Source organism: Mobula birostris, chromosome 13 (genome assembly GCF_030028105.1).
Source record: "Mobula birostris isolate sMobBir1 chromosome 13, sMobBir1.hap1, whole genome shotgun sequence".
Classification (NCBI taxonomy): Eukaryota; Metazoa; Chordata; class Chondrichthyes; order Myliobatiformes; family Myliobatidae; genus Mobula; species Mobula birostris.
In genome coordinates, this window is record NC_092382.1 from 40,626,566 (window position 1) to 40,698,654 (window position 72,089).

Sequence of the window (72,089 nt, forward strand, 5' to 3'; positions counted from 1 at the left end):
TCCAGATCTGTACTGGAACTGGGTTTAACCCTTCCTTCATTGACACAAATCCGGCCGAGATAAACCTCTGGCGCCCTTCCTGAACTTTATCAGACCTCTTCTCTCCTAGCGGTTTGCTTACCAGCTCAATACAGCCAGTCGGAACCGTTGTTTGCCCTTTTCTCATCTCCTTTGGGGCAAAGCACCTGGACGCAAAGTGTCCGACTTTCCCACAATTATAGCATACGACCCCTGGAGACTTCCTACCAAACTGCTCCCGGTCTACCTTATCCTTCTCACTAGTCCCTGGCTTACATTCTGACTTTTCTGGCGGACTCTCCCCGCCGTCCCGAATACCCTTCTGGTAGCCTTTACTCGGGGCAAACTTCATTTTATGTGTCAACGCGTACTCATCCGCTAACTTAGCAGTTGCGGCTAAAGTGTCTGCCTCTTTCTCATCTAGGTAGGGTCTCATACCCTCAGGGACACACCTTTAAACTGCTCAATCAGGATCAGTTGTAGCAGTCTGTCATAATCCCCCTCTACCCCCTTCGAGGCGCACCAACGCTCACAATATGTCTGCATCTCACGGGCAAACTCACTGCTTCCTCGCATTCCGGAACCTCTGCCGGTATGCCTCCGGGACCAACTCATAAATCCTGAGTATGGTCTCTTTCACCACCTCATACCTCTGGGCATCTTCTGCGGACAAAGCCGAGTAAGCTTGTTGGGCTTTTCCTTTAAGTACGCTCTGAAGCAAAACAGCCCACTTATCCCTCTGCCAGTCTTGACTTGTAGCAACTTTTTCAAAATGGAGAAAGTACCGATCAACATCGGTCTCGTCAAATGGGGGAACCAGCCTAACCTCCTGGGTCGCCCTGAACCCTCCACCTTGGTTCGGCATGGGCCCCTGCACTGCCGTCATCTTTAACCTCTCCAGCTCAAATTCCCTTTCCCTCTGTTTCTCCAACTGCCTCTCTTCTCGCTCCAACTGCCTCTCTCTCTCTTGCCATTCTAACTGTTTCTCTCTCTCTTGCCATTCTAATTGTTTCTCTTCGTGTTCTAGCTGCCTTACCTGGAACTCGTGCTCGAGTCTCAATTTTTCAATCTGCACCTGTACTGCATCTCCACCAGGTTTTCCAATGGATATCATCTGCAGCTCCCCTTGGGGAAACACACCTTTAGACACATAATACTCTATGATAGCTCTGTGCATCTCCTCTCTCCTCATTGTCGACTTCCCCTTAAAAAGATTCAACCATTTGGCCACAGCTGCCAATTCTGCTTTCCTGGCATCCTCTAATGCCTCCAAGGTTGGCGCCTTTAGAAATTCCTCAATCTCTATTTCTGCTGTTTGCCTTTTCTTTCTTTCGGGAATTTTAACCCAATCAATTTACCCCGTCCCAAATTTAGCGTTCAAAATCCCGGACGAGAACCCCACTTATGTTATGTACCCCGTAACTGGGTTGCCAAACCAGCTGAAATGGACCACTTAGTTGGAGTCTGGATTACTGGAACTAAGAAAGTTTTATTAAAGAAATAAGTAGCATAGTACTCTAATAGTAAGGATATAAATGCAACAGGTTAGCAATGATAAAACACACATGTACACAGAACTAGGATAATAGGATCAATCAAGCTCTATCGCAGTCTAGGGGTAAAATGATCAGTCTCATGTGACGCAGAGTTCAGTTCAGTTTAGTTCAGTTGGCAGTAATCGCTGTTGTGCCATTGGGGAGAGAGAGAGAGAGAGCGAATGATGATATTCAAATCAGTTTCAAACAGACCTTTGATATTCCTCGCAGTTAGCTTTCGGGCGAGCCCTTTGTAATGTCTTCTGAGGTCACCGACTGTGACCCCTCCGTTCCAGATACGATCGTTCTTCTGCGGTGAACCCGGCACTCAGGCAAGGACGGAGACACACACCAGGTTCCCGCCGACCGTACCTTTCCACCCTGTGTGTCTATGGTCGGTCCCGCAACCAGACCTCCAAAACTCCCACCAACATGTGAGTGGGCACACTGCACTTCCAGGGTCTCGTTATCACGTGGTTTTGTGGTGTGTGTCGTGCCTTAGGGAACCTGTTCCTTTTATCCCCCTGCTGGGGTATCACCTGTCCATCAAACTTCAAACAGTTCAGGTTCAAAGCAACCGGTCTGACAATACTCGGAACTGTGTCTCTTTTTGTTAATCTCTGTCCTCTCTCTTATTAACATTTGGAATGTTTCTCTCTTTGTCTCTCTTATCAGCATCAATCTTCTGATAACTTGGTCTTTTGTCACACAGTAATCTGGATGATAATGTGGTTGGCTGAATCAGCAAATTTGTGGATGAAACCAAGACTCGGGGTTTAGCAGACTGCGAGAAGACTGTCATGGCTTGCAGTGCGAACTGGACCAGCTGGAAAAATAGTTTGAGAAGTGGAAAATGGAATTTAATGTGGACAAGTGAAAGGTGTTGCATTTTGGTCTTACACAGTGACTGGTAGGGCACGGAGGAGTGCTGTTGAAGAAAGGGATCGGGGAACACAAGCCTATATTTCGCTGAAAGTGGTATCACAGTTAGATGGGGACAGAAAGAAAGATTTTGGCATATTGGCCTTCATGAACCAAGGAACTGAGTGCAGGAGATGGATGTTATGTTGACTTGCAGAAGACATTGGTGGTTGAAAGAGTTCAGAGAAAATTCACAAGTATGTTGTCAGGTCTGTAAGCCTTGGGTTATAAGCAGAAATTGAAGAGGTCAGGGCTTTATTCCTTGGAACGTAGAAGATTGATGGGAGATTTGATGGAGGTAAAACACAATTATGAGGGGTACAGACAAAGTAAATGCAAGCTGGCATTTACCACTGAGATGGGGTGGTAAAGGGTGAAAGGTGAGACGTTAAGGGAACATGAAGGGAAACTTCTTCACACAGACGGTCATCTGGGTGTGGAATGAGCAGGCAGCACAAGTGGTGAATGCGAGCTCAATTTCAACATGTTACAGGTTTGTATAGGTACCTGGAATATAGGGGTATGGGAGTAGAAAGTTTAATTAGCTCAGCACCAACTAGATGGGCCAAAGGGTCTGTTTCTGTGTTGTACTTTTAAATGACTGTGACAAGAACCTTAAATAATACTAATATTCACTCTAATTCCTTTTAACAGCTGTGCAGACCAACCAGACATCTGAGTTGGAGATATTTACATGGCGTTAAAACTGTGGCACTTTAAATTAACAGTATATAAAAGAAAATCCCAGTTGCATGTTAACAAAGGGTATTTGTGTGACAGTGTTTCTGCAGCTCAGTGGGAACAGGGAATAATACTAATGGAGAGAGTCAAACTGAGCCAGGTCACAGATTGGAGATGGCAGAAATGCCCCATTCTCATAGAGACAGGAAGAGCATCAGAGAGTTTGATGGTCATTCCAGATACCAGCACTGTGCCCAGTTAGAAGATGACCTCTCTCTCCAACTTGGGTTGACCCTCACTGTAGCAGTGTGATGGCAGATCACACCGTGGCAACTAAAGTGATCTCATCTGAAATGTTGTCCTTCCCCAATTGATGGATTTTGTAAATCTTTTTACAGGTTAAAAATGACAAGAAATTTGTCTACGGGAATCTTGACCATAACACACCAGTTTTGCTGTCTCTGTCTAGATACTTAAGAAGTGGAACAAGGGATTCAATCAACCATCCTTCCTGCACAGACTGTGGGGAGGGATTCACTCGATCATCTGGCTGGCATACCCATCTGGCACACCCATCATTTTACACAGGGGAGAGGCCAGTCACTTGCTCAGACAGTGGGAATGAATTCACTCAGTCATCTCAACAGAAGGTACATCAGCAAGTTCACACTGAGCAAGGCAATTCTTCTGTTCTGTGTGTGAGAAGAGATTCAGTCTGTCTTCCCACCTGTGGACACACCAGTCAGTTCACACTGGGCAGAGGCTGGTCACCTGCTGAATTTGTGGGGAAGGATTCACTCAGTCATCTGACCAAATGGCTCACCAGCGAGTTCACACCGGGGGGCAGCCGTTCACCTGCTCAGATTGTGGGAAGGGATTCACTCAGGCATCTCACCTACTAAAACACCAGTCTGTTCACACTGCAGAGAGGGATTTCACCAGCTCAGATTGTGGGAAGAAATTCCCTCACTCTTCCACCCTACAGAGACACCAGCGAGTTCACACTGGGGAGAAGCTGTTCACCTGCTCAGAATGTGGAAAGGAATTCACTCGATCATCCACCCTATTGGCACACCAGTCAGTTCACAGTAGGGAGAAGCCATTCACCTGTGAATGTGGGAAAGGATTCACCCAATCATCTCATCTACAGATACACCAGCGAGTTCACACTGGGGAGAGGCCATTTAAATGCTCAGACTGTGGGAAGGGCTTCGCTCAGTCATCTCATCTACAGACACACCAGCAGGTTCACACTGGGGAGAGGCCATTCAGCTGCTCAGACTGTGGGAAGGGATTCACTCGGTCATCTGATCTACTGAGACACCAGCAAGTTCACACTGGGGAGAGGCCGTTCACCTGCTCAGACTGTGGGAAAGGATTCACTCTGTCGTCCTCCCTATTGGCACACAAATCAGTTCACACTGGGGCGAGGATGTTCTCCTGCTCAGACTGTGGGAAGGGATTCACTCTGTCATCCTCCCTTATGCTACACCAGTCAGTTCACACTGGGGAGAGGCCGTTCACCTGCTCAGACTGTGGGAAGGGATTCACTCAGTCATCCAACCTACAGAGACACCAGCGAGTTCACACTGGGGAGAAGCCGTTCACCTGCTCAAACTGTGGGAAGGGATTCACTCAGTCATCCAACCTACAGAGACACCAGCGAGTTCACACTGGGGAGAAGCCGTTCACCTGCTCAGACTGTGGGAAGGGATTTACTCGATCATCTCATCTACTGAAACACCAGCGAGTTCACACTGGGTAGAGACTGATCACTTGCTCAGACATTTGGAAGAGATTCTCTCAGCCACCTGCACCAAATGTGCTTCATTGAGTTCACACTGGGGAGAGGTCGTTCACCTGTTTTGAATGTGGGAAGCCGACAGCGATAATGACCAGCACAGTCTGGCCCTTAACACCCAGAAGACCAAGGAGATTATTGTGGACTTCTGGCATGCTATGAGCCACACTCACATCCCCATCTACATCAACGGAGCTGTAGTGGAGCGTGTATCAAACTTCAAATTCCTTCGTGTCCACATTTCTGAGGATCCCACCTGGTCCCTGAACTCCTCCATCCTGATCAAAAAGGCACAAGCGCGCTTTTATTTCCTGTGGAGCATCAAAAAAGCTCACCTCTTCCTGCTATACCATTGAGAGCATACTCACCAACTGCATCTCAGTGTGGTATGGCAATTGTCCTGTATCGGATCGCAAAGCACTCCAGCATGTTGTGAAAACTACCCAGCGGATTATTGGCACCTGATCGCCCACCATTGGGAACATCTACCATAAAGGCTAACTGGGCAGAGCGAAAAGCATTATCAAGGATGCATCTCACCCTAACCATGGACTTTTTACTCTCCTCCCATCCAGTAGGCACTACAGGAGCCTCCGCTCCCGCACCAGCAGGCACAAGAAGAGCTTCTTCCCTGAGGCTGTGACACTGCTGAACCTCACATCACAGCGCTAAGCAGTATTGCATCCATATTGTACTGTCTCAGTACTTTTATATTTGTGTGCTGTAGCACTTACTTTTCATTCGCAGTTATTTTATAAATAACACTGTTCTTCGCATTTCTGGACAGATGCTAACTGCATTTCATTGGCTTTGTATCTGTATTCGGCACAATGACAATAAAGTTGAATCTAATCTACTCAGTAACCTAACCTTGTGACACACTACCGTTTTCACACTAGGAAGAAATTTCAATAAGCTGCTTGCTGGATATTTGTCCATCACCGTGCTGAATGCAATTCCGAGAGTGACTGTCGGTGCTGAACTCTGCAATTATTGCTGCTGCTCACCACACCCAGTTCTGCACCCTGGTCACTGGGCATGGGAGGAGTTTCTTCTGCTGCATGTTCGCCTTTAATGGGACTGGAGTTTAATATTCTGGATCTGTGACAAATAAATCAGTTCCGTTTTACACTCTGTCTCCAGTATTTAGTGAATTTATAACACACCTAGTGTGCAGTCAAGAGTCAAATCAGGCTGGCTGAACCCAGCCAGTGATTCAGTTGCACGACAGTCCTTTTAAATCCTCCCCTGTTGTTCCCCTCTCGGTCTCCCTGTGGTGATGGGTTCCAAACAGTCACATCTCTGTGGGTGAAGTGGTTTCCCTTGAATTTTCTGCAGACTGAAGAAGTTGAGCTGACTGCAGTTCTGACTGACATGTTCTTTGCCCCTCCAATCTCTGGGCTGAGGAAGAATGACATTGGTAGTTAACCTCCTTAATCATGATTCATTTCCACATTATGGGTCATTTTCCCTGCTTCTAAAGGGTTGTTAGAAAACACCACTGTCCTGTAAAGACTGAAAGCAGAATGAGAAACCATCAGTTGGGTGTTCAGTGAAGCAGGGTCAGAAACCAGAGGCAGGTCTGCACAGGGCAGAGTTTGGGGCTCTGGACGATGGTCAGGGTAAGAACATATGATGAGGAGAAGGGAATCAACAGCGGGGCATGGCAACGAATGACAGAGTAGCAACATTTGGAAGCTGATTGACAGAAAAAATCTTTCGGTTGTCTGACTGATGACACAAATAATACCTGTGGTGAGGTGCTCCACTGGTCGAGGAACATGTGTGTGTTGGGTTGGTTTTATCTATTGAGGGAGTTGTTCCTGCTTGTTTATCCTGTAATATTATTAATGGCTTCCTAGGTTCCTCCAGCATTTTGTGTATGTGTTGTTTGGATTTCCAGCATCCACAGATTTTCTCCTGTTTTTGATGAAAGCAAAAGTGGGGTCATATAATATAGCAAGAAACTGGTGGGATGTTCGAGGATTGGAAAGCTTTACATAACCAACAGGAGACAACTAAAGAAAAAAACACTCAGGAGAGACAAGATGAAAAATTAAAGTAATTGAGCCAATAATATCAACTATCAAAAGTTGGTCAGATATACAAAGAGTAAAAGAGAGACAAAAGTTGATATTGTACAGCTGGAAGATGATGCTGGTGAGTTAGTAAAGAAATAGCGGCCAAATGTAATAAATATTTTGTGTCAATTTTCACTGCGTAAGACACTAGCAGTATAAGACTATAAGACATAGGAGCAGAATTAGGCCATTCAGCCCCACTGAGTCTGCTCCGCCGTTCTATCACGGCTGATCCCGGTTCTCACTCAACCTCATGCATCTGCCTCCTCAGCATATCCTGTAATGCCGTGACTGATCAGCAAACTACTAGCTTCTGCTTTAAATGTACCCACAGATTTGGACCCCACTGCCATCTGTGTCAGAGAATTCCACAGATTCACTGCTCTCTGACTAAATAAAATCCTCCTTAACTACTATAAAAGGTCGCTCCTCAGTTTTGAGGCCATGCCCTCTGTCATGGCTACCCCCACCATACGAAAAGTTCTCTCCTCCTCCACACTATCTCGACCTTCCCACATTCGGTGGGTCTCAGTGAGATTTACCACCCATCATCTGCATTTATTAAACATAAGTCAGTGAAGGAACACAGGCCCAAGGCTGGCAAATGCTCCTCGTATCTTAACCCCTTCATTCCCGATATCATCTTCTTGAACATCCTCTGGTCTCTCTCCAACGACAGCACACCTTTTCTGAGATATGGGTCCCAAGTACTCTAACTGTGGCCTAAGTAGTGTTTTATAAAGTATCAGCATTATCTCCTTGCTTCTCAATTCCACTTCACTTTTAATAAATGCCAGCATTGCATTTGTCTTCTTTACCACAGGCTCAACCTGTAAACTAACCTACTGCGAGTCTTGCCCAAAGACCCATATTTCCTGCTATACTTCTGTTGTTTGAAACTTCTCCCTAATCAGATAATAGTTCACTGTTGTTACTTTTGCCCAAATGCATTATCGTACATTTCAAAATATTGTATTTCATCTGCCACTTTTTTGTCCATTCTTCAAAATTGTCTGTGTCCTGCTGCAATCGCATTGCTTCCTCAGTACTACCAATGTCTCCACCTATCTCTGTATCATCTGCAAACCTTGCCACAAAGCCATCAGTTCCATTATCCAAATTACTGACAAACAATGTGAAAAGTAGCGGACCGAATACTGACCCCTGAAGACCACTAGTCACTGCTAGCCTACCAGAAAAGGTTTCTTTCATTCCTACTCGCTGCCTCTTGGCTGTCAGCCATTCCTCTGTCCATGCCAGTGTTTCTTCTGATTTTTATCCTGTCAAGCAGTCTCATGTGTGACACCTTCTGAAAGTCCAACTAAATGATATCCACTGCCTCTCGTTAGTCCATCCTGCTTATGACTTCCTCGAAGAACTCTAACAGATTTGTCAGGCAAGATTTCCCTGTAGAGAAGCTTTGACTTATTTTATCTTTCGTCTCCTAGTAGCCCAAAACCTCATCTGTTATATTAGACTCAAACGCTTTCCCAGCCGCTGAGGTTGGGCTAACTGGACTATAATTTGCTTTTTTTTATACCTTCCTCCCTTCTCAAACGCTGGAGTGACATTTGCAATCTTCCTGTCCTACAGGACCATGCCAGAATCAAGTGATTCTGAACGGGCCACGACCATTGCATCTGTTATCTCTTCAGCAACCTCCCTCAGGACTCTGTGATGTAGTCCATCTGGTTCAGGTGACCTTTCAACTTTAAGAAACTGAGTGTGCCTAGCACGTTTTCCTTTGTAATAGCAATGGCACTCACTCCTGCTCCCTGACACTCACGGATCACTGGCACACTGCTAGTGTCTTCCACAGAGAAGACGATGCAAAGTCCCTATCAAGTTCATCTACCATCTCTTCCCCATTTCTACCTCATGAGCATCATTTTCCAGCGGGCCAATATCAACTCCTGCCTCCCTTTCGCATTTTTTATGATTGTTTATATTGTTGTCTAGTTGGCTCTCATATTTCACTTTTCCCTTTCATATAGTTTTTTTTAGTTGCCTGTTGTTCGATTTTAAAAGCTGCCCAATTATCTAATTTCCTGCTTACTTTTGCTACCTTATAAGCACTTTCCTTGACTTTTATACAGTCCTTAACTTCCTTTGCCAGCCACGGTAGCCTAGCCCCGCTGTTTGGGAACTACTTCTGCGGGACATATCTGTCCTGTACATTATGAACTATTCTCAGAAACGTCAGCCACCTGGGGAACCACCTATCTCCTGCCTCTGTAATTCCCTTTATTCCATTTCCATTGCAATACTGTGCATGTGACCTGTGCTTCCCCCTCACAAATTGAAGTAGAAATTCAATTCAATCATATTATGATCACTGCCTTCTAATGCTTTTTTTTTTTTTTTTTTTTTTTTTTTTTTACGTTACCTTCCCTAATAAGACCTGGGTTATTACAGAACACCAAATCTAAGATAGCAGTTCCCTGGGCAGCCTCAACCATCAGCTGCTCTAAGAAGCCATTTCGTATGCATTCAATACATTCCCTCTCTTGCAATCTCACAAAAAGCTGACTTTCCCAATTCTCCTGCAGATTGAAGTCACCCAGTACAATTGTGTCATTGAATTTATTACATAAATGCCAAACATTCAGGAGTATCTAGGTCAGAAGTGAGGTTACATGCTTTTACCAAGGAGGGAAGATGTTTTGGAAGTTGAAAATTTTGAAGGTAGATAAGGCTCCTGGACCAGAAGGTGAACACCCCACGATTCAGAAAGAGATAGCTGAAGAGATTGTGAAGGCATTAGAGTCATAGAACACTACAGCGCAGGAAAATGCCATTCGGCCAATCTAGTCCGTGCCAAAGCATTAATCTGCCGAGTTCCAACAACTTCCACCTGGACCATAGCCCTCCATATCCTTCTCATCCATGGACCTAAGCAAACTCCACTTAAAGATTGAAATCGTCCCTGCCACTTGCTCTGGCAGCTTGTTGCACACTCTCCCTGCCTGTGAGTGAAGAAAACCCCCCTTAGTTTTCTCTGAAAGTAATGAGTAATGACCTATCACGAATCACTGGATTTTGGAACAGTTCTGGCGGACTAGAAAGTTGCAAATGTCACTCCACTCTTTAACAAGAGAGGGAGGCAGAAGAAAGGAAATTATAGGACAGTTTGTCTGACCTCAGTGGTCAGGAAGATGTTAGAGTGTATTAAGAGTGAGTTTTTTTGGGTACTGTAATTGGCGACGCATGATGAAGTAGGCCATACTCAGCAGGACTCCTTTGGAGGAAATTATGTCTGACAAATCTCTTGGAATACGTTGAGGAAATAACAGGCGGGACAGATAAGCAGAGGCACTGGGTGTTGTCAGCTTGGATTTTAAGATGATCTTTAACAAGGTACCCCATGCAAGGCTTATTGAGAAAGTAAGGAGGCATGGGATTCAAGGGGACATTGCTTTGTGGATCCAGAACTGGCTTGCCCACAGAAGGCAAGGAGTGGTTGTAGATGGGTCATATTCCGCATGGAAGTCTGTGAGCAGTGGGGTGCCTCAGGGATCTGTTCTGGGACCCCTACGCTTCGTGATTTTATAAATGACCTGGATACGAAGTGGAAGGATAGGTTAGTAAATTTGCCGAAGGGCCTGTATTTTGTTGCAGGTTTTCTATGTTTCTCTGTTTCTGAGGCTGCTTAACAAGATCATAGCTCATGGAATTACAGGAAAGATACTTGCATGGATCGAAGATTGGCTGACTGACAAGGGAGAAAGAGTCAGAATAATGTGGGGAATTCTGTTTCGCTGACGGTAACTAATGGTATTCCATAGGGGTCAGTATTGTGTGACAATATCCTGAATTATCCCTTATGGCCTGTACCTTTAAAAAGAGAGAGAGGGTTCAGCTGATGTAGGGAGAGAGCAGCGAGCAGCTCGTGAGTCGTCATGGTGATGGAGGGCGGTGTTATGTGATGGACAGCTGGTGTTCAGCATGCTGAGATAAACACAAGGTCAGCTGGTTGTTAGACACACACATGGTTCTGGACACTGGATGAGCTTTGTTGTGCCCACAGAAAGGTGGGTCTTTGGAGCATCGATCAGTGTGGAAAAGGGGTGACCGGTGGGAAGTTAGCAATGTGTCCAACCCTGGCCTCGGTTGATAACTTAAGCACAGAAGACGGTCTCCTTTTCGTGGTCACATTCAGGGATTTCGGAAGGGAATGGAGGATCGACGGCATTGGTTTACTCGAACAACCACCACACCTCTGTCTCTCCATCACTACTCAAATCAGTAACACAAACTGAACTGATTTCATTTACCCATCATCGTTAGACTGTATCCATTTACTTCCTAAGCTTGAAGAAGCTTGGCTTTTATATATTTCCACACTTATATATGCATAAACTTTGCTAACCTGTTTTATTTATCTGATTTTATGTTACTGTTTTGCATAGTTACTCATAAAAATAGAAATAGTTAACAGAAAAACCAGACTCCAGGTATGTTCCATTACTGCTGGTTCTTTAAACCCTTTATGGGGTTCGTAACAAAATTGGAGGCACCGCTGGGATCTCCAGTTTAGCAACTGGTTCTTTAAATTTCGATGTGATTGGGGAAGATTTGTTTGTGTGGGAAAACAGGAAAACAAAACAGCAGAAATGGAGGCTAGTATTGAAAGATTTATGGCAGAACAAACCCCTGAAGACTTGGATGATGCTAAGAGGGCTCTGCTGTTGGGAATTGCTGACATGTTAAACCTTATTGTGACCACTAGAATGAGGAAGGTGTTAATACAGGCGTTAATAGCACAGCATTATATATCCAAGGGAACCTTTGAAGAGGATATGTGGGAAATGTTTGTTGAAAGTAAACCTACTGAGGCTGAGGATCAGCTTCGGTTAGAAATATTAAAGAGGGAGGATGAGAAAGAGGCTGAGACCCTTTCAGAGTCTGCTAAGTCAGCGGCGAGGTTGTTTTAACCCAAGAGGTTGAGTTTACTCCGGATGAGAGTTTCCCAGAGAGTAGCTGGGAGGATCAGGGTAACCTGCAATGTGAAACTGGGACCAGTGATGAAGGCCTAGAAGAGGCAGCCGTCCCGATTGCCTGCATTCAGGTTGTTGAAGTACCTGTGGATTCACAGGTACTGAACCTTGTGTTGAAACTCAGTTAAGGTCTGAGGTGTCTGACTTGGTTGAAAAGGAATGCAGTCCTTTAGTGTAAGATGGACTTGGTTCCGTGAATAAGGGGTTAACCTTGGTACCAGTGGAAATTGAGGATTCTCGGTCACTTGTATTAGACAGTGTTCTAAAAGTTGGAGATGAGATGAAAATTGGTGAGATAAATGTTATTGAAGATAAAGAAAAAAGTGTTGTTTCTGAACCTTTGAATAAGGTAAATTTAAAGTCTGGATTGGTTTCAGGACCGTTGACCTTGCTGAAGGGATGGTGGTTTGGTAACAAGGTGCCTGCTAGTCTGTTACCGTTTGTTTTGGACTTTAGAAATAAACAAACTGAAGTTTGTGGTGTGGAGAGACAAAACTTGAAGTGTTGTTTTGACCAGGAGGGACCATCTGTGTGTGTTACTATGGAAACCTGTGGAACTAAATATGTTGGAGATAAAAGTAATTACTTGTTTGGAATTAACAACTTGTTTGGAAGTTCACCAAATGGGCTTAGTTTGGGAAACACTGGTGATAAGGTGTTACCTGTTCAGCATGAAGTTCAGGCAGTTATGCGAGCTGATCACGTGATGGTTAATTGTTCTGGTGAAGTGGAAAAGGGACAATGGGTGATGAAACGCCAGTTTGAATATACCAGGATCTGGTTCTGCAGGAATTTGACTTTTTTTGTAACAAAGCATGTGAAAGAGAAAGACGATATCATGGTAGATTAACTATCTGAATGTTAATTTTAAAAGTGAAATAGAAACTAGTATTTGTATATGATTCTGTCATGTGCTACATGATAATCACATCCGCATTGCTTTATATTTTGTAATGCACAGTTAAAAATTTTGCTCTTTGATCACAATTTTTCCAAAAGGTAAGTAGGTGTGACGATATCCTGAATGATCCCTTATGGACTGTACCATTAAAAAGAGAGAGAGAGTTCAGCTGATTTAGAGAGAGAGAGCAACGAGCAGCTCGTGAGTCGTCATGGTGACCGAGGGCGGCGTTATGTGATGGACAGCTGGTGTTCAGCATGCTGAGATAAACACAAGGTCAGCTGGTTGTTAGACATACACACATGGTTTAGCACACTGGATGAGCTTTGTAGTCCCCACAGAAAGGTGGGTTTTTGGAGGATTGATCAGTGGCTCTCACAGTGTGGAAAAGGGCTGACCGGTGGGAAGATATCAGTGTATCCAATCCTTGCCTGGGTTAATAACTACAGAAGTTGGTCTCCTTTATGTGGTCACATTCGGTGACTTAAAGGTCATTTCAGAGGACAACGGAGGGTCGACGGCATCGGCTTACTCATATAACCACCACACCCCTCTCTCTCCATCACTGCTCAACTCAATCACACGAACTGAGCTGATTTCATTTACCCAGCATCGTAAGACTGTATCCATTGTTACATACCTCGTGGGTATTTTCTGACTGCCTTATGACCATGATGTAATTGAGTATCTTGTGAGCATGATGTAATGGTCTTGTGATGGTGGGATGATGTAAATTTCCCGCCAGTGTGACGTCACGTGATGACATGTTCCCTACAGGTATATAAAAGTGGAAACCCCTATTGTGTTGCAGTTGATTCGTTGTTTAATTCGTCAGTTACTCCGATATGCTGCGTATTCGTCTCATGACGCAGTTCCGTTTTAAGGTGGAGTTATACCTTCTATTGTAAGGTAATATCGTTGTGCCAGCAGTTTCGCCAATCACTGCACGTTTTATGTGTTGCACCTCTGATTTACCTTTGCAGTCTAGTATAGGAGGGTGAAGACCTTACTGAAGTACGGGAACACGAAGGATTGAGTAAAGTTGGTGTCGTTCGGCGGTTTTATAAAGGATCGACCTTATTGAATCTTCGTTCAGGAATAATGGCCTGCATCTGAGATAGCCGCTGCAAGATCAGGAAAGTTTGTGCAGTGTTGAAAAGGTCAGTCCCTTTAAGCCATTTTATTTTCTTCGTCTTGAAGGAGCTCGATAGGTTTGGAGAACACGCAACAAAGTATGAGATGAAATACAGTGTATGTAAGTGTACGGTCACGTACAATTGGTAGAAGGAATAAGGGCAAAGAAAAAAAAAGGGAGAAAATTCAAAAATCAGAGGTTCATAGGTACTTGGGAGTCCTTGAGCAGAGGTCCCAAAAGGTTTGCTTGCAGATTGAGTTGATAAAGGATAACAACTGTAATGTTAGCTTTTCAGAGCAAGGATGTGATACTGTAGCTTTATAACACATTTGTCAGATCGCTCTTGGTGTAACACACATCAAAGTTGCTGGTGAACGCAGCAGGCCAGGCAGCATCTCTAGGAAAAAGTACAGTCGACGTTTCAGGCCGAGACCCTTCATCAGGAGACCTGACAAAGGGTCTGGCCAAAAACGTCGACTGTACCTCTTCCTAGAGATGCTGCCTGGCCTGCTGCGTTCACCAGCAACTTTTACGTGTGTTGCTTGAATTTCCAGCATCTGCAGATTTCCTTCTGTTCGCTCTTCTTGTATTGTGAGCAGTTTCCGACCTCCTATCTGAGAAAAGATGTGATCGTATTGGAACGGGTCCGGAGAAGGTTCATGAGAATGATTCCAGGAATGAAAGGGTTAACGTATGAGGAGCGATAGACGGCTTTGACCTGTACTCGCTGGTCCATAAGAAAGAGAGGGGATCTCATTGAAACTTATTAAATATTGAAAGACCTCAATAGACTGCCTATAAGGAAGATGCACCTTATACTGTGTGAGTTTGGGACCAGAGGCCACGGCCTCAATAATATAGGGCATCGATTGAAAGCAGAGATGAGGAGGAATTTCTTTAGCAGGGATTGGTAAATCTTTGGAATTCATTGCCATGGACAGAGTAGACGCCAAGTCAGTGAGTGTATTTTAAATGGATGTTCAAAGATTATGGGGAGAAGGCAGGAGAATGGGGTTGAGAGACATAACCAATTGGACACGAAGGAATGGTGGAGCAGACTTGATTGGCTGAGCAGCCCCTGTCTCATACCTCATGGCTCATGGCCTGAAGAACAGGCTAGTGAGGTTGCAGTAGGGTTAGGGTATTGCTCGGGTATCTGTGCCTGGATTACTGTATTCAGTTTTGGTCGTTCTGCTATAGGAGAGATGACGTGAAGCTACAATGAGTGCAGAGAAGATTTATGAGAATGGTGCCGGTACTCGAGGGACTGAGGTCTGGAGAGAGGTTGGGCAGGTTGGGACTTCATGCCTTGAAGTGCAGGAGATTGAGGCTGACCTTGTGCAGGATTTCCAAACCATGAGTGTACAGAGCAGTCCCTTTCCCCGCTTTTGTGGAATCAACAACCAGAGGGCACCAGTTTGAGGTGAGAGAGGATTGATGTAATAGGGATCCCAGGGGAAAATTATTAATCCACTCATTTCCGGTTCATTGTTTAACTAACACGGTGAGTGCACTCTCAGGCTGGAGGAGCAACATCTTGTATTACATTCCGCAGTTTACTACTGATGATATGAACATCGATGTATTCAACTTGAACCTCCACCTTTTCTTTTCATCAGCCCACATGCCCGTCTCCTCCATTCTGTCTCCCCACTTCTCCACTGCAGATTGTCTCCCTCTGGTTCCTCTTTTCCTTCCTTCTTTTTCCCATTTTCCGCTCTCCTATCCAATCAGATTCCCTCTTTTCAGCCCTTTGCATTTTCCACCTCCCACCTCAGACCGTCTCACTTCATCTCCCACCTCCCCCACCCACTCACCTTCACTCTTATCTGGCTTCACCTTGGACCAGACCAGCTTGGACTCTTTCCACTCCCCGCACCATCTTGTTCTGGCTTCTCCACACTTCCAGTCCCGATGAAGGGTCTCGGCAGGAAATCTCTGTTTTGCTTTATCCCCCTCTATAGAAGCTACCTGGTCTCTTGACTTCCTCCAGCATTTTGCGTATGTTACTCTGCATCTGCAACATCTGCAGAATCTCATCGGGACAGCGTGCAGAATGCAGACACTGCATCGGGTCTCACTAATGTCAAGGAGGCCATACCGGGAAAACTGGAAATAGTAGATGACCCCAACAGTCACGATGTTGAAGAGTTGCCTCATACGGAAGGACTGTTTGGGACCTTGACTGGTGGTGAGGAGAGCGGTTTGGAGCAGGTCTGGCAATTCTTCCACTTGCAGTTGGCTTCCAGCCCCCTGCACCTCTTGTTATCGCTGCAAACCTCTCCCTTTTGTGGACAACACTGCCACTTGGTGGTGAATTGCCATAACAGGACCCCCTGATTTGTGGACACTATTGTCACCAGGTGGCGCTCTGCCACAATAATGTTGAGAGACAGAAACGTGACGCTGCAACCTGCTGAAATGTTTATTCAAGATTCAAGGTTGTTTAGTTCCATTTCCAGCAGACAAGTGTAAATGAGGTCGAAGTAATTCTTACTCCGGCTCCAATGCAGCACAAAAACACAATAGTGAAAACATACATCCACAGCTTATATATTGTGTACAGATTGATTGTATGTCCTTAAAGTGACGCTTGGCATAGGATGTCTGCACATAAGATGACAGACAAGTAGAGGGGTCTGATGGTGTGGAAGGGTGGGTTAGTGGGTAGAGATATTTATCAGCCTTCCTGCTTGGGAAAAGTAGCCGTCCCAGAGGCTGGTAGTCCTGGTGAGGATGCTGCGTAGTCTATACCCCGATGGGAGTGGGACAAACAGTCCGTGAGCCAGATGGGTGGAGGGAGATTATGAGAATCAGGTTTGTGCTTGATCTCAAGAGAGGGAATTTGGAAAATACCAATGAGATGCCTTTTAGAACAGCTTGTAATTGTCCCCACTGGGGAAAAGTTAATTCTGGATTGGGTGTTGTGTAATGAACCAAATTTGATTAGGGAGCTTATGGTAAAGGAAGCATGTTGATGCAGTGATCATAACATGTTAGAATTCACCCTGCACTTTGAGTGGGGAAAGGTACAACAAGATGCATCATTATTAGTGGAGTGAGGGGAAATACGGAGGCACGGGAGAAGAGCTCACCAAAGTTGATAGGAAGGGAACACTAGCAGGGATGATGGCAGAATAGTAATGGCTGGAGTTGCTCAACTTGACAGCCTCAGGGTTGAAGAGAAACACATCATACTCCACCTGTGTAGCTCAAACCTGAATGCATCAGTATCGATTTCTCCTTCCAGTTGAAAAAAAAATCACTGCCCATCGTCTTTCCTTTTACTCTTCATTCTGGGCATTTACCATTAAAGTTATGTAAATATGATGCTACCATTCATTACGAGAGGACTATTCATAAGGATACTATGTTGAAACATTATCAGGCAATGGTTAAACCACGCGGACTATTATGAATAGTGTAGGGACTCATCTCGGGAAAAATGTGCTGGAATTGGACAGAGTCCAGAGGAGGTTCATGAAAATGATTCCGAGGCTGACAGGTTTAACGCATGAGGAGCATTTGATGTCTCTGGGCCTGTATCCTACAGCATTTAGAAAAAAATGAGGGAGGCTGTCGAATGCCGAAAAGCAGAGAAAGAGTGCATGTGGAGAGGATTTTTCCTGCAGTCGGGGACCAGGGGAACACACCCTCAGAATAGTGGGACCTCCATTTAGAACAGAGAAGAGGAAAAATTCTCCCGCTGTGTCTTATGATCTCATGATTATTCAACACAACTGTGTATGATCTAAGCTCCTGTGTCCATTCCCCTTGCTCCCCTTAATTAATTATATATGTTCACCTCAAAAATACCCAGCCAACCGGCCTTCACACCCTCAGGGCAGTGAATCCCAAAGAGTGTACACTCAAATAGATTGATAGCTCATTGATCACAAAGCGAAATTAAATAGAAAATATAAATTTCCAGGAATTTTCACACATCTCCATTTGAAATCAGCATCTCTCATCGACCCCTCTCTGTGGCTCTCTGACTGACGAGGAGAGATACTTCAAGATGCTTCACAAATAACCTATTGTTTGTAAATATGTTCTAAATTCAGGGCCAAATTATCTCACCTCTGCTGGTAAATCATCCCATTTATTACACTGGTAAAACTGCTCTGGCTGACTCCATAGCTACTCTTAAGATTTCTTTCTGCTTGGGGGTTAAAGCCGTGCATAGAATTCCAGATGTGGCTTCACTGACACCCTGTACAATGGTAGCTACACTGGCCCATTACATTAACTCCACTCCCTGTGCGGTGAAGGCCAAAATACAATCTGCCTTTTGAACTACTTGATGCAGAAACAGAGTGTCGTCATTAGATTTCCTTCCTTTGCTTCTGTGTTCTCAGCATAGTTAGATAACCAATTTAACCAATTTCCCCCTGGGATCAATAAAGCATGACTATGACTATTTCCCATCTCGTTTCCTCCTCCAGGTGATTAAGCAGTGAACATGTTTACTGAGCATATAAACGTGTACCAGAGCATGTCTGCAGGGTTAGGACTTTGCTCTGGGAGTAATATGTGGGAACCCCGAAAATCTTCCAGTATCCCATATGGCCATATCTGTGCCAGGTGCACCAAGGTGCAGCTTCTGAGAAACCGCGTTCGGGATCTGGAGCTGCGGCTTGATGACCTGCAGCTTGTAATGGAACGTGAGCAGGAGTTAGATAGGAGCTACAAGGAGTTAGTCACTGAGGCTGCAGGAGTTAGATAAGTGGGTGACTGTCAGGGAAGTGATGGGAAGAGCTCAGATAGTAGAGAGCACCCCTGTGGCCATCCCCCTCAGTAATCGTTATCTCATTTTGGATGCTGTTGAGCGGGATGACCTGACAGAGGACGACCATGGTGATCCGGTCTCTGGCACTGAGTCTGGTTCCATGGAGCAGGAGAGAAAGAGGAAGATGATCTCTGTTTTAAGTCGTCATAACCTGAATCCCGAATTTGGCTGTCATGGGTATCAGAATCATGCCGCACAGAACCGTCTGCGTTGGCAGACATTTAGCCATACTTCGAGTTACTGCGCAGGAAGGATAAATGTTAAAATCCATCTGTGGGTCGTCAGTGGTTGGCTTAGTTGTCAACTGCACCGCAGGAACAACTTTACCATCTGCCCGGTCATTCCCTAACAGCAAAGTAACATCTTCCACCGGTAAACTTGAGCATAATCTGAATTTAACAGGTCCCGAAACCAACCCTGACTGTAAAGTTACCCTGTGCAATGGCACAGAAACCATGCCACCCCCAATGCCTTTAATAAGATTTACCTCACCAATGTCAGACTCATCACCAAACTTTAGAATGCTGTCTAATATAAGTGACTGAGAAGCCCCAGTATCTCGAATAATTTTCACTGGTATCAGGGTTGACCCTTCCTTTACTAATACAAACCCATCTGACATAAAATGATCAAATCCCTTCTTCACTCGGTCAGACCTCTCAGTCCTTAACTGAGCCTCAACAAAATGTGGGTTTGTAGGTGCTTCAACAGACTGATCACAGGCATCTGGGACTGCCTCCTTTTCCTTTTTCTTCTTCAGGATGGAACAATTAGCCATCATATGACCAGCTTTCTTACAATAGTAACAAGTAAGACCAGAATATTTCTCCTTCAACTTCTTCCCTTCATCCTTACTCTTGTTAATAGTCCCAGTATTAATTTCTGGTTTACCCTAGTTATTCCTGCTACTCTTTTGGTAGCTGTTATTCAGGGAAAATTTAACCTTATGAGTTAAAGCAAACTGATCTGCTAATCTAGCAGACTTCTGCAAAGTGGCAGCATCCTTTTCATCTAAATATGTCTTTAAGTCATTAGGGACGCATCTTTTGAATTCTTCAACTAAAACTAACTCTTTCAAGCTGTTAAAGTCATCATTTACATTTTATATGTGTGCCAGCGGTCAAAACACACAAACTTCTCATAAGCAAATTCCATACAAGTCTGGTTCAGAGATCTCCTCAAATTTCTAAACTTTTGCCTGTATGCTTCTGGGACCAACTCATAAGCTTTGAGCACAGCCTGTTTCACAATGTCATAATCAGCTGTTTCATCAACTGTCGAAGCAGAATAGGCTTGCTGAGCCTTCCCCTTAATTACACTTTGTAAGAGAATAGGCCAACTCTCTTTTGGCCACTTTAAACTCTGAGCAAAATGCTGAAAGTATTTATCAACCTCTGCCTCATCAAATGGAGGTACCAATTTAACTTCCCGACTGGCCTCAAACTTATCACCAGAGTCTGATGCTAGACCACTTTGCTGCAATCTCTCTATCTTTCCAGCTCAAACAGCCTCTGTCTTTCTGCTTCCTCCTTCTGTTTTTCTGCCTCTCTAGCTTCAAACTGCCTCTGCCTTTCTGCAGCCTCCATCATTATTTTTTTTAACTTGTACGGGAGCTCAAGCTCACTCAGTTTACTTTCAGGAAACACCTCCAACTCCTCCACTTTAAACATACCCTTGGATACACAATGTTCAGTTATTATCCTCTGCCTCTGTGACCTCCTCATTGTCAATTTCACCTTTCCAAGTTTTAACCTTTTAGCAGTACTCAACAACTCAGTCCTTCTGGCATCCTCTAATGCCTCAGAGGTTGGCGCTTGCAGAAATCTATCAACATCCATTGCTGCTGATTTTTCACCCACAAATAAATCAAAAGGGATTTCCCCAATGAAATTGATAATTAATCAATCAATACGCCCCCGAATTTGTTCATATCCTGGACGCAGGCCCCAATTTTGTTACAAACCATAACGCTTTAGAAATGAACTAGCAGCAGTAGACTACACCTGAAGTCTGGCTTTGATGCTAAAACAACTATCTTTATTAGTATCGACTCATAATATAGTAACTTAAGCAAGATAAACAAAAGTTAACAGAGTTATGTGTGTATATATGTGTGGGTAAATATAACTCCCAAACTATTGAGCTCGGGGGAAACAAGGCTTAGAGTCTTGAGATGGTAAAATATGAAAGTTCAGTTCATCCATGGAATAGGTGATGAGAGAGATATTTGTAATGCAGGGTGAATTTCCAGAGAAGGCAATTATGTCGAATTCCACAGGTCCCATGGTGGTAAAACGAGAGAACAGTCACTGTAGATTTTATCTGTCATCATTCCAAATACACATACGAATTATCACCGAAAGTGACTTGTCACAAGGGGTATCGTCTTCAAGTGAATTACCACACCACACCCAGGCAAGGGTTAACACATAAGTGGTCTTCACAGGATACCTCAAATCAGATCCACTCCTATGGATCAAACGAGGTGACAACCACACATTCGATGTACGCTGAATCGATAATTAACCCACCCTTGTGGGATAGGGAAGTTCTAAACAGTGACCCTTGGCCACTAGTTCCCTGGTTTCGATCCTTCCATTTTTCCTCCTTCGTCTCCGTCTGACTCTGAGTGTCCGTGTCCTCGGTTTAAACTAAACAAGCTGCGAGCGATGTAAAGAAGCGGCAAGTCAGACTGATTCGCCTTCTTAATCTCTCTCTCTCTCTCTCTCTCTTTAAATGACAGTCCACAGCAAACGAAACCTAGAGATTCATAACAACGGCCACTCCCCATTGTGAACTGACTGGTGTGCCAGTAGTTGGGATGACTGAGTGAATCCTTTCCCACATTCTGAGCAGGTAAACGGCTTCTCCCGAGTGTGAACTCGCTGATGACTCTGTAGGTTGGATGACCGAGTGAATCCTTTCCCACATTCTGAGCAGGTGAATGGTTTCTCCCCAGTGTGAACTTGCTGGTGTCTCTGTAGGCTGGATAAGTGAGTGAATCTATTCTCACAGACTGAACAGGTGAACGGCCTCTCCCCAGTGTGAACTCGCTGGTGACTCTGTAGGTTGGATGACTGAGTGAATCTCTTCCCACATTCTGAGCAGGTGAACAGCTTTTCCCCAGTGTGAACTCGCTGGTGTCTCTGTAGGGTGTAAGAGTAAGTGAATCTCTTCCCACATTCTGAGCAGATGAACGGCCTCTCCCCAGTGTGAACTCGCTGATGACTCTGCAGGTGGGATGACTGAGTGAATCTCTTCTCACAGACTGAGCAGGTGAATGGCTTCTCCCCGGTGTGAACTGACTGGTGTGCCAGTAGTTGTGATGACCGAGTGAATCCCTTCCCACATTCTGAGCAGGTGAATGGCCACTCCCCAGTGTGAACTGACTGGTGTGCCAATAGCTGGGTTGACTGAGTAAATCCTTTCCCACATTCTGAGCAGGTGAATGGCCACTCCCCACTGTGAACTGACTGGTGTGCCAATAATTCAGATGACTGAGTGTATCCCTTCCCACATTCTGAGCAGGTGAACAGCTTCTCTCCAGTGTGAACTCGCTGGTGTCTCTGTAGGTGGGATGACTGAGTGAATCCCTTCCCACATTCTGAGCAGGTGAACGGCCTCTCTCCAGTGTGAACTCGCTGATGACTCTGTAGGGTGGATGAGTGAGTGAATCTCTTCCAACAGACTGAGCAGGTGAATGGCTTCTCCCCAGTGTGAACTCGCTGGTGTCTCTGTAGGTTGGATGACTGAGTGAATCCCTTCCCACATTCTAAGCAGGTGAATGGCTTCTCCCCAGTGTGAACTCGCTGATGATTCTGTAGGGTGGATGACAGTGTGAATCTCTTCCCACATTCTGAGCAGGTGAACGGCCTCTCTCCAGTGTGAACTCGCTGATGACTCTGTAGGTGGGATGAATGACTGAATCCCTTTCTACAGACTGAACAGGTGAACGGCTTCTCCCCAGTGTGAACTTGCTGGTGACCCTGTAGGGTGGATGAATCAGTGAATCTTTTCCCACAGACTGAGCAGGTGAATAGCTTCTCCCCGGTGTGAAGTCGATGGTGTCTCTGTAGGGTGGAAGAGTGAGTGAATCTCTTCTCACAGACTGAGCAGGTGAATGGCCTCTCTCCAGTGTGAACTTGCTGATGTACCTTCAGTTTAGATGAGCAAGTGAATCCCTTCCCACAGTCTGAGCAGCTGAACGGCAGCTCCCCGGTGTGAACTCGCTTGTGAGCCATTAGGTCAGATGACTGAGTGAATCCTTCCCCACAAATTTAGCAGATGACCAGCCTTTGCCCAGTGTGAACTGACTGGTGTGTCCACAGGCGGGAAGACTGACTGAATCCTTTCTCACACCCAGAACAGATGAATGGCCTTGTCCCAGTGTGAACTTGCTGATATACCTTCAATTGAGATGACTGAGTGAATCCATTCCCACTGTCTGAGCAGATGAATGGCCTCTCCCCTATGTAAGATGACGGGTGTGCCATTCGATCAGATAACCAAGTGAATCCCTCCCCGCAGTCTGAGCAGGAAGGATGGTTGATTGAATCCCTTGCTCCACTTCTTAAATATCTAGACAGAGACAGCAACACTGGCGTGCCATGCTTGAGATTCCTGGAGACAAATTCCTTCTCATTTTTAACCTGTAAAAAGATTTACAAAATCCATCAGTGTGTGCAGGACAACATTTCAGATGAGATCATTTGATTTGCCAAGGTGTGATCTGACATCTCACTGTTAAAGTGAGTTTCAACCCAAGTTGGAGAGAGAAATCATCTTCTATCTGGGCACAGTGCTGGTATCTGGAATGACCATCTAATTCTCTGATGCTCTTCCTGTCTCAATAAGAATGGGCATTTCTACCATCTCCAATCTGTGACCTGGCTCAGTCTGACTCTCTCCATTGGTATTATTCCCTGTTCCCACTGAGCTGCATGGGTTCCTGGTCCCACAGTAACTGAAACACACTCACGCAAATAGGCTTTCTTGATTGCAGCTGGGATTTTCTTTTATGTATTATTAACTTAAAGTATCACAGTTTTAATGCCATGTAAAAAATTACTGCTGAGATGAATGTTTGGTTCGCCCACATAATTAAAACAAATAATATGGATTGGCCTGACTATGATTGAAATTGAATGCGACGAGCTTTGACATATTACTGGAACCCTGGGACCAGTGAACAACTGACAGCTTCCCCAGTTACTGACCCCCCCAATGGTGGTTACTTAAACAGGACTCCACTCCATTCGAAACCCCAATGCCAGCGGTCCACCCGCTGTGACTCTGTGCTATGACCCTATGGCGTACTCAACTGAGGAAAGCCAATATTATGCACCCCTCGAGGGACAGAAGTTCCCAGTTATGGTGATTGGAGAGGTGAAAGGAAGAGAGGGCAGAGCATTATTGGCCGAAGTTCCGGATTTCCTTTGGCAACAGACAGGACTGGTGGTTCCCCAGACCACCGTTAGGGTTTGCCCTGGGTTCAAGCCAAAGAACCTGGGTTCCTTGCCTACACCTCAATGAATCAAGCCTCCAGCACCCAGGAAGACTGGCAAGACTTGGCCATGGGCCAATTCAGATACTGGAAGGAGTCTGAGGTGAAGACGGGACATCTGGTAAGACATTCTTTTAATATTGACCGAACTCAAGATGTTGTACCCCATCTCTGGGCAACTTCAGGCCAAGAATTCGACCACACCAACTTCCCCCCTGTCTGGATCACCATGAAAGAAGGACAGACTCTCCCATCCATTCCGCAATACCCCCTGAAGCCCGAGGCAACGTCTTATGAGGATGGAAGCTCTTTTGTCAATCCAGCAGGAAAATGATATTCTGGCTATGCGATAGTGACGGACACTGAAATAGTTGAGCAGGCCTCTTTTGAAGCAGCTGTCTCCGCCCAGAAGGCTGAGCTGTTTGCTCTGACTCGTGCCTGTATCCTAGCAACAGATAAAAGTGCGAACGTTTACAGAGACTCCTGTTACGCATTTGGAGTTGTACATGACTACGGGGCTCTCTGGGAACATGGGGATTCCAGAATTCCTCTGGCCACCCCATTAGTAATGCCACCTTTGTAAACAACTTTACTCACAGTTCTACAGCTACCTTGAGTTTTGGCTATTGTTAAATGTGCGGCCCAGATACGCATGTCCGACCAGGTCACTAAAGGCAATGCTTTAGTGGATGAGACAGTGAAAAGTGCGGCACAATCCTCGGTAGTTGTGGTGCCCTCGGGTTCCCGTCAAGCAACGTTCTGTGACTTAAGCAGAACGAGTTTGCCAGACATGTGGGAGGTACGTACTTTTCAGGGGGACACCTCTGAGGAGGAGCGCAAACTGTGTTCCCAGATGGGTGCCAGAAAGACCCTGACCTAGGTTTTTGGATCACCCCAGTGGGGCAGATTTATTTTCCTGCAGAGTTTTTATCAATATTGGTCAATTAAATACATAATTGTACACACCTGGGAAAGGAGGGAATGGTTGGTAACCTGTACCCTGCACACTGGGTACTACTCCCTTGACAGGTGAACATTATTCATGTCTACAAGTTGATTTTATTGAATTGCCTGCACTACATTGCTATAGATATTGCTTAGTTATTATAGATGTGTTTAGTAGGTGGATTGAAGCTATTCCAACTACCAATAATACTACTGTGACTGTTGTGAAGGTATTATTACAGGGAATAACTCTCAGGTATGCTGAGCTCTGACAATGGCCCACACTTTGTGGCGAAAGTAAATGAAGGGCTATGTAATGAACTAGCTATGAAGCAACAATTCCACTGTGTACACCACCCACGGGCTGCTGGCATAGTGGAAACAGCCAATGGCACTCTGGAGAGTAAATTGGCTGAACTAACAGCAGAGACGGGACTCACTTGGTTGAAGGTCCCACCGTCACCCCTATTCCACATGAGGGTTACCCCACAGGGGAAAACAGTGTTGTCACCAGCTGAAATCATTTATGGACGGCCCATGAGGACACCCTGGGGACCAAGACCTTGTGTACCATTGCTCCCAGAAAGTCTACCAGCAAAATTGGATATGCATACTCTGGGGGAAGAGATGGGGAAATATATATGCCAACTAACCAAAATTTTCCAAGCATTACATTCACAGATACAACAGGCTTACAAGGAAGAGAACCACTCTGCAGAGAGGAGTGACTATCCCACCATAGAACCTGCTAATTTTGTCCTGATCAAGAACTGGGATCGAGGGAAACTTGGACCTCGGTGGAGAGGACCATATCTGGAGTTACTGACCACTCCCACGGCTGTGAAACTGAAGGGGCAATCTCGGTGGATACATCAAACAGACAACAAACGTGTTACTGAAGGAACTGAGTAGAAGGACTCTCTTGGACTAAAGGAAAATGTATTGGTTGATAGTGGTGTTCGTGTTTATGTCTTTGAGAGGGCTCACCCCAGCATCCGGGGGCCCCCATGTTAACACCTTTCTGTCACACCTATGCCAAACAGGTAGAAGTAGGGGCCTGCTGGGTTTGTACCGAAATTCCCCAGCATGGTAAAACTATGATTCCAACGTCAGTAATCACGCTCAACCAGACTGAGGAACTCCCAGCCTGGGCTTTCTCAAATATCACCCGGGGAAGTGAGGTGAGGAACTGTGGTCCAGTCAGAGATGACTGTGGCTGTCAGTGTCTTGAGGGATGGTATCTCAGGCCCCCACCAAACAGAACTTCCTGTACTGGGAAACATGCATCCTGGCCATACTTGCAGGTGCCCAACAGCGGAGAGGAATAACTGAGACTGAGCGATTTTGGGTGATCGCTTTTCTCTCCTATGGAGTAGCCAGGAATTCACGAGAGAGAATCAATTTGGCTACAGCACTTGAGGAGCTGGGCACAATACTGCAGAGGCCCTGACAGAAACACAGGCCCAAGTAACAGAAGTATCCACTGAAATGATTGCAATCCGGCAAACAGTCCCACAGAATCGTAAGGCTTTAGATTTTATTCTGGCTGAGAAAAGGGGGAACCTGTACTATTATTGACACAGAATGCTGCACCTATATCCCTGATGACTCTACTAACATTACATCCCTCTCCGAGCACACTGCCAAGGAGACTGACAGCATCAAGGGAGTAGGGCAGGATTTACACGGGTTCACCGAAGGGTCGAAATGGTGGTCTTCGAAGGCCTGTTTGGTAATATGTGGGGTGAGATATTGCATTATGGCCGAATAGTTGTACATATCATTGTTATAATTACTGATGTCTGCTGTTTTTACCCACTGATGAGTCAATGCTGTACTCGTTTGCTTTCTCTGTAAAAGATTACTGCTTTGTTGATCATGTAAAGTGGGAATGATAAAGTATGTAAAAGGGTTAACACTTCGTTAAACAATAGCAGCCTGCTTTTCTGAAAGAAACTGCTGATGATAAACAGATGTGCTGAGCCATGCTGAGCCATATTTCTTCTTGAGGGTAGCTAGCTAGGATTTCAGGATGCTTATCTCCTTGTGTACTCAGGTGTAGAGATAGGACAGCTTCAGTCTGCTCTGTGTGTGAAAACCGTTATGACTACTTTGTAATTTGTCTTTAGGGGCTGTCATGTAGTAAATAACTTTGGCTCCAGCCTGTCTTTTGTGGGGGGTATCTGGACAGATATATCTGTGGTGTAAGGGGAATTGTTAGTCAGTTAGTGGATTGGCCCGGAACAGTCATAGACTGTTCCTGTTTGAGCGAATAACGGAGTAAGCCCCAGGTGCTTGGAAAAACGAGTCTGTTCTTATACGGTCTCTGAGTGACTTTATCCGGATTCGACTTCCACAGAATGGGAGTGGTTTTAAAGGGCTGGGCTGCTGGAAGCACATTACCAGACCTGGAGTGATTGCAACTGGGTCTGACAGAGGCATAACTGCTTCTTCTGGGCACATTCAGTCTCACTCCAACTATTTCCTACCTTCCTTTGTACAGGTATGCAATGTCTAAAGGACCAGTGTTTGAGTAAATGAGACTCACCAAACTTTCTCCTGACTGAAACACTGGATTCTCAAAGTCAGATGGGTTCTCTTCAGTTAATGCTCTCGATCCTCAGGCTGGTTCACTTGTTGCTGTTCCCTCGTGTGAGTTGTGGTTTGCTTCCAGTTGGGGTTCTTCTTCCAATAAATCTCTCACCGTAGGTCTAACTTTAACATGAAAGATAATGAAGCACATTAACAATAAAATGGAGAACCAAACATTTCTGCTTAATATTACTAAGAACAAAACTCACTGAAATTTAAACGCTGAAGTCAAATATAATGATCTCAGTGAACAATCTTTTATTGTTCCTCACACATCACAAAACGATATGGGATAAGAAGGAGTCATCATTCAGTCATGGTAAGACATGAGATGTAGGAACAGAATTAGGTGATTCGATCCATTGAGTCTGCTCCACCACTCAACCATAACTGATTTTTATTCCAACACCATATTCCTGCCTTCCTCCTGTAACCCTAAAGCTACTAAGCAATCATGAATATATTAATCTTTGTCATAAATATACCCAAATGGCAGCCTCAACTGACCTCTGCGGCAACAACTTCCACAGATCAGACGACTTTAGGCCAAAATATTTTCCTCATCTCAGTTTTAAAGGGACGCATATCTATTCTGAGACTGTGCTGTCACATCAGACTCTCTGTCTAATGGGGACATCCTCTCCATATCCATTGTATCCAGGCTTTTCAGCATTCAGTAGGTTTACTTAACCATACATCCCTCCACCACCCCCACCGTCCCTCTGAACTCCATTGAGCACAGGTTCTGAACCATAAAATGCTCCTCATACATAAAACTGATCATTCCTTAGATTATTCTTGTAAACCTCATTAGCAACAACTGCACAAAACACATTTCCAGGAATAACAGACAGATTGGTACCTGTATAATTTACAGGGAAAAGTTGTGCTTTCTTTACTGTTCTACTGTCACAGAACAAGGCATTTGCATTCCCAGATTAAAACAGGTCCATTTCAGGAAATATAAACCAGTCCAGGGTGAATGTAACAAAAAGAAACTGGAATTACCAGAAACGCTCAGCAGGTAAGGAACAGCTGCGGGGAGAGGAACAAACATTACAATTCAGGTTAATAATATTTTGTCAGAATGACGTCAAACATTTTCTGTTTTTAGTGCAGATCTCCAGCAACTCGAGATTCTCTCAGATTTCCACCAAGTGACAGACAGGTGACAGTGAGGGGGGATATTTCCAAACACAGTTTGAACACCAGACTCACGGGTCTATTTCCACTGTTGTACACACAGACCAGCCCATTTACTCATAGCCTCTCCCTGTGAGGATGGAATGGGAACTCATCCTCTCCTCAGATTAGCAGTCATTGCTTCCAAAGGAACTCCAGAAACAAACATCTGATCCCAGACCAGAAATACTCACTCAAAACCTCATAAGCCCAAGCAGCTCGATCCCCGGGTCCATTTTACCTGGATCAAAAAGTGTGATATCCCAGGACCCAAACTCAGAGTCACACAGCTGAATCTGCCACTCACCAACACTGAGAGTCTCACACATCATCCCCACGTTTCACACTGGGTGGCGCAATCCGGGATTTCCCCACAACCAATGTCCAGCTGCTCGAAATTTCTGCTTCACTGCAGAAGGATGACCATCCAGCCCCATCAGTAGAAGCACTAACCAGTGTCAAAGCAAAAACACCGAGAGATTCATATGCCTGGAATGTAGATCACAGGATTATAGCCCAAGCACCAACTCTCCCAGTACGCTTTGCTGCCAGTAAAATGCTGCAGTGTGTCAGCCAGTCACAGTTCAAAAACTAGCACCTCCGCACCAATGCACAACAGAACCGGTACCTGATGACCCTCTGGCATTCTAGCTAATAAAAACTGATTCTGGAAATAACATAGCGAGGCCAAAGTTGTAAATGAACACTTCACAATAAAAACAAGGGTTAGAAGAAAGATTGCTGATATATAATATTGAGGTGGTGAGATACAGGGTGGACCAAGGTTGATCTAGATGGTTTATGTACATCACTGAAGCTGGGGGGTGGGGGGGGGGGGGTTGGGGATTAGGAGACTGGACAGAGGTTGAACAAGATGGGCAGGGGATGAGCAGATGGAACCAGGTGGGAGAAGGGATCAAGGACAATCACTGATGGTCCTCCAGCAATACACAGATACTGAATTAATAGTAGCGTAGTCATAGTCATACTTTATTGATCCCGGGAGAAATTGGTTTTCGCTACAGTTGCACCATAAATAATAAATAGTAATAGAACCATAAAAAGTTAAATAGTAATATGTAAATTATGCCAGTAAATTATGAAATAAGTCCAGGACCAGCCTATTGTCTCAGGGTGTCTGACCCTCCAAGGGAGGAGTTGTAAAGTTTGATGGCCACAGGCAGGAATGACTTCCTATGACGCTCTGTGTTGCATCTTGGTGGAATTACAATAGTAAATACTACTGTATAAAATGACAAAGTTAGAACAAAGAACAAGAACTTTGCCATATATCCTTTGATCCTCACCAATTTTTTATCAATACACCATAGAAAATTTCCAATCCAGACACTTCACATCTTTGCGTGGTAACTACTCTGCCTATGACTGTGAGGGACTGCGGGGACCTTGGGATACAGATCAGCACATCACAGAAACCATTCTCCCCCCTAGACTTCCCAATCCTCCTGTAAAGCAGACAGTGAAATCAAAGATCCCCATAACCTGGGTCGTTCTCCTTCCTCACCCTCCCCAGTCCGGGAGAAGACACGACAGCCATAAAGCTCAAAGGACAAATGTGAGGAGCCTCAGGAAGAGAGGCGACTTGGGGGAAGTCAACGGGACTCAGGGGCCAACATCAGACTCCCCCAACACAACAAGGAGGAAACATCACCATCCATCCGGGAATTATTTAAGACGCCAAGTGATCTTGCGTCACAAAGCGGAAGGCGGGGCAGATCTGCGGTAAAAAGCCTCACGTGAGCAGTTGGCGGGAGTTCCATTTCAATTCTGCAGAAATAGACAGCCTGGTCTCCTGGTTTGGATCGTTCAATGCAGATTAAGTGAAGTCGACACATTTCTGACGAGCCCAGATAATTGGAAAATAAATGAGTTCTGGCCTCACGGCCAACATCAGATCTCCCCGCTCGGGATCGGTCTCAATACTCACTGATGGGAAAGTGATATCTTCCGCCCGCAGACAGTGATCTCGATCCAGGCGGTGAGAATCCTTTACCAATCCCGCAGACGACTCACTTCAGCACTGAGCGGAAAGGCGAACACCGTCCATCTGGAGACTGTGAGCAGGCGCGGAGTGATTGTTGCGTCATCCGGAGGGCGGGGCCTCGGGAACAGACGCGCAGCTGCTGCCTGTCTGCGGTTAAACGGGAGGGGCGAACGGGATCACGTGACCCGTGGGGGCGGAGACTCCAGCTACCCGCCACTCTGTGGAAAGAAACAAACTTGTGTTATGTACCATCAGTAATAGACCACAAACTCAATTTTAATGTCAACTACTGTCTTTATTAGTATATAGAAAATTAAACTAACTTCTCACTGAAACAGAAGTTAACAGTGTTATGCGTTTGTGCCTCCCACACTGTCAAGTTTAGGAACAAGTACTTAAAGTTTCAAGATGGTAAATTTCAGTTATCCACGGACTGGGGAAATTTGTAAATCCACATTAAAATACAACGAGGAAGTAATCACGAAGAATTTCACTGGTTCCGCGCTGGGAGAACGAAGCAACAGTCGCAGGAGATTTTCAGTCACCGAGTCGTATTCCAGAATCCACGAAGAGATTGTACAAGATGACAGTCACAGGAATATTCTTTAGAACAAGTGGTTGCTACACAACACCCGAATCCATGCAAGTGTTAACGAAAGTGATCGCCACAGGAAAACTCCAACAGTCCACTTCTGGATCAAAACAGCGACAGTCACACATTCAATATGCACTGCGTGCCGCTCCTTCACCCAGTCCTTATTGGCACAGGAAGAGTATCAAACTTTTACCCATTACTTTAGCAAACTGCAGCTTGCAGTCCGCTGGTCCTCCAACTGTCTTTTGTTCTCTCTCTCTCTCTCTCTCTCTCTCTCTCTGCTCCTCTGCTCCAGCAGTCAGTGTAGTGACGTCATACTCCCGCCTCCTGCAGGCTCTCTTAAAGTAACACCCACAGCAAAATGAAACCTGTGATCTCGTAACACTTGCCGCTCACATCTCATCTCACCTTAAGTGTATTAGACATTTCAACCCCCAGGAAAAAATACATCGTCTCTCCGCTCTATCTATTCCTCTCGTAATCTTATAAACGCCCATCCAGTCTCACCCCAGCCTGCGCCGCTCTGGAGAGAACAACACAAGTTTGTGTAACCTCTCGTTATAGCTGTCTTAACCACCCGATCAATCTGTGCAGTCTCTTTCAGGGAGCTGTGAACTTGGATCCAATATCCCTCTGCTCATCGACACTGTCCAGGGTCTTGCATTTAACAGTATACTGTCTCTTTACATTTCACAGTGCACTGTCTCTCTACATTCGACCGACCGAGCTGCCAAGATGATCATCACTAATCAAATCTCACTGAGATTTCTCAGGTCCTGTTGAAGTTATTGCCAAGTGCGCAAGTACAGGAAGGTACAGGTACAGAGAAACACTGACTTGTGGCAGCATCACAGGCAAATACATTCAGATAACACACGGAACACAAATTATACGATTCTCTGTCAGTAACAATCTATAAATATGTTGTGTCCTGATCAATATTAACGTGTGCATTTTGTGTCAATAACAGACTTGGAAATGTTGAATTTGGTCCCTGTCTTCATCCCTCCTGTAGTCCACAACCAGCTCCTTTGTTTTTGTCACCATGAGGGAGAGGTTGTTTTCTTGACACCACTGTGTCGGGGTGATGACTTCTTCTCCGCAGGCTGCCTCGTTATTCTTTGAGATGAGAGCAATCAGTGCAGTGTCGTCAGGGAATTTAATTAGCAAATTGGATCTGTGGGTGGCGACACAGTCATGGGAATACAGAGAGTGAAGGAGGGGCCAAGGAGACAACCCTGTTGGGTATGAGTGCTGAGGGTCAGAGAAAAAGAGGTGAGGGAGCCCACTCTTACCACCTGCCGGCGATCTGACAGGAAGTCCAGGATCCAGCTACACAAGGCAGTGTGAAGGCCGAGGTCTCTGAGCTTCTTGTCGATACTTCACGCCTTCATATGGCTACTGCTCTGCCCATGACTGCAAAGATCTGCAGAGAACTTTGGAGAGCAGAGAACATCAGAGAAATAAGCCTCCCCTCCATGGACTCTTCCTATATTTCCCCTGCGTCGGAAAAGCAGGACATGTACTCAAAGATCCTCACAACCTGGACATTCTTGCTGCAAACCCGCTCCCCCATCGGGGAAGAGATACAAAAGCCTTAAAGCGCGTACCACCAGGCTTAAGGACGGCTTCCTGTCTGCGGTTGTAAGCCAAATGAATGGTCTCCAGTCCGATAAAATGGACTCGACCTCACAATGTAACTCGACGTGACCCTGCACCATATGTCTATCTGCACTGCACTTTCTCTGCAGCCATAATGCTTTGTTACAGTTATTGTTCTGTCGTATATCAGCTCAATGTACTGTTGTAACGTGTAGAACTGTGTGGATGGTACGTCAGGCAAGATTTTCACTATAGCTCAGTACGTGATGATAATAAACAGATCTCCCATTTTAATTGTGTGAAAATATTAGACAAATTGAGCTTCTGCTTTGGAACCTCAGAAGGAAACTTCACTGAACTGTTGTCATTTCTGAGGAATGCAAATAAATAGAAAAGGCTTCAATCTCGCATTACGATCTGCGGTAACTGGGATCAGGTGACCGGTGGTGGGTCTCCCATACCAATTATCAGAATCAGGTTTAATAGCACCAGCAAATGCCATGAAATTTGTTGTCTCTGCGGCAGCAGTAGAACCTAATTCATAACAATAGATTTTAACAATTGTGAATTACAATAATATACACATTAAATAGTTCAATTATATAAGTAGTGCAAAAAAATCTAATAAACTATTTTAATTGTGTGGAAATTCTGGAGCAAAGCTTAACTAAACCGTACACATTTATGAGAAGTTCAGAAAAATAGAGAAGGCTAAATTCTCATATGAATGGGTCATATACCCAGAAATATTGGCTGCACTTTGGCGGGCCGAAACAGTGGAATAGACCATTAGACAATAAAATATTGGAGCAGAAGTAGGCCATTTGGGTCATCGAGTCTGCACCGCCATTCAATCATGGGTTGATCCAATTCTTCCAGTCATCCCAATTACCCTGCCTTCACCCCTTACCCTTTGATGCTCTGGCTAATCAAGAACCTATCTACCTCTGCCTTAAATACACCCAGTGACTTGGCCTCCACAGCAGCTCATGGCAACAAATTCCTCCTATTTACCACCGACACACTTAAGAAATTTCTCCGCATCTCTGTTCTAAATGGCCGTCCTTCAATATGGAAGTCTCTTGTCCTAGAATCCCCTACCATGGGAAATCAACTTTGCCATATCTAATCTGTTCAGGTCATTTAACGATCAAAATGTTTCTATGAGATCCCCCCTCATTCTCCTGAACTCCAGGGAATACCGCCCAAGAGCTGCCAGACCTTCCTGATACGGTAGACCTTTCATTCCTGGAAACATTCTCGTGAATCTTCTCTGAACCCTCTCCAATGTCAGTATATCATTTCTAAAATAAGGATCCGAAAACTGCACACAATAGTCTGTGTGATCTCAGGGGTGCCTTATAGAGACTCACCATCGCATCCCTGCTCTTATATTCTATACCTCTAGAAATGAATGCCAACGTTGCATTTGCCTTCTTCACCACCGACTCAACCTGGAAGTTAATCTTTAGGGTATCTTGCACAAGGACTCCCAAGTCCATTTGCATCTCTGCATTTTGAATTCTCTCTCCATCTAAATAATAGTCTGCCTATTTATTTCGTCCACCAGAGTGCATGACCATACACTTTCCAACATTGTATTTCATTTGCCACTCCCTTGCCCATTCCCCTAAGCTATCTTAGTCTCTCTGCAGGCTCCGCAATCTCTCCAGTTACTTCCTTCCGAACCTGAGGGTGCATTCCATCAGGTCCGGGAGATTTATCCACACTCAGACTATTAAGCTTCCTGAATGAAGTCGAATATTGAAATACCTGGATAGAGAAGTCGTGAAGGGCTACAGTATCTGGTTATCACAATGCCATAAATACAACTTAAATATACAAACGATAGGCTTGCTCCCCGGCTTGAGATTCTAAATTGGAGAATGACGCTTTATTCACAAAATCCTCATAGCCCACAGTGACCGTGCACTGATCCCAGCAATGCAACCCGCCACTGCAGCCCCACAGTGCACTATGTACAGATTGCAAAGCTACGAAGTTGTATGTGAATAGACTCCCCTCCCCCCAACTCCACTCTTTCTGCGTCACCAGCAGGCTGGGACATCTCACATCTCGCTGCCTCCGCCAGGCCATTAAACTGTGAACACCTGTGGTCAGGGACTGATCTCTGGGGTACTCCAAACGCTACCCCCTTCCAGTCTGAAAACGACCCACTCATCCAGCCGCGCACTACCGGCCGTTTATCGATCTGCAACGGGAAAGCCCAAATAAACTACTCCTGAGGTTCAATACCATTGCTGACTCTGAGTTTACCACCGTCAAATGCCAGAAGGGACATAATAATCAGAAAGTCTCTAGTCGCAGCCGTGTAAATAAAACGTGATCTCAGTGGGTGTGTGGCGCATGCTCAGAATGCGAAGGAGACAGACAAACTGAGCCAAGTCACAGACTGATGAAGGGGATGAATGATCGATTTTGATACAGAGAGAGAAGCAGAGAGTTTGATATTGTGCCTGATGCCGGAACTGTAGCCAGTTAGAAGATGAACTCTTTTTCCTCCAAATTGTTTTGAGCTGTGACAGTGTTTTTATCAGAAGGCACCATGGAGACTAAAATTTTCTGAATTGAAATACTGTCCTTCACCCACTAATATGCTTTGCAAACTTTTAACAGTGTAGAAAAGTCAAAGCACTTGTGCATGGGAATCACAAACACGTTAGTTCCGCTGTATCTGTCACTTCACCAGCGCTTGAATGCCGCCGATCCTTGAATGTGGAGGCGGAGATGCTGGAGAAGACAGCGCCCCACTCGCTACAAGGAGACCCCGATCACGTGTCCATGTCCGTGATCTGATTGGATACATTGCCATGACGTTGATAGCAGTGTTATGTCATTCACTGGCTCTTATTTTGGAAAGGATTCAGTCGGCCATCGCAGATACAACAACAGCTTCGCACTGGGAAGCGGCCGTTCACCTACTCCGTGTGTGCAAAGAGACTCATTCAGTTAACCCACCTTGTGATGCTCCGGTGAGTTCACAATAAATAGAGGCCACATTTCAGTCCAGAGTGAGTAAAGAGTTTTACTTAATCATCCCAGCTGCTGCAACATCAGCAACTTCACATCAGGGAGGAAATTCAAATCAGTTCTATGCTAAATGTTTAACCATCACGATGACTGAAGGCAGCTGCAGGTTCATGAGGGACTGCTACCGTCAAAATTTGCAGTTCTTGCGGCTGCTCATCGCACCCAGTACTGAACCCTAGTCACTGAGGATTGGAGCAGTCTGATCTGCTGATGTTAGCCTTAAACTGGACTGATGTTTAATATTGTGGATCTGTGAAAGATAAAGCAGTTCTGTATCAAATCCCGTGTCTCAGGTACTTACTATCTCTACCACACTCACAATGTATACTGTAGAGTCCACTCGGCCCATCTGGTCCCTGCCCATGTTTCTGTTCCATATCAGTATATCAAAATCTATCCCTGCCGTTTCCCTCTCACTCTCCCTGTGATGACAGGTTGCAACTAGTCACCACTCCGTGGGATAGATTTCCCTTGAATTTCACGGAATCATAGAAATCTACATTACGTTACAGGCCCTTCGGCCCACAGTGTTGTGCCGACCACGTAACTTACTCTAGAATCTGCCTAGAATTTCCCTTCTGCATAGCCCTTTATTTTCCTAGTCTCCATGTACCTATCTAAGAGTCTCTTAAAAGACCCTATTGTGTCCGCCTCTACCACCGTTGCTGGCGATGCATTCCACACACACACCACTCTTTGTTTAGAAAACGTAGCTCTGAAATCTCCTCTGTACCTACTTCCAAGCACCTTAAACCCATGACCCCTCGTGTTAGCTGTTTCAGCCCTGGGAAGAAGCCTCCGGCTATCCACATGACAAATGCCTCTCATACTACACACCTGCATCAATTCCCTGCATGCTTCTCTCCAGGCTGAATAAGAGACTGAGCGCACTGGGGTTATGACGTTCTTCAGGGCTCTTGCTAAAGTTGGTTAAACTCCTTCTTCCCTGCTCTTTTCAACGTTTTGTGTCATTTTCACTCTTTTCAAAGGACCGCGCTTCAGACAGCTTGGTGGTCCCCCGTGTTTTATATCTGCATTTGTAAGAAGGTTCTACTTTGGCATCAGAAACGAGGAAAGTTTGCTGATATTAAGTGTATTGTTTATGGGAGCTGCTTTGTGCGTTAAAAGAGCTGCTCAGTTATCCACATTTTAAAAAAAAACTGAGGTACGGACGTGAAACCTTTGCTTGCAGAAACCTTTAATGGCACCGTAATTACCCAGAAACCTCTGCGTTGCAATTTTCGCTGTCGCTGAAGCATCGATCGAATGCGCAGGCGTCAGGGTTGCCGATGGTCCCGAATATCACGCATGCGTGCAGTATGCAAATAGTCTCGGGTATCCGTAGGCTTCAGGAAATCGGCTCAGGTAAGATATAAGCTGCTGGCAAGAATGAATCTCTGGGCGCGGGTTTTTCAACACCGACTTCGGGGACATTTGCTGTGAACTCCGGACATCGTGACCTGGAATCCCGGGACAGTCCTGCTCCCTTCCCTCTCTTTCAGCCCCAGGCTCCGAACACGGGCCCCGGGAAGCTTCCGGCTGATGAGGGAATGGGAGCCGATGGATCTCTCAGACAAAGCTGAGCTCCAGCTGTCTAAATGCAGGATTGGGAACTCGGAGAAAGGGAACAAAATCTTTTATATCACCAGGTGAGAAAATCACCTTTGTTCTGCCTCCAATCACAAACAAGAGAAAGTCTGCAGATGCCCAGAGTGAATGGGTCAAAACATATCCTCACGGCGAGAAAGGTCCAGAACAAGAGGAGGTAGAACGAGTAACACACACAAAATGCTGAAGGAACTCAGCATTAGTACTCTTTTCCATAGATGCTGCCTGGCCTGCTGAGTTCCTCCAGCATTTTGTGTGTGTTGCTTGTTCTACCTCCTCTTGTTCTGGACCTTTCTACCCGTGAGGACATGTTTTGACCCATTCACTCTGGGTACATAATGATACCAAGCACCTTTGCCCGGAACAACAAGTAGCTTTCACATCACAAATGTTCCAGACTCCAATGAGACAGACTACTGCCCTTCTCTTTATACTTTATTGTCGCCAAACAATTGATACTAGAACGTACAATCATCACAGCGATATTTGATTCTGCGCCTTCCGCTCCCTGGAGTACAAATATTAAATATTAAAGATATTAAAAATTAGTAAATATTAAAAATTTAAATTATAAATCATAAATAGAAAATAGAAAAATGGGTAAGGTAGTGCAAAAAAACCGAGAAATAGGTCCGGATATTTGGAGGGCATGGCCCAGATCCGGGTCAGGATCCATTCAGCAGTCTTATCACAGTTGGAAAGAAGCTGTTCCCAAATCTGGCCGTACGAGTCTTGAAGCTCCTAAGCCTTCTCCCGGAGGGAAGAGGGACAAAAAGCATGTTGGCTGGGTAGGCCGTGTCCTTGAGTATCCTGGCAGCGCTGCTCCGACAGTGTGCAGTGTAAAGTGAGTCCAAGGACGGAAGATTGGTTTGTGTGATGTTCTGTGCCATGTTCACAATCTTCTGCAGCTTCTTTCGATCTTGGACAGGACAACTTCCATACCAGGTTGTGATGCACCCAAGAAGAGCGCTTTCTACAGTGCATCTATAAAAATTAGTGAGGGTTTTAGGGGACAGGCAAAATTTCTTTAGTTTTCTCAGGAAGTAAAGGTGCTGGTGGGCCTTCTTGGCAGTGAACTCTACTTGGTTGGACCAAGTCAGGTCATTTGTGATATTGACCCCGAGGAACTTAAAGCTTTTGACCTGTTCCACTGATGTAAATTGGGTCGTGCAGTCCGCTACTCCTTCTGAAGTCAACAACCAATTCCTTCGTCTTGCTGACATTGAGAGATAGGTTATTGTCTTTGCACCATGCCACCAGGTTCTTAATTTCCTCTCTGTACTCAAACTTATCATAACCCGAGATACGGCCTACAATTGTTGTGTCATCAGCAAACTTATATATTGAGTTTGATGGAAACTTGGCTACACAGTCATGGGTGTACAGTGAGTACAGCAGGGGGCTGAGTACACAGCCTTGTGGGGCACTGGAGCTCAGAGTGATTGTAGTGGACAGCTTGTCCCCTATTTTTACAGCCTGGGTCCTGTCTGTGAGGAAGTTGAAGATCCGACTGCAGATCTGAGCGCTAAGGCCCAGGTTCTGGAGCGTAGGAATCAGTTTATTTGGAATGATGGTATTAAAGGCAGAGCTGTAGTCAATGAAAAGGAGCTTTACGTATGCGTCTTTATTCTTCAGGTGTCCTAAGGAGGAATGTAGGGCCAGAGAGATGGCATCTGACGTAGACCTGTTGCTCCGGTAGGCGAATTGCAAAGTGTCGAGGTTGACAGGTAGGCTGTGGTTGATGTGTGCCATAACCAATCTCTCAAAACACTTCATAGCAATTGATGTCAGAGCCACAGGTCGATAGTCATTCAGGCATGCCACCTTGCTCTTCTTCGGCACTGGGATTATCGATGCCTTCTTAAAACACGAGGGGATCTTAGACTGAAGCAAGGAGCAGTTGAAGATGTCAGCAAACACTCCAGCTAGCTCGCTTGCACAGGCCCAGAGAACCTGTCCTGGGACGCCACCTGGGCCGGAGGCCTTCCTTGGATTTATCTCAGGAAGGCCATTCTAACGCCCTCCTCAATGCCACCAGGTCCGGTTCATCCGGAGGAAGCGGGATGCTCCTTTTCTGTTCGAATCTTGCGTAGAATACATTTAGTTCATCAGGAAGAGAAGTGTCACAGTTATTGATATTCCCAGCCTTTTCTTTGCTCTCAGTGATCTCATTTAGACCCTGCCGCATCCCTCTGGTTAGCCTGGACTTCCAACTTGGCTTGATATTGCCTCTTGGTGCCCTTAATGGCTTTCCGGAGTTCACACCTGGATTCCGTGTAGCAACTGGTACCCCCGGACCTAAAAGCCACAGCAGTAGCCTTTAAAAGGGACGACCTCATACTGCAACCAAGGTTTCCGGTTAGGTAATACCTGGATTGTCTTGCGAGATAATACTCATTGGTATTGCCATCACTAAGTTCACCACCATCAGTCACCTGGGGGAGGGTTCAGGAGAAATGTTTATGTCCAGTATAGAAACTGGTGTTATCTGTGTGTATTGTGGCAATGCAAAAGTTGCTGGAGAATTTGCAAGTGGGAAGAAGTGGAGTGATATTTGGAAATCTGACTTTTTAAAGCATCATTTAGCAAGAAAATCACATATAGGCCGTGTGCAAAAGCACTGGTTAGAAAATCCTTCATTACCTGCTATAGGCCTGCTACATAGGTTGTGTGAGAGTGCAGATGAACTCAATCGAACCCAGAGGAGATCAAAGTTCTTATCACCAGTGATTTGCTCGCTGTTGAAATGAATACCTCTCTATATAAAGTTCAGTTTTCACATGTTGTCACTGGGCAAGAATTGTGCAGCACAAGATTTTTGCAGACACTGGTCATTACAAATTAGAGGGGACATTAGTGGGAAGGAGGGGAGACCTCCAGTGTCCCTGATACCCTCACATTCCTGACTCCCTATGACCCTGCACGTTAGGGAGTTGGAGCTGGAAATGGATGAATTCCGGATCATTCAGAAATCAGAGGGGATGACACGAAGAGAGGTGAGTTACACCCAAGGTGCAGGACACAGGAAACTGGATGCGAGTCAGGAAGGAGAATGAGGTGAAATAGCCATCACAGAGTACTCTTGTGGCCATCCCCCAGGACAACAGGTAGACCACGTTAGAAACTGTTGGCAGGGAATTAGCTGGCACAGGAAAGTCAAAGGGGATTCGTTAGTTAGGGGAACAGAACTAGAAGGGGGACTAATATCCTAGTGGTAAGGCTTGCTAGTGCTAGTGGATGTTAAACTGAAGTTGCAGGGCGGATGGGAGCCTGAATGCCAGAACAGATAGTGGAGTCATTGAAGTGAATTGACTTTATTACTTACATCCTTCATATACATGTGGAGTAGAAATCTTTATGTTCCGCCTCCATCTAAATGTGCAATTTGTAGTAATTTGTAATAAACAGTATGTACATCAGAATGGTCAATATAATATAGAAATACAATTGTATCAGCATAAATATATGAGTCTGATGACCTGGTGGAAGGAGCTGTCCCAGAGCCTGTTGGTTCTGGCTTTCATGCTGTGGTACCATTTCCCGGATGGTAGCAGCTGGAATAGTTTGTGGTTGGGGGTGAATCAGGTCTCCAGTGATCCATCAGGCCCTTTTTTACACATCTGTCACTGTAAATGTCCTGAATAGTGGAAAGTTCACATCTACAAATGCACTGGGCTGTCCGCACCACTCTCTGCAGAGTCCTGCGATTGAGAGAGGTACAGATCCCATACCAGGCAGTAATGCAGCCAGTCAGGATGCTCTCTATTCTGCCCCTGTAGAAAGTTCTTTACATTTGGGGGCACGTTCCAAACTTCTTCAGCCTTCTGAGGTGAAACTGGCATGCTTGTGCCTTTTTCACCACACAGCCGGGATGTACAGACCACGTGAGATCCTCGACGATGTTTATGCCGAGGAACTTAAATCTGTTTACCCTCTCAACTCCAGATCCATTGATGTCAATACGGGTTAGCCTGTCTCCATTCCTTCTGTAATCCACAACCAGCGCCTTTGTTTCTGTGACATCGAGGAAGTGGTTGTTTTCTTGACACCAGTCAGATGTTGTTCAAACTTCAGACAAAGTCAACAATCAAAAGATTGAGCATGGTGCTTCGAATGTACTGAGCTGTGTAAATCAAATGCAAGAAACATCATGGGAAAGCCAGATGAGCTCAGTGTATTGAATTATGATATTGTTACCATTACTGGGACTTGGTTGAAACCAAAAGTCTGAGGGATTGAGAGGAACAAATTTACAGAGAGATCACAGACTATGCCAGAAACAAAGACTGATACAGTAAGTGATTTTAACTTTCCATATATTGACTGGGGGTCCCATACTGTAAAAGGACTAGATGGGGCAGAGTTTGTCAAATGTGCTCTCAACCAGTAGAATTCTCAAAGTAGAAGTGTGCAATAAGCTATTAGGAAATGATCCAGGGCTAGTGACAGAAATTAGTGTATGGGAAGACTTTGTACCTAGTGATCATAATACCATGAGATTCCAAGTAAATATGGAAAGAGAGAGGTCTAGACCACAGGTTGAGATTCCAACTTGGGAAAGGTCAATTTTGGTGGTATCAGAAAGGATCTGACAAGTGTGAATTGGGACAGGATGTTTCCGGCAAAGGAGCACTTGGTAAGTGGGAGTTCTTCAGAAGTGAAGTTTTGAGGGTTGTATGTGCCTGTCAAAATAAAAGTTTGGTAACTGGTGCAGGGAACCTTGGTTTTCCAGAGATATTGAGGCCCCGGATATTTTGTTTCTCTAAGTGCCTCAGGCTGTTGGGTGCTACCAAGACTCATTAGTGACTACAATATTATAATTCCACGCCCTGAGCTCAGCTGACTTTTTTTGAAGTCATCTTCTGTTGGTTTCTAAAAGCTTCCCAATAGTTTTTGCTCTTTTGTTTGCCCTCTCTTTGGTTTTTACATTGGCTTTGGCTTCTCATTTCAGCCATGGTTCTGCCCTCCAGACCTTACAATGCTTCCAGTTCTTTGGGATGTATCTATCACTCACCTCCCGAATTGCTCCCAGAAACTCCAGCCATTGCTGCTCTGTTATCAGTTTCTACCAGTTTCCCCTTCCAATCAAGTTTGGCCAGCTTCTTTGTCATAGAAACATGGAGAAGGTCAGTGCAGAAACGTGCCCACTCTGGACGATCAGTGAATGGTAATCTATACTGTGAATGGTATCTATAATGTGAAAAAGACTAAGGAGCTGGTGGTAGACCTGAGGAGAGCTAAGGTACTGGTGACCCCTGTGTCCATCCAGGGGGTCAGTGTGGACATGTGGTGGCCAGTGCTATCATGTTTGCTGTTGTGTGCTGGGGCAGCAGGCTGAGGGTAGCAGACACCAACAGAATCAACAACTCATTCGTAAGGCCAGTGATGTTGTGGGGATGGAACTGGACTCTCTCACGGTGGTGTCTGAAAACAGGATGCTGCCTAAGTTGCATGCCATCTTGGTCAATGTCTCCCATCCTCTACATAATGTCCTGGGTGGGCACAGGAGTACATTCAGCCAGAGACTCATTCCACCGAGATGCAACACAGAGCGTCATAGGAAGTCATTCCTGCCTGTGGCCATCAAACTTTACAACTCCTCCCTTGGAGGGTCAGACACCCTGAGCCAATAGGCTGGTCCTGGACTTATTTCATAATTTACTGGCATAATTTACATATTACTATTTAACTATTTATAGTTCTATTACTAGTAATTATTTATGGTGCAACTGTAACAAAAAACAATTTCCCCCAGGATCAATAAAGCATGACTATGACTATACGAGGAGGCAAAATAGATAGGGTAGATTTTACATAGCATTCTTGCATCTGTATTTACTCAGGACACAGATACCCATTCAAACTTCTCATCAAATGGTGGAATCGAGCTCACATGCATCACTTGTGCTGGCATCTCATTCCACACTCTCAACCATTTCACTGAGAGGTTTTCCACACGTTCCCCTTAAATTTTCACCTTCCCCACTTACCCATGACCTCTGGTTGTCGTTCCACCCAAACTCAGTGGTAAAAGCCTGATTGCATTAACCCTATCCATACCCTCATAATTTTGTATACTTCTAACAAATCCTCAAATCATGTATAATTTCCTTGTTTATGTTTAAAGCCTTTTTTAGGGGTCTAAGATGATGAGGGGCATTGATCATGTGGATAGTCAGAGGCTTTTCCCAGGGCTGAAATGGCTAACATGAGGAGCCTGAATAACAGAACATATAGTGCAGAATTGTGGAGACAGATGTTGTTCAGACTTCAGATAAAGTCAGGAATGAAAAATTTCAGCAACTTTAGTTTAATCCCCCCCCACACACACACACACAAACCCACCTTCCACCATGCAGCTCTATCACCCCTTTGGCTTTCATCTCCCAGATCAATAAAAAGGAGGTGCATACCAGTTACAGGTAAATAGGAACAAATGGGGTACTTATGAAGTACAGGATATTCAAGTGAACACTTATGAAAGAAATAAAAGAAGGCATGAGGTTGCCCAGCAGACAAGGTGAAGGAGAATCTTCAAGGATTCTGCAGATATGTTCAGAGTGAAAAGATTGCAAGGGAGAAAATTAATCCTCTGAAAGATCAGAATGGTAATCCATATGAGGAGACAAAATAGATGGGGGAGATTTTTTTGCCATCTGTATTTACTCAGGAGATGGTCACAGGGTCTATAGAAGTGAGGCAAAGCAGCATCAACTTCATGGACCCTGTACAGATTACAGAGGTGGAGGTGTTTGCTGTCTTAAGGCAGATTACCATGGAAAAATCACCAGGGCCTGACAAGTTGTTCCCTATGACCCTGTGGAAGACAAGTGCAGAAATTGGTGGGGCCCAAGCACAGGTATTTAAATCATTCACAGTGACAGGTGAGGTACTGGAGGTTTGGAGCCAATGTTATTCCGCTGTTCAAGAAAGGCTCCAAATATAAACTAGGAAATTATACGTTGGTGAGCTTGACATCAGTAGTGGAAAAGTTATTGGAACGTATGTGCAGGAACTGGATATATAATTATTTGGATAGATGTGGACTGATTAAGGATAGACAGCATGGCTTTGTGCATGGTAGGTCATGTCTAACCAATCTTATAGAGTCTCTCGAGGAAGTTATCAGGAAAGTGGATGAAGGCAAGGCAGTGGATGTTGTCTACATGGACTTTATCAAGGCACTTGACAGAGTCTCATATGGGGGGTTGGTCAAGAAGGTTCAGTCACTCAGCATTCAAGATGAGATAGTAAATTGGATGAGACACTGTCTTTGGGAGAAGCCAGACTGTGGTAGCAGATGGTTGCCTCTCTGACTGGAGGCCTGTGACTAGTGGTGTGCCACAGGGATCAGTGCTGGATCTGTTGTTGTTTGTCATCTATGTCAGATATCTGGATGATAACATGGTTAGCTGTATCAGCAAATTTGTGGCTGACACCAAGGCTGGGGTGTAGTGGACAGTGAGGAAGACTATCATGGCTTGCAGAGCAATCTGGACACACTGGAAAAAATGCGTTGAGAAACAGAAAATGGAATTTAATGCAGACAGGTGTGAAGTGTTGCACGTTGGTAGGAACAAGGTCTTACACAGTGACTGGTCGGGCTCTGAGGAGTGATGTAGAAGGAAGGGATCTGGGAACGCAGGTCCATAGTTCACTGAAAGTGGTGCCCCAGTTAGGTAGGGACGGAAAGAAAGATTGTGGCACCTTGGCCTTCATAAACCAAAGTACTGAGTACAGGAGATGGATGTTATGTTGACGTTGTATAAGAAATTGGTGAGGCCTAATTTGCACTGTTGTGTGCAGTTTTGGTCACCTACCTACAGGAAAGATGTTAGAGGTTGAAAGAGTTCAGAGAAAATTTGCAAGGATGTTGCCACGTCTGGAGAATTTGATTATAAGGAAAGATTGAACAGATCAGGCCTTTATTTGTTGGAACGTAGAAGATTGAGGGGAGATTTGATGGAGGAGTACCAAAATTATGAGGGGTATAGATAGGGTAAATGCAAGCTGGCTTTTACCACTGAGATTGGGTGAGACTACAACCAGAGGCCGTGGGTTAAGAGTGAAAGGTGAAACGTTAAGGGGAAAATAAGGGGAAACTTCTTCACACAGATGGTCATTCGGGTGTGGAATGAGCAGTTAGCACAAATGGTGAATGTGAGCTCAATCTCGACACTTAAGAGGTATGAGTAGGTACCTGGATGGTAGAGATATGGGAGTAGAAAGTTTAGTTCAGCACAAACTAGATAGGCCGAAGGGTCTGTTTCTGTGTTGTACTTTTCTATGACTGTGACAAGAACCTTAAATAATACTAATATTCACTTTAATTCCTTTTAACAGACCAACCATTCATCTCAGCAGCAAATTTTTATACGGTGTTTAAACTGTGGCACTTTAAATTAACAGTGCATAAAAGAAAATCCCAGCTGCAGGTCAACAAAGGCTATTTGTGTGAGAGTGTTTCAGTTACTGTGGAGCCAGAGACCTATGTAGCTCAGTGGGAACAGGGAATAATACCAGTGGAGAGAGTCCATCTGATCCAAGTCACAGATTTGAGACGGCAGAAATGCACCATTCGTATATAGACAGGAAGAGCATCAGAGAGTTTAATTCCAGGTACCAGATACCATTTAATTCCATATACCAGCACTCTGCACAGTTAGAAGATGATTTCTCCTTCCAACTTGGGTTGACTGTCACTGTAACAGTGTGATGTCAGATCGCGCCTTGGTGACTAAAGTGATCTCATCTGAAATGTTGTCCTTCACCCATTGATGGATTTTGTAAATCTTTTTACAGGTTAAAAACTACAAGGAATTTGTCTATGGGAATCTTGAACACAACACACCCCTTTTGCTGTCTCTGTCCAGATATTTAAGAAGTGGAGCAAGGGAACCACTCGATCATCCTTCCTCCTCAGACTGTGGGGAGGGATTTACTCGATCATCTGACTGACTGGCACGCCCATCATTTTACACATGGGGAGAGGCCATTCACTTGCTCAGACTGTTGGAATGGATTCCCTCAGTCATCTCAGCTGAAGGTACATCAGTAAGTTCACACTGGTCAAGGCCATTCACCTGTTCTGTGGGTGAGAAGGGATTCAGTCGGTCTTCTCACCTGTGGACACACCAGACAGTTCACACTGGGCAGAGGCTAGTCATCTGCTGAATTTGTGGGAAGGATTCTCTCGGTCATCTGACCTCATGGCTCACCAGCGAGTTCACACTGGAGAGAGGCCATTCACCTGCTCAGAATGTGGGAAGGGATTCACTCGTTCATCCACCCTACAGAGTCACCAGCGAGTTCACACAGGGGACAGGCCATTCACCTGCTCAGTCTGTGGGAAGGGATTCACTTTGTCATCTCAGCTACTGAGACACCAGTCAGTTCACACCGGGGAGTGGCCATTCAACCTTTCAGACTGTGGAAAGGGTTTCACTTGGTCACCCGACCTACTGGTGCACCAGCGAGTTCACACCGGAGAGAGGCCGTTCACCTGCTCAGACTGTGGGAAGGGATTCACTCAGTTATCCACCCTACTGGCACACCAGTCAGTTCACACAGGGGAGACGCCGTTCACCTGTTCAGCCTGTGGGAAGAGATTCACTCGGTCATCTGACCTACAGAGTCATCAGCGAGTTCACACTGGGGAGAAGCCGTTCACCTGCTCAGAATGTGGAAAGGGATTCACTCAGTCATCCAACCTACAGAGTCATCACCGAGTTCACACTGGGGAGAAGCCCTTTACCTGCTCAGACTGTGGGAAGAGATTCTCTCATTCATTTCACGTACTGACCCACCAGCGAGTTCACACTGGAGAGAGGCCGTTCACTTGCTCAGAATGTGGGAAGGGATTCACTCAGTCATCCACCCTACTGAGTCACCAGCGACTTCACACTGGGGAGAGGCCATTCACCTGCTCAGAATGTGGGAAGAGATTCACTCGATCATCCGACCTACTGAGTCACCAACGAGTTCACACTGGAGAGAAGCCGTTCACCTGTTCAGAATGTGCGAAGAGATTCAGTCGATCATCTGACTTACAGAGTCATCAGCGAGTTCACACTGGAGAGAAGCCATTTACCTGCTCAGAATGTGGGAAGGGATTCACTCATTCATCCACCCTACAGCGTCACCTGCGAGTTCACACTGGGGAGAAGCCGTTCATCTGCTCAGTTTGTGGGAAGAGATTCACTCGATCATCCACCCTACAGAGTCATCAGCGAGTTCACACTGGGGAGGGGCCGTTCACCTGCTCAGACTGTGGGAAAGGATTCACTCAGTCATCCCAACTACTGGCACACCAGTCAGTTCACATTGGGGAGCGGGCATTGATATGAATCTCGAGGTTTCATTTCCTGTGGACTGTCATTTTAAGGGAGAGGGAGAGATTAAGAAGGCGAATCAGTCTGACTTTCAGCTTGTTTACATCACTCGCAGCTTGTTTAGATTTAACCAAGGACACAGACACTCAGAGTCAGATGGAGACAAAGGAGAAAAAATGGAAGGATCGAAAGAAGGGAACTAGTGGCCAAGGGTCACTGTTTAGAACTTTCCTATGCCCACAAGGGTGGGTTAAATATTGATTCAGTGAACATCGAATGTGTGGTTATCACCTCATTTGATCCATTGGAGTGGATCGGATTTGTGAAGACCACTTATGTCTTATGTGCCTGGGTATGGTCTGGTAATTCACTTGAAAATGATACCCCTTGTGACAAGTCCCTTTCGGTGATAATTCGTACGTGGATTTAGAACGACAAGGATAAAATCTACAGCGACTGTTCTCTTGTTTTACCACCGTGGAACCTGTGGAATTTGACATAATTGCCTTGTCTCGACATTTACCCTGGATTACAAATATCTCTCTCTCATCAACTATTCCATGGGTGAACTGAACTTTCATACTTTACCATCTCAAGACTCTAAGCTCAATAGTTTGGGAGTTATCTTTAAATATATATATATATATATATACACACACACACACGTAACACTGTTCAATTTTGTTTATCTTGTTTAAGTTACTATCTTATAAGTAGATACTAATAAAGATAGTGATTTTAACATCAAAACCAGACGCCTGGTGTAGTCTATTGCTGCTGGTTCGTTTCTAAAGCGTTACAGTTCGTAAGAAAATTGGGGCCTGCGCCTGGAATATGAACAAATTTGGGGGCATATTGATTGATTAATTATCAATTTCATTGGTAAATCCCTTTTGATTTATTTGTGTGTGAAAAATCAGCGGCAATGGATGTTGATAGATTTCTGCAAGCGCCAACCTCTGAAGCATTAGAGGATGCCAGAAGGATTGAGTTGTTGAGTATTGCTAAAAGGTTAAAACTTGGAAAGGTGAAATTGAAAAACAGAGGGAGGAAGCAAAACGACAGAGGCTGTTTGAGCTGGAAAAGATAGATTGCTGCAAAGGGGTCTAGTGTTACACTCTGGTGATAAGTTTGAGTCCAGTCAGGAAGTTAAATTGGTACCTCCATTTGATGAGGCAGAGGTTGATAAATACTTCCAGCATTTTGAGAAGTTTGCTCAGAGTTTAAAGTGACCAAAAGTGGGTTGGCCAATTCTCTGACAAAGTGTAATTAAGGAGAAGGCTCAGCGAGCCTATTCTGCCTTGACAGTTGATGAAGCAGCTGATTATGACATTGTGAAACAGGCTGTGCTGAAAGCTTACGAGTTGGTCCCAGAAGCATACAGGCAAAGGTTTAGAAATTTAAGAAAATTGTTGTATGGAATTTGCTTATGAGAAGTTTGTGTGTTTTGAACGCCGGCGCACATATGAAAATGTAAATGATGATTTTAACAGCTTGAAAGAGTTGGTTTTAATTGAAGAATTCAAAAGGTGCATCCCTGATGACATGAAGACATATTTAGATGAAAAGGATGCTGCCACTTTGCAGGAGTCTGCTAGATTAGCAGATGAGTTTGCTTTAACTCATAAGGTTCAGTTTACCCGGAATAAGAGCTTCCAAAAGAGTAGCAGGAATAACCAGGGTAAACCAGAAGTTAAAGCTGGGATTAGTAACAAGAGTAAGGATGAAGGGAAGCAGTTGAAGGAGAAATATTCTGATCTTTCTTGTTACTATTGTAAGAAAGCTGGTCATATGATGGCTAATTATTCCATCCTGAAGAAGAAAAAGGAAAAGGAGGCCGTCCGAAATGCCTGTGATCTGTATGTTGAAGCACATATAAACCCACAGGGTTCTGAACATTCTGTTGAGGCTTAGTTAAGGACTGAGAGGTCTGACCGAGTTAAGAAGGGATTCGATCATTTTATGTCAGATGGGTTTATATTAGTAAAGGAAGGGTCAACCCCAGTACCAGTGAAAATTCTTCGAGATACTGGGCTTCTCAGTAAGTTACGTTAGACAGCGTTCTAAAGTTTGGTGATGAGACTAACATTGGTGAGGTAAATCTTATTAAAGGCATTGGGAGTGGCATGGTTTCTGTGCCATTGCACAGGGTAACTTTACAATCAGGGTTGGTTTCAGGACCTGTTAAGTTCAGATTATGCTCCGGTTTACAGGTGGAAGTTGTTACTTTGCTGTTAGGGAATGACCGGGCAGATGGTAAGGTTGTTCCTGCAGTGCAGTTGACAACTAAGCCAACCACTGACAACCCACAGATGGATTTTAATATTTATCCTTCCTGCGCAGTAACTCAAAGTATGGCTAAATGTCTGCCAATGGAGACGGTTCTGTGCAGCATGATTCTGGTACCTATGACAGCCAAAATCGGGATCAGGTTATGATGACTTGTAAGGGTCTTTTCTGCCTTCATTCTTTCAACAGGATTCGGGTACTAAGTCTGATGAGAAATATTTATCCCTGTCTAGGAAGGAGTTTATAGCAGAACAGAATTGAGACCCTGAGATTGAAGCTTTAAAAGAAAGGACTTTCTCAGATGATGAGATTAAGAAAGTGCCAGTAGGGTATTATCTCAAGGATGGAGTGTTAATGAGGAAGTGGAGGCCACCTGCTATACCTGCGAGTGAGGAATGGGCAATTGTTCACCAAGTTGTAGTCCCTAAAGTTTATAGGACTGAAATTTTAACTTTCCCCCACAGTATGCCCTTAGGTGGCCATTGAGAACCTAGAACAGTTCAGGCCCTATGGCCCACAATGTTGTGCCGACCCTTAAACCCTGCCTCCCACATAACCCCCCACCTTAAATTCCTCCATATACCTGTCTAGTAGTCTCTTAAACATCACTAGTGTATCTGCCTCCACCACTGACTCAGGCAGAGCATTCCACACACCAACCACTCTCTGAGTAAAAAACCTTCCTCTAATATCCCCCTTGAACTTCCCACCCCTTACCTTAAAGCCAAGTCCTCTTGTATTGAGAAGTGGTGCTCTGGGGAAGAGGCGCTGGCTGTCCACTCTATCGATTCCTCTTAATATCTTGTATATTTTGGAGTGAATAAAACTGTAAGCAGGATTATGAAAGAATTTTACTGGCCTAATTTGAGGAAAGATGTTGTGACCTATTGCAGAACCTGTCACACTTGTCAAGCTGTGGGTAAACCCAATCAGTTCACCCCAGTGGCCCCACTCTGGCCTATACCTGCTTTCAGTGAACCCTTTTCCAAAGCTATAGTAGATTGTGTTGACCCATTGCCAAAGACTAAAGCTGGCCATCAGTATTTGCTAACTATTATGTGCACTGCATCCAGATTCCCAGAAGCAATACCTCTCAGAAATATTAAAGCTAAAACTGTGTGGAGGGCTCTTATCAGTTTTTTTTTTACTTTATTTGGTTTGCCTAGAGAAATCCAGTCTGATCAACTGAGTAATTTTACATCTGGATTGTTCCAGCAGGTAGTTTATGAACTGGGAGCTAAAAAAATTACATCGTCTGCGTACCATCCAGAATTACAAAGGGCTTTAGAAAGATTTCATTCTACCCTCAAAACAAAGATTAAGACATATCGTGTAGAAAATGGAAAAGACTTGGATGAAGGCAAACTGTCTTTTTTGCTTTTGTTCGCAGTAAGTGTCTCGATACAGGAAAGACTGGGCTTTAGTCCATTTGAACTTATATTTGGTCATAGAGTGAGGGGAACTTTGACCTTGTTAAAGGAACAATGGACTGATGGGGATGTACATGTTAACCTGTTAGACTATGTTTTGAAGTTCAAAAATAAACTACACCAAGCCTGTAGTCCAACGAGACAAAACTTAAAGACTTCTCAAAATAAAATGAAGTGTTAATTTGATAAGCAGGCTTGCAAAAGAAAATACCAGGTGGGAGATAAGGTGCTTGCCTTATTTCCAATGTTGACGAATCCACTTCAGGCGAAATTCAATGGACCGTATGAAATAGTCTCTCCAAGTAATGATGTGAATTATGTTATTAAAACACCTGACTGACGTAAACTAACACAGGTGGTACACATAAATATGATAAAGCCTTATTTTGACAAGCAAACCATGGTCACAGTACATGACGCAGATATTGGTCAAGCCAAACCAATTAAGCAACAGCCGTATCGCATGAACGTAGAAAAGCATAAATTGGCTGAGCAAGAAATTGAATATATGCTGAAAATGGTATTATTAGGCCTTCAACATCAAATTGGAGCTCACCCTGCGTTATTGTGCCCAAACCTGATGGTAGTGTTAGATTTTCCACTGATTATAGGAAGGTAAATGCAGTAACAAAAACAGATGCCTATTCTATCTCTAGGGTGGATGATTGCATGGATAAGGTTGGAAGAGGTAAATTTCTTACAAAGATTGATCTGTTGAAAGGGTATTGGTGTGTTCCATTGATGGACAGAGGTAGAGAAATTTCTGCGTTTGTGACACCTTCTGGGTGGTATGAATACAATGTTTTGCCATTTGGAATGAAAAATGCTCCAGGAACATTCCAGGGAATGATTGATTCTGTAATTCGAGGGTTAGAACACGCAGTTGCCTATATTGATGACTTAGTCACAGGGAGTGACACTTGGGAAGAGCATATCTCTGCAGTAGAAAAGCTGTTTGACAGGCTTTCCCAGGCCAACCTTACAGTTAACTTAGCTGAGAGTGAATTTGGCCATGCCACTGTGACCTATCTTGGCTATGTAGTAGGTCGAGGCAAGTTGTCACCTGTTCAGGCAATTTCTGAGGTTCCTATTCCAACTGGTAAGAAGCCTCTTAGAAGGTTCCTGGGAATGGTTGGATATTATCATAAGTTCTGTAAGAACTTTGCAGATATCGCTCTTCCTCTGACTAATCTCCTGAAGAAGGGTGAAAAGTTTGTCTGGACCGAGCCATGTCAGGAGGCATTTGATCGATTGAAAGTTATTATTTGACATTAGGCCAATCAATGTAGTGTCATCAGCAAATTTAATTAGCAGATTGGAGCTGTGGGTGGCGACACAAGTCATGGGTATAAAGAGAGAAAAGGAGGGGGCCAAGGAGACAACCCTGCGGGGTATGTGTGCTGAGGGTCAGAGAGACAGAGGTGAGGGAGCCCACTCTTACCACCTGCCGGCGATCTGACAGGAAGTCCAGGATCCAGCTACACAAGGTAGGGTGAAGGCCGAGGTCTCTGAGTTTCTTGTCGATACTTCACGCTTTCGTATGGCTACCGCTCTGCCCATGACTGCAAGGAACTTCAGAGAACTTTGGAGAGCAGAGAACATCAGAGAAACAAGCCTCCCCTCCATGGACTCTTCCTACACTTCCCCTGCCTCGGAAAAGCTGGCCATGTACTCAAAGATCCTCACAACCCGGACATTCTTGCTGCAAACCCGCTCCCCCATCGGGGAAGGGATACAAAAGCCTTAAAGCGCGTACCACTAGGCTCAAGGACGGCTTCCTGTCTGCGGTTATAAGCCAAATGAATGGTCTCCAGTCCGATAAAATGGACTCGACCTCACAATGTAACTCACCGTGACCCTGCACCATATGTCTATCTGCACTGCACTTTCTCTGAAGCCATAATGCTTTGTTACAGTTACTGTTTTGTCGTATATCAGAACAATGTACTGTCGGAATGTATCGATCTGTGTGGATGGTACGTCAGGCAAGAATTTCACTGTAGCTCAGTACGTGATGATAACAAACAAATTCCCCATATTAATTGTGTGGAAATATTAGACAGACTGAGTTGCTTTGGAACCACAGAAGGAAATTTAATTGTCATTTCTGAAGAATGCAAACAAATGGAAAAGGCTTCAATCTCGCATTATGATCTGCGGTAACTGGGATCAGGTGACCGGTGGTGAGTCTCCCATACCAATTATCAGAATCAGGTTTAATAGCACCGGCAAATGTCATGAAATTGGTTGTCTCTGCGGCAGTAATAGAACCTAATTCATAACAATAGATTTTAACAATTGTGATATAAAATAAGAACATACATATTAAATAGTTAAATGATGTAAGTAGTACAACATAAAAATAAACTATTTTAATTGTGTGGAACTATTTGACTGACTGGGTTGTTGTATTGCAAATTCTGGAGTGAAGCTTAACTAAACTACACATTTATGAGAAGCTCAGACAAATAGAAAAGGCTAAATTCTCACATAAATGGGTCATAGATCCAGAAACATTGGCTGCACTTCAGCAGGTAAAAACAGTGGAATGAAACATGCTGAAAATTTTGCAGATAAAAACATATTGTCCACCCACAACGAGAGGACGTGACAGATCCGGATCTCATTGCCTTGTCTGAATGGGCAGAAGATGAAGCTACACGGACACGTAGAGCAGTGAGCGGCAGATGCTGCAGATCTGCGGGGAAATGTGAACAGGAAACGGGATCAGGTGACGGGTGGAGGGTCTCCCACCTGAACAGGTGACTCTGCTCCTCACTCCTCACACGCTGTCCGGCCCATCCGCCGCATTTCCCATATTATTGCATAGTTACATTTCCCTCTATACCTTTCCCGTCCCTTTCCCTCCACCTCCAGGTCACAGAGTTACGGGGTCGATTCCCATCCCGATCTGACAAACTTTTCAGACACAAACTGGAAATGTGCAGGTTTCATTTAAATCAGTCTGTGTTTATAAACACTAATTTCTATTCACATTCCTCCGGCCTCACTGGACAGGAACACTGAAACACCAAGTGAGAAACAGCAGGAGGTGGCCATTCAGCCCCTCTAACCATCAACAAGATGGCGGCTGCTCTCCCATCTCAGCCACATGTTTCTGCCTGATCCTCATTTCCTCGATCCCTTCAGTCTCCACACATCTGCCGGCCTCTGTTTTATGTGAGGACGATCACTGAGTCCTCACCGCCCTCTGTGGTGGGGATTTACAGACATTCACCACCTTCGGAGTGGAGACATTTCCCCTCATCTCAGTCCCGGACAGTCCACCTCGTTTTTCAGAGACTGGGATCCCTGGTTCAACCGGTAATGATGTTGTGCATTTCAATGTGTTCACCCCTCGGTCCTCGATTCTCCAAATGAAAGGGTTATCACATTTGATCTTTCTTCATATGATGACCCACCACTCCAGGGATCAGTCTGGTGAATCTTCATTGCACTCTCTATAACAAATACTCTCTAACCTCTTTGTTAACCCTCTATGGAATTAATTTCCATTTTCTGCAGCCCGTGTTGCCCCAACCACTCACCTCCCACCCCTGTCACTATTTCCACCTTCCCACCTCCCCCTCACCTGGACCCACCTCTCACTCCCCAGCTCTTGCCCCATCCCCACCCCTCACCTCTTTTCTCGGACTATTTCCCGTCCACTCTCAGTCCAGAGGGAGGGTCTCGGCCCGAAATGTTGACGGTCCATTTCCCTCCACAGATGCTGCCCGACCCACTGAGTTCCTCCGGCAGTTTGTTCTTTGGTCTGTATAACCCGTGTTAGTGTGGGGAGCGGGATTTTACACCATATTCCCGGTACAGTCTCAACAAAACACAAATAATTGTCACTTTGCCCGGACCATCGGCCCCGCTTGCAGGGCAACAGTCTGCCGGTGTTTGCCCCCCAATGTGGTGAATCGCCACCACCGTGGGCTCAGACATTTCCACAGATGAGCCCCTCCTGTCCCCACCGGGACAAACATCCTGTCCGCCCCCTCTCTCACCGTCTTCATCCTCTCCCTCCCCGGGGAACCGGCATCAAACCGACGGGCCGAGCGGTCTCCTCCTACCTCTCAGCGATACATCAGACTCCGGCCGCAGGAGACGCTTCACAAACGCCCCAACTTCCCTCGGAGGGAAATGGAAATAAATCAGAAAGCGGACATTTACTTTCGGATTTTGTTCCGCTTTGACGGCCTGGTCGCTCTGCAGCAGAGACGAGGTAACGCCCTCTCGGCTGGTCCGCTTCCACTATTGGATGTAACCAGTGATTGACATCTCTTCGCACCAATGGGAATAGCGTAGCTCCACAATCGATTCAGTTGCTCTGCTGACTGCTCGGGGGGGGGGGCGCGGCTCGTGCTCTGTAGCTCAGCCGTTAAACCGAAAAAGCTCGAGCACAGCAGCGCGTGTGTGACGTAAGGCACCGTGCTCGTGACAGCAGATGGAGATACGGGGAGACCATGGGTGACGTCAGGCGCGTGGGGGGGGCTACTGTGTGACGTCACGTGAGGGGGAGCACTTCAATTTTAAACACCTTTTGTTGGGTCCGATCTGGAACAACAAAATTAAATTCGGGTTTCATCGGGAGCGGATCCGGTGTTGTGAGATGTGTCCGGCTGCGCCGTGTTGTTGGTGGAGTGGGCAGCGGGGTGTTTGTCTCCGGGCTCTCCTCAGCCCCGGTTTTCACTTTGCGACCGAGCCCGGGCCGTGGATCAATTCCTTGTGGTTCTGCAGGGGGTTTGGGGCGAAGGGACAGTCTGTCTGTCTGTCTGTCTGTCTGTGTGGGTCGGGGTTATGAGTGGGTCCCGGGACACATTAACTTGTAAACACCGGACCATCTGGTGAATTGGATCAGACAGCTTCGCTCGCCTGTCCTTTCAGGAAACAACAATTCTCTCTTCATATTAATGACTGTCTAAACTTGCTGTGAACAAGATTATGTGTTACAAGATTGTGAGTTACAGAGTCTAGGACAGCTGTCACCGTCATGGGCTGCGAGTGCAGACAGGGATTGGGGTCACTGAGCTGTGCATCAGAGAAGGACACGGGTTTGTACAGCCTCCTGTGGGGTAGAAATGTCCACACGGTGAATTCGGATCTGCTGGCACATCGGGAGTCTGAAAGGGAAAGGGAATAGGGAAGGGGCTGAGGAGAGAGTTTTAACAGGGGTGGAGGGGTACAGGAGCTGTCTGATAGATCGTTTTAATTGTTTTTTATAATCTCACAGATGGTGACTGAGGAAGAAGCTTGTTGAGGGAAGATATCCGGAGGCGAGCAGCTCAGACACGGAATCAGGAATTGAATTAAATTGACTTTATTTCTTACATCCATCAGGTGTAAAAATCTTTACATTACGTCTCCATCTAAATGTGCAACGTGCAATCATAGTAATTTATAACAGTTTATAATAAATAAAACAGACAATGTAATATAGAGTACACTCAAATCAGCGTGAGTTCATCAGTCTGACGGCCTGGTGGAAGAAGCTGTCCCGGAGCCTGTTGGTCCTGGCTTTTATGTTGCGGTACCGCTTCTCGGATGGTATCAGGAGAGAGACAGTGATGTGATTTCCTGTGTCAAGGGTACAGACAGTCGTCTCAAGTCAGGAGCTTGTGTGGAGATGCAGCTTCCCTGGAGATGGAGGAAAGAGGACACACCAACAGGTGGAACCAGCTGTGGGAAGACATGGTTTGTCAGGTCTAACAATTAGCTGAATGTACCATAACCTTCAGACTGAATCAGAAAACCATTCTGAGGGTATTTGAAATGTCAGAATCAGGGGAGATGTGATTGCATGTGCAGAGGGCAGGGGTTGTGTCTCCATCAGACCCTCGGTGAGATGGTTCAAGTTACAAGTGCAGGGATGAAAGCACAGTGTTTAAGGCCAGATTTTATCACTGATTCTGACACAGTGAGAGGGGTAGTTTTCCTGTAAGGAAGCAACATTAGTGGAAGACAACACAGGGACTTCATCAATTGCCAGTTGTTTAGCAGAAGTGACCAATCTGTATGTTACCTCGACAGAAACAGATTTTCACAGTGGTGACTGGTTCAGTCTGGTTTATTTCAGGTTGGAGAGGGGTGTGGGGTTTTGAAATCAATGCCTTGCGGTGCCACCATCGTTAATTTGTCATGTCCGGAGTGGTGGATCACACAGCACGGAAACAGGCCTTTGGCCGGCCATACCTGTTCTGACCATCCACTCACTGTCTACACTGGTCCCATTTATCAGCACTCGGTTCATAGCCGACTGTATCTCAGCAGTTTCAATGCTCATCCACTTCGTAATGTTGTGAAGGGACCTGCCTCCACCACCACCTCGGACAGTGTGTTCCAGATTTCAGCTACCCTCTGAGTGAAAAATCTCTTCCTCAGATCCTTCTAAACCTCTTTGTCCTCTGTTTAAATCTGTGCCCTCTGATCAGTGACACCTCTGTCCCAGGATCGTGGCCGACATGGGCATCAGTGAGGCCTTTGACAAGGTTCAGCATGGTAAGTTGCTGTGGAAAGTTAGATCACATGGGATCCAGGGAGAGCTGGCTGACTGGATGCACAGTTGTCTTGATGGTAGGAAGCAGAGAGTGATGGTGGGAGGCTGTTTATTGGACTCAAGGCCCAGCCCAATGGGGTTCCCCAGGGGTACACCCCATTGCTGTCGTTATTTATTGATATTTAATTATATTTGCATTTACACAGTTTGTTGAATTCTCTGCTCTACTTGATCTTTCACTGATGCTGTTACTATTCTATAGATTTGCTAATTGTTCCTGTAGGAAAAAGTATCTCAGGGTTGTATGTGGTGACATATGTACTCTGATAATAAAATGTACTTCGAGCTTTGAACATTGCTACATGTCATCTCGATCAATAATTTGGTTGAGAATGTACAGGATGTGGATAGTAGGTTTGCAGCAAGTTAGTTTAAACAAGTATTTTTTCTGAAAGATATTAAGTATAAATTCTCCGCTCTGTTTCCCTCTCCGCACTTGACCACCCCCTCCCCTTACTGTCTTCCCTCTCATCCCCACAGTGGACATAAGTTCAGGGTGAAAGTGAATTCTTTTAGGGGAGTCTGAAGGGGAATTCTTCACTCAGAGGTTGGTGGGAGTGTGGAATGAGCTGCCAGTGGAAGAGGTGGATGTGGGTTCCATTTAGACACTAAAGAGACATTTAGGTGATGACATAGATGGAAGGTGTATGGAAGCAATGGTGCAGGTAGTTGGAAATCATAAAAACAGAAACAGGTTGGCATTGACTAGAAGGGCCAAAGGGCCTGTTTCAGTGCTGCTGGGCTCTGTGATTCTAATAATATTCTGATTTGTAATTTCCACAGTCAATGCTTTGCTGCTATTGACTGAACCCAGAAATTTACCCAAGCAAGAATTGAAAGACTCTTAGCTGGCTACAAAAAGTGTTTACAAGCTGTGATACTTGCTAAAGGGGGTGTTACTAAGTACTGACCATGCAGGTTGCCCAAACTTTTGCTTCGGGCAAAAGTTTGGGCAACTTTTCCTTTTTCATTATTTTGAAACTGTAAAAGGTGGAAATAAAAATATAACCCTGCTTAAAATATTAAAGAAATTTGCCATGTTTAACTTTATGCCTTTTGGAAATCAGGTCATCTTTTACTCGCTTAGCTATTCACAGCAACAGAGATTTTAACCAGGGGTGCCCAAATATTTACATGCCACTGTATATAGCCCGTGCCTTCCGAGTTGCTTCCAGAAATTCCTGCCCGTGTTCTTTGCAAATCAATTTTGATCAATTTTTCTCTCATGCCTCTCTAATTCTCTTTATTCCACATCTGACTTTAGCTTCTCCTTCTCTAATGTCGGGGTGAATTTGATCATATTATGATCACTTGCCCCTAAGGGTTCTTTGAACTTCAGTAACCTAATTAATTTTGGTTCATTACAACACCCAATCCAGAATAGCTGATCCCCAAGTGGACTCAAACACCAACAGCTCTAAAAAAGCATCTTGTAGGCATTCTAGGAACTCCTGCTCTTGAGACCAACACCGTCCTAATTCTCCTAGTCACCTGCATGACAATCCCCCATGACTATTGTAACATTGCCCTTTTGTCACGCATTTTCTATCTCCTGTTGTAATTTGTGGACCAGATACTCACTACTGTTTGGAGGTCTCTGTACGATTCCCATCAGGGATTTTTTTTTACATTTGCTGTTCCTTAATTCTACCCACAGATGCTGCACATTCCAACTCTATGCCACGTCTTTTCACAATTCTATTTAATATTTTACCAACAGATCCACACAACACCACTACCAGCTTGTTCTTGGCTTGTTCTTTCAAGAAGCATATAAGTATCTGGGAAACAAGAGGACCTGCAGATGCTAGAAATCTAGAGAACTACACACAAAGTGCTGGAGGACTTCAACATGTCAGGCAGCATCTATGGATGGGAATTAACATTTCAGGCCAAGACCCTTCATTGGGACTCTTGATACCCACGTATCTGGAATATCAACAAGCAAAGAAAATAGAAAGTAGTGTGAAATTGTGAAAACCTTTGACAAAATTTAGTTGAAGGCTTAAAAAAAAAACCCTGCCAACCAGAGCTCAATAGTTAACAAATACAACAAAGGCAATAAACACTTTCATCAATACCGACATTGATTTTTTTATATAAAAATACCTTGGTCCCATTTCAATCAGTAAAATTTACGAAGATAAATAAGAACTTTAGAAAAGTTTAGAAAAGTCTATTTACACTCAGACCCACTTAGATTAACACTACCTTGGATAGAAGGAGGAAGAGAAATAACACACATGAAAAATAAAATCACAACAGTCAATAAATAAAACCATTCCCAACACACATGTTCCTCGACCAGTGGAGCACCTCACCACAGGTATTGTTTGTGTCACCAGTCAGACAACCGAAAGATTTTCTCCATCAATCAGCTTCCAAATGTTGCTACTCTGTCACTTGTTGCCACTCCCCGCTGCTGATTCCCTTCTCCTCGACTTCTTCAGTCTGCAGGAAGTTCAAGGGAAACCTCTTCACCCACAGAGTGGTGACTGGAACCTATCCGACAGGGAGAGTGAGAGATGAACAACAGGGGAGGGTTTAAAAGGACTGTTGTGGAACTGAATCACTGGCAGGGTCCAGCCGGCCTGAGTTGACTCTCTACTGTACACTAGGTGTGTTATAAATTCACTAAGTACCATAGACAGTGTTTAAAATAGGACTGATTTATTGGTCTCTTATCCAGAATATTAAACTCCAGTCCCATTAAAGGTGAATAGGCTGAAGGAGAAACTCCTCCCGTGCCCAGTGACCAGGGTGCAGAACTGCGTGTGGTGAGCAGCAGCAATAGTTGCAGATTTCAGCAACGACAGTCACGCTCGAAATTGCATTCAGCAATGGTGATGGATAAATATGCAGCATGCAGCTTATTGAAAATTTCTCCCAGTGTGAACCTGGTATTGTATTACAAGGTTAGATGACTGAGTGAATCCATTCCCACAGTCTGAGGAGGTAAACGGACTGTCCCCATTGTGGATTTGCTGATGTACCTTAAGTTGAGATGACAAAGTGAATCCTTTCCCACAGTCTGAGCAGGTTAATGGCCACACCCTCATGTGAACTGACTGGTGTGCTTGTAGCCCGGATGACTGAGTGAATCCTTTCCCACAAACTGAGCAGGTGAACGGCCTCTCTCCAGTGTGAACTCTCTGATGTACCTTCAGTTTAGATGACTGAATGAATCTCTTCCCACAGTCTGAGCAGGTGAACGGCCTCTCTCCAGTGTGAACTCTCTGATGATCCTTCAGATTAGATGACTTAGTGAATCCCTTCCCACAGTCTGAGCAGGTGAATGGCCTCTCTCCAGTGTGAACTGACTGGTGTGTCAGTAGGTAAGATGACAGAATGAATCCCTTCCCACACACTAAGCAGGTGAATGGCCTTTCCCCAGTGTGAACTCGCTGATGTACCTTCAGTTGGGATGAGCAAGTGAATCCCTTCCCACAGTCTGAGCAGGTGAACAGCCACTCTCCAGTGTGAACTCGCTGATGTACCTTAAGTTGAGATGACCGAGTGAATCCTTTCCCGCAGTCTGAGCAGGTGAATGGCCTCTCTCCAGTGTGAACTCGCTGATGTACCTTCAGTTCAGATGAAGATCTGAATCCCTGCCCACAGTCTGCACAGGTGAATGGCCACTCCCCAGTGTGAACTGAGTTGTGTACCAGTAGGTCGGATGACCGAGTGAATCCCCTCCCGCAGTCTGAGCAAGTGAACAGCCTCTCTCCAGTGTGAACTTGCTGATGTACCTTCAGTTGAGATGACCAAGTGAATCCCTTCCCACAGTCTGAGCATGTGAATGGTCGCTCCCTGGTGTGAACTCGCAGGTGAGCCATTAGGTCAGATGACTGAGCGAATTCTTCCCCAGAAATTCAGCAGATGAACAGCCTCTGCCCAGTCTGCTCAGTGTGATCTGACTGGTGTGTCCACAGGTGGGAAGACCGACTGAATCCCTTCTCACACACAGAAGAGGTGAATGGCCTTGTCCCAGTGCAAACTTGCTTATGTACCTTCAGTTGAAATGACTGACTGAATTGATTCCCACTGTCTGAGCAAGATGAACGGGTTCCCCCCGTGTAAAATGACGAGCATGTCAGTTGGTCAGATGATTGAGTGAATCCCTCCCCACATCTGAGCAGGAAGGATGATTGAGTGAATCCCTTGCTCCACTTCGTAAATATCTGGACAGAAACAGCAAAACTGGCGTGTTGTGTTCAAGATTCCCATAGACAAATTCCTTGTTGTGTTTAACCTGTAAAAAGATTTACAAAATCCATCAGTGGGTGAAGGGCAACATTTCAGATGAGATCACTTGAGTTGCCAAGGTGTGATCTGACATCACACTGTTACAGTGAAGTTCAACCCAAGTTGGAGACAGAAATCATCTTCTAACTGCGCACAGTGCTGGTATCTGGAATGACCATCAAATTCTCTGATGCTCTTCCTATCTCTATAAGAATGGGGCATTTCTGTCATCTCCAATCTGTGACCTGGCTCAGTTTGACTCTCTCCATTGGTATTATTCCCTGTTCTCAGTGAGCTGCATGGGTGTCTGGCCCCACAGTAATGGAAACACTCTCACACAAATAGCTGACAGTGTATTCCACGCACCCACCACTCTCTGTGTAAAAAAACTTACCGCTGACATCCACTCGGTATCTATTTCCAAGCAGCTTACAACTATGCCCCCTCGTGTTAGCCATTTCAGCCCTGGAAAAAACCTCTGGCTATCCACACGATCAATGCCCCTCATCATCTTATACACCTAAAAAAAGGCTCTAAACATAAACAAGGAAATTATACATAGCTTTGAGGATTTGTTAGAAGTATACAAAATTATGAGGGTATAGACAGGGCAAATGCAAGCAGGCTTTTTCCACTGAGGTTGGGTGGGATGACAACCAGAGGTCATGGGTAAGTGGGAAAGGTGAAAATTTAACGGGAACATGTGGAAAAGCTCTTTATTGAAATGGTCGTGAGAGTGTGGAATGAGATGCCAGCACAAGTGGTGAATATGAGCTCGGCTTCACCATTTAAAATAAGTTTGATAGGTAGCTGGATGGTAGGGGTACGGAGGGCGATGGTCCCAGTGCAGGTAGTTGCATTAGACAGCTTAAATGTATTTTCGGCATTGACTAACAGTCTGAGGCATTTAGAGGAACAAAACATCCAGGGCATCAATATCTCTTGAAAACCAAGGTTCCCTGCGCCAGTTACCTTTCAACTTTTAATTTGGCAGGCCCATGCAAATGCTACACCCTCAAAATTTCACTTCTGTAGTCCTCCCAAATACCAAGTATTCCTTGGCCAAAAAACAGCCTATCCCAAACCACACTTGTCAGATCCTTTGATACCATCCAATTTAGAATCTCAACCTGTGATCCAGACCTCTCTTTTTCCATATTTGCTTTGAATCTCATGGCATTATGGTCACTAATTTCTGTCACCAGCCCTGGATCATTTCCTAACAGTTTACTGCACATTTCTACATCGGGAATTCTACAAACTGATTAAGGGCACAATTGACAAACTCAAACCCATCTAGTCCTTTTACAGTATGGGAGTCCCATTCAATATATAGAAAGTTAAAATAACTTACTGAATCAACCTTTGTTTCTTGGCATGGTCTGTGAACTCTCTACAAATTTGTTCCTTTCAATCCCTCAGACTGTTGGGTGCAACCAAATCCCAATGATGGCTACAATATCATAATTCTCTGTCCTGAGCTCATCTGGCTTTCCTATGATGCTTCTTGCATTATGATATATTCAGCTCAGCACATTCATCGCACCATGCTCAACCTTTTGATTGCTGACTCTATCTGAGGTCTGAACAACCTCTGACTGGTGTCAAGAAAACAACCTCTCCCTCATTGTCACAAAAACAAAGGAGGTGATTGTGGACGACAGGAGGAATGGACACAGGGTAGCTCCTATTGACATCAATGGATCTGGGGTTGAGAGGGTGAACAGCTTTAAATTCCTCGGCATAAACATCACCGAGGATCTCACATGGCTGTGTTTTGAAAAGAGCACAGCAACACCTCTTTCACATCAGATGGTTGAAGAAGTCTGGGATTGGGCCCCAAATCCTAAGAACCTTCTAAAGGGATACAGTTGAGAGCATCCTGACTGGCTGTATCACTGCCTGGTATGGGAACTGTACTTCCCTAAATCGTAGGACCCTGCAGAGAGTGGTGCGGACAGCCCAGCGAATTTGTAGATGTGAAATGTAATTCTGGTTTGGGTGTCCATGAGCTGCATTTTCTGCATTTATTGCCTTGTCTGTTTGTCTTTTATGTAGTTTTGATATATGCGTGGTACATGGCATGGTGGTTAAGGCATCGGTCTAGTGATCTGAAGGTCGCTAGTTCGAGCCTCATATGGGCAGCGTGTTGTGTCCTTGAGCAAGGACTTAACCACACATTGCTCTGCGGCGACACTGGTGTCGAGCTATATGAGTCCTAGTGCCCTTCCCTTAGACAACATCAGGGGCGTGGAGAGGGGAGACTTGCAGCATGGGCAACTGCCGGTCTTCCATACAACCTTGCCCATGCAGCAGTCATCATCGAAAATTGATGGACAGCCAAAGAATTTTTTTTTAATGTTTGAGAGTGTTAACCACCTTGACCTGTAGTTCCCCAAGGAAACCCTGTTTCTGGGAAGAGGTCTCCAACTCTGAGTCGGGCTCTCGATGCTTCCTTGTCACCAGTTAGTCTGCTCAGATCATTGAGATGCCTCCCATGGAGGGTCATACTCGTTCCACCGGTTAACGTGCTCTTCCATAGTGATGATTCATTTTTCTGAGTTGGCCTCTCATTTAAGTTTTCTGGTCTGTATTTCTTATCAGAATTGCATATACCTGCATGGAGTGCTGAATCCTTTTTATTTTGTATGAAAATATATACTTTAGAAATATTATCAGGTAGTTGGTTGATTTTTTTAAATGTCTGTTATAGCTCTTCCTCCTTCTGATCTACTACTGTACAGAGTCTTGTCATCTTCAGAAGTTTTCTGATGACTCTGCCATAGTTAGATGCATCAGCAAGGGAGATGAGGCTGAGTACAGGGCTACAGTAGAAAGCTTTGTCACATGGTGTGAGCAGAATTATCTGCAGCTTAATGTGAAAAAGACTAAGGAGCTGGTGGTAGACCTGAGGAGAGCTAAGGTACCGCTGACCCCTGTTTCCATCCAAGGTGTCAGTGTGGACATGGTGGAGGATTGCAAATACCTGGGGATACGAATTGACAATAAACTGGACTGGTCAAAGAACACTGAGGCTGTCTACAAGAAGGGTCAGAGCCGTCTCTATTTCCTGAGCAGACTGAGGTCCTTTAATATCTGTCGAACGATGCTGAGGATGTTCTACAAGTCTGTGGTGGCCAGTGCTATCATGTTTGCTGTTGTGTGCTGGGGCAGCAGGCTGAGGGTAGCAGACACCAACAGAATCAACAAACTCATTCGTAAGGCCAGTGATGTTGTGGGGATGGAACTGGACTCTCTCACGGTGGTGTCTGAAAGGAGGATGCTGTGCAAGTTGCATGCCATCTTGGTCAATGTCTCCCATCCACTACATAATGTACTGGGTGGGCACAGGAGTACATTCAGCCAGAGACTCATTCCACCGAGATGCAGCACAGAGCTCCATAGGAAGTCATTCCTGCCTGTGTTCATCAAACTTTACAACTCCTCCCTTGGAGTGTCAGACACCCTGAGCCAATAGGCTGGTCCTGGACTTATTTTCTGGCATAATTTAAATATTACTATTTAATTATTTACGGTTTTATATTGCTATATTTATACTCTATTCTTGGTTGGGGCAACTGTAACGAAAATCAATTTCCCTCGGGATCAATAAAGTATGACTATGACTATGATCTCAGTGGTATTAATCTAGATGTGTTTGAGTGTTGTGACGAGAATACACATAAATTAAGATGTTTGCTGGCCTGGGCTAGCATCAGTGGCATCAGCAGTTGGTCTGCCACCTGTCCTCAGGGGAAGGAGAGATAAGGAACAATGAAGCAGCATCTGGAGATGTTAATGAAGGAGCCATCAGTCTGGGTATTGTCAAGATCGGCTCCCCCTTTGAACCCTGATCTGTTTGAAGTGATGGACAGGCGATACCCCAGCAGGGGGATAAAAAGGGACAGGTTCGCTAAGGCAGGACACACGACACCCCGAGGTAACAAGACCCTGGAAGCGGTGCGCCTCCCACAAGTCGGTGGGAAGCTCTTGGACGGCTGACCGCGGGATCAGCCTTAAACGCACAGGGTGGAAAGATATGATCAGCGGGAACCCGGTGTGTGTCCGCCCTTGCTTGGGTGCCAGGTTCACTACAGAGGATCGACCGCATCTGGAGGAGGGGTCACAGTCGGTGACCTCAGGTGACATCACAAAGGACCCACCCGAAAGCCCCCTGTGAGCCATATCGCCGGTCTGTGAGTGGAAGCCGTTTTGAATAATCAGTCGTTCCCGTTCTCTCTCTCTCTCCCCCCACGTTGTCCATCGCCATGGCAACGATTACTGTGAACTGAACTAAATTGAACTGGACTTTGTGTCACTTTGAAATTGGTTATTTACCCCTAGACAACGATAGAGCTTGGTTGATCCTGTTATCTTAATTCTGTGCACATGTGTGTTTATCATTGCTGAACTGTTGCATTTATTATCCTTTCGATTACTGTGTTGCTTGTTTCTTTAATAAAACTTTCTTAGTTCTAGTAATCCAGACTCCAACTGAGTGATCCATTTCTGCTGGTTTGGCAACCCAGTTACGGGGTACGTAACAATATATATATATCTTCCTCTCTCCCTCTCTCTCCCTTTCCCCCTTTAGTGAGGGTCTCTGGTGGAGGGAGAGAGTCTGATGTGAGGGAGTGTCCGGTGTTTAGTGAGGGTCTCGGGGGAGGGAGAGAGTCCGAGGTGAGGGAGTGTTCGGTGTTTAGTGAGGGTCTCGGGGGAGGGACAGAGTCTGTGAGGGAGTGTCCGGTGCTTAGTGAGGGTCTCGGGGGAGGGAAAGAGTCTGAGGGGACGGAGTGCCCAGTGTTTAGTGAGGGTCTCTGGTGGAGGGAGAGAGTCTGAGGTTAGGGAGTGTCCGGTGTTTAATGAGGGTCTCGGGGACAGGGAGAGAGTCTGAGGTTAGGGAGTGTCCGGTGTTTAATGAGGGTCTCGGGGGAGTGAAGTCTGTCTGAGGTGAGGGAGTGTCCGGTGTTTAGTGAGGGTCTCGGGAGGAGGGAGAGAGTCTGAGGTGAGGGAGTGTCTGGTGTTTAGTGAGGGTCTCGGGGGAGGGACAGAGTCTGTGAGGGAGTGTCCGGTGCTTAGTGAGGGTCTCGGGGGAGGGAAAGAGTCTGAGGGGACGGAGTGCCCAGTGTTCAGTGAGGGTCTCTGGTGGAGGGAGAGAGTCTGAGGTTAGGGAGTGTCCGGTGTTTAATGAGGGTCTCGGGGACAGGGAGAGAGTCTGAGGTTAGGTAGTGTCCGGTGTTTAATGAGGGTCTCGGGGGAGTGAAGTCTGTCTGAGGTGAGGGAGTGTCCGGTGTTTAGTGAGAGTCTCGGAGGAGGGAGAGAGTCTGAGGTGAAGGAGTGTCCGGTATTTAATGAGGGTGTCGGGGGAGGGAGAGAGTCTGAGGTGAGGGAGTGTCCGGTGTTTAGTGAGAGTCTCGGAGGAGGGAGAGAGTCTGAGGTGAAGGAGTGTCCGGTATTTAATGAGGGTGTCGGGGGAGGGAGAGAGTCTGAGGTGAGGGAGTGTCCGGTGTTTAGTGAGGGTTCCCGGGGGAGGGAGAGAGTCTGAGGTGAGGGAGTGTCCGCTGTTTAGTGAGGGTCTCGGGGGAGGGAGAGAGTCTGAGGTGAGGGAGTGTCCAGTGTGTAGTGAGGGTCTCGTGGGAGGGAGTGAGTCTGAGGTGAGGGAGTGTCCGGTGTTTAGTGAGGGTCCCCGGGGGAGGGAGAGAGTCTGTGGTGAGGGAGTGTCTGATGTTTACTGAGGGTCTCGGGGGAGTGAGAGAGACTGAGCTGAGGGAGTGTCCGGTGTTTAGTGAGGGTCTCGGGGGAGGGAGAGAGTCTGAGGTGAGGGAGTGTCCGGTGTGTTGTGAGGGTCTTGGAGGTGAGGAAGACTGTTTGAGGTTAGGGGGCACCTGGATTCTCATTGTGGTCAAAGCTCACTCCCCTCATGCTCTCCCTCGCCCCCACACCTACTCCAAGTGTTGTCTATGACGTCAGAGCTCCTGTGATGCAGTGAGAGACATGGGCCGAGCGAAGGATTGAGGGGGAGGGTCTAATTTAGGATTAATGAGGGAGCTCATAGTCATTGAAGGGGGTCCTTAAGTAGGGGGATGGTCTGATGATGAGGGAGGTCCTGAGCTAGAGGGAAGGTTGTAGAGGGAGCTTCTTAGGCTGAGTGACAGACTGAGTGAGCTTTCTCAGGGTGAGAGTTGGACTTGAGGTTTTGAGGTGGGCAGAGTTCCAATGATCAGAGTCCACTGATGACGGGTCTGTTACAGGAAGGTATCAGACCGAGAGTGATGGACTCTTGTCATACGCAGAGGCAACGTCTGGTGAGGAGCCACAGGGCAACACTGACCAACAGATGGAAACCAGGCTGAGGTGAGAGATGGAGCTGAGACTGGGAGGATGAACATTTCAACTGGTCTTACACTCCACTGAGTAATCACTGCTGTCCCATCCCTGTTACTATTATTGTGATTTAAATTCTACAACACTGTCCATCATGTCCCTCTGCTCTAGAAGTACATCATGAGACACCACTCACCTCCACTCGGGAGCATACAACAGATCAGGAGCTTGTCTGGGTCACCGGTCTCCTCAATCCTGACCTACTTCTCAGACCAATCCGGGGTATTTGCCCCTGGCCTCAACTCCTCTCCTGAGCCAGATCCAGGATGTTATCAAATGTCCATTCTTTCAATAACCCCAGTGTTTAACACTGCGAGAAGAAATACGGTGTACATCACTTTTAAATGACCACACAACTTGTTACTACTCCCCCTTATGTGAGTCATACCTTCTGCTGAGAACTTCTGAACCTCTACACTGTCATCTCCCTCTGGAACTTTCAATATTTTATAATATCACATACCCCGTGACGGGTTAAAGAACCAGCAGAAATAGAGAGCACTTTGGAGTCTGGTATTACTATTCACTAATACTATTTATTAGTAACTACGCAATACAGTCAAAAAGTTCAGATATATTAAACTGGTGAACAGAGATTATATGCATATAAGTGTGAAAATGTAGAAACCAAGCTTCTTCTAGCCTAGAGGTAAATGGATACAGTCTTACGATGATGAGTAAAGTTCAGTTCATTTTGTGGTGTTGAGTTGAGCAGTGATAGAGAGAGATATTTGTAATCCAGGGTAAATGTCGAGAGAAGGCAATTACATTGATATTCCACAGATTCCATGACAGCAATACAAAAGAGCAATAGTAGGTTTTATCTCCGAAGTTGTTCCGTTCCACACACGAAGTATCATCAACAGTGATCTTCAACGAATATCCTTTCAACTCAGGTGGTCAGTCAGTCAGTGGGTGCCGACCCAAATCCAGGGTTGGCGGCTATGCACCTCCATCTTCCTCGATCTTGCGACAGCACCGGGTACAACCTCTCCTCCAGTTTGATCTCACTGGCCGCCTTGGCACCGCCCGCCACTGCCCAGCTGAACTCGAGCCTTAGGCCGTGTTACAAGTGGTACCACACCCGAATTCAGCTAAGGGTCATTCCAAACTGCTGGCCACAGGATACTCAAACAGAATCCACATATGGATTATCATTAGCAGTAGCTTATCACTAAGGAGATCCTCTTCAAGGGAACCAACCCCAAACACACAACATGATAGCCACGTATCCACTTCCGCGCCATACGAAATAATTATTGAGGATTACATTTACCCTGTTTTTTAGTGAAGGACAGCCTTCTCATCCCAGGATTCAGCTGAGTGAATCTCTTCTCATCAACCTTCAATGCTAGTCTCTACTTTTGTTTAAATAAGGGTACCAAAGCAGGACATAATATTCCAGTTGTGTTTACACAACCTCCTTTGTGTGACATTAGTCCTCTAAATTCTAACCCCTCACAATAATTGCAAAATACCCTTTACCTTCCTGATTGCTTGCTTCAGCTTCATACTCACTTTATAGTGTTTCATTCGAAAGAACACTTCAGTCCCTCTGTACTCTGCTCATCTCAAATTCAATCCGGATAGATTTTTCAAAAATCTGACATGTAAACTTTATTTGCAAAATATATCCAGGAAATATACTACAGTACATTGCATTCTTCACGTTTATAATGTTGTCCAAACAATACACTTGTAGTGTGTTGTTTTCCACACACTCAGTGGCAACTTTATTAGGTACATCTGTTCATTAATGCAAATAATGCATTATCTGCATTATTTGACAATCTCCTCCATGGATTGTCACCTTATCGTGGTGGAGAAGCTTGTGTGGTCCTGTGATCCCGAGAGCAATGCCGTCTGGAGCTATGCTCCTGGTAGGGTCACCCATGGCGGTAAGGACGAGGGTGAGGTCCCCGACAAAGAACAATCCAACCAAGACCTCAACGGTGGAACAGGCGGATGAAGTTACTTCAAACTCAATGGCTGTGAAGGCGGATGAAGGCTGCAAAAAATTCATCAGCTCCAATCGTCGTGGTTTCTATACCATTGGAACCAGCTGGTGGATTTGTGAAGTATTATATGCTTCTTGGAGTGCAACATCAAGTACTCATTAAACAAATACACGCACAGGCATCTTCGCTGTGTGGGCCACTTCTTCAGAATGAAGACCATCATCCTCGACCTCGAGGGATAGCCACGACGAATGCAAATATCTAATCAGCAAATAATGTAGCAGCATCTCGCCTCATAAACACATGCAGACATGGTTCATATGTTCACTTGTTCAGATGAAACATCAGAATGGGGGAAAAGTGATTGAAGTGACTTTGCCCATGTAATGATTGATGGTGCCAGATAGGGTGGCTTGAGTATATCGGAAACCACTCAGGTGCTGTGATTTTCATGTACAACAGTCATTCGAGTTTAAAGAGAATGGTCTGAAAATAAAATTAGAAGTATATTTAATATCAAGATATCTATGTGTTGTACATCCTTGAGATTTGTCTCCTAACAGGCAGCCATGAAACAAAGAGCCCTAACAGAACCTATTAAAAAAAAATCATTGGATACCCAATGTTCAATTAAACCACAAATCGTATAAACAATAAATGAAAACAAATAGAGTTCTGATCTGACATCCAGAAAGCGTCTATTCCCAGACCCTCAGTTCAGCACAGAGCCGAGTCTGTGTCGTGGAGCAGCAAACTGAACAGGTCTGTTCCTCGCCTCAGGCCCCTGGCCTTTTCAATCTGGCCTGGCGCCTAAGTCATCGTCCAAATCCTGCCGCCTCTATTCAGCCTGTACCCAACCTTTCCGATTCAGCATGGCCCTTAAGTTGTCATCCAAGTATCAGGTTCAGTCATCTCGGCCCATCATGGGGCCTGGAACTGACATTTCCAACT

General features: G+C 45.3%; 2 protein-coding genes across 7 annotated transcripts; one reads left to right on the forward strand and one right to left on the reverse strand.

Annotated features, from left to right (window-relative positions):
- Positions 1 to 20,859: 20,859 nt before the first annotated feature.
- On the reverse strand, positions 20,860 to 31,192 carry LOC140207559 (uncharacterized). 4 transcript variants are annotated; one of them, XM_072276104.1, is made up of 4 exons: positions 31,030 to 31,192; positions 28,762 to 28,934; positions 27,856 to 28,018; positions 20,860 to 23,508 (listed from the first exon to the last, which is right to left on the reverse strand). In XM_072276104.1, the coding sequence occupies exon 4, from the start codon at positions 23,098 to 23,100 to the stop codon at positions 21,628 to 21,630; it is 1,473 nt and encodes a 490-aa protein (XP_072132205.1). In that variant the 5' UTR covers positions 23,101 to 23,508; positions 27,856 to 28,018; positions 28,762 to 28,934; positions 31,030 to 31,192; the 3' UTR covers positions 20,860 to 21,627. The 4 variants fall into 4 exon arrangements, with proteins under 4 accessions (XP_072132205.1, XP_072132204.1, XP_072132206.1 ...); XM_072276103.1 differs by having other exon boundaries at positions 27,856 to 28,022; XM_072276105.1 differs by lacking the exon at positions 28,762 to 28,934 and having other exon boundaries at positions 31,030 to 31,190.
- A 6,460-nt stretch (positions 31,193 to 37,652) lies between these two features.
- LOC140207560 (uncharacterized) lies at positions 37,653 to 48,930 on the forward strand. 3 transcript variants are annotated; one of them, XM_072276106.1, is made up of 3 exons: positions 37,663 to 37,699; positions 39,578 to 39,669; positions 46,745 to 48,930. In XM_072276106.1, the coding sequence occupies exon 3, from the start codon at positions 47,152 to 47,154 to the stop codon at positions 48,286 to 48,288; it is 1,137 nt and encodes a 378-aa protein (XP_072132207.1). In that variant the 5' UTR covers positions 37,663 to 37,699; positions 39,578 to 39,669; positions 46,745 to 47,151; the 3' UTR covers positions 48,289 to 48,930. The 3 variants fall into 3 exon arrangements, with proteins under 3 accessions (XP_072132209.1, XP_072132207.1, XP_072132208.1); XM_072276108.1 differs by lacking the exon at positions 39,578 to 39,669 and having other exon boundaries at positions 37,653 to 37,699; XM_072276107.1 differs by lacking the exons at positions 37,663 to 37,699; positions 39,578 to 39,669 and adding an exon at positions 37,706 to 37,983.
- The last annotated feature ends 23,159 nt before the right edge of the window (positions 48,931 to 72,089 follow it).

Excerpts from the sequence above, each read along its gene's own strand:
- LOC140207559 (XM_072276104.1), bottom strand. The coding sequence starts at position 23,100 with ATGGCTCACAAGCGAGTTCACACCGGGGAGCTGCCGTTCAGCTGCTCA.
- LOC140207560 (XM_072276108.1), top strand. The coding sequence starts at position 47,152 with ATGGCTCACCAGCGAGTTCACACTGGAGAGAGGCCATTCACCTGCTCA.